This window comes from Hyla sarda, chromosome 7 (genome assembly GCF_029499605.1).
Source record: "Hyla sarda isolate aHylSar1 chromosome 7, aHylSar1.hap1, whole genome shotgun sequence".
Taxonomy (NCBI): domain Eukaryota; kingdom Metazoa; phylum Chordata; class Amphibia; order Anura; family Hylidae; genus Hyla; species Hyla sarda.
In genome coordinates, this window is record NC_079195.1 from 43,211,070 (window position 1) to 43,283,158 (window position 72,089).

The 72,089-nt window shown below is 48.9% G+C and overlaps 1 protein-coding gene across 1 annotated transcript; it reads right to left on the minus strand.

Annotated features, from left to right (window-relative positions):
• Positions 1-28,383: 28,383 nt before the first annotated feature.
• Positions 28,384-58,506, minus strand: LOC130283120 (proline-rich protein 36-like). The gene is made up of 4 exons (XM_056532307.1): positions 58,149-58,506; positions 32,266-32,376; positions 29,827-29,964; positions 28,384-28,979 (listed from the first exon to the last, which is right to left on the minus strand). Exons 1-4 carry the CDS (start codon positions 58,504-58,506, stop codon positions 28,384-28,386), a joined length of 1,203 nt encoding a protein of 400 aa, XP_056388282.1.
• Positions 58,507-72,089: the final 13,583 nt, after the last annotated feature.

Genomic DNA, 72,089 nt, shown 5'->3' on the forward strand with positions numbered 1-72,089 from the left:
GCTACAGTTGTGAAATTCAACAAAGTGTGAGGGGTTGGCAATCTCATGGACTGTCGTCATGGTGGAACTATTCTTGTGAATAGACGTGCAGTCAAAAGGGACTCACACCATTGCATTCTCTTTAGAGCGGGGAGATCGTGGAATTGTCACTGAGGAGGTTTGGCCTAACCAGCAGGCGCCAACTAAAGTGCCTCGGCCTACCCCTGCTGAGGAGGAGGTTTGGCCGGCCCAACAGGCACCAACGTCTGTTTCCCCAGTGGCGCAAGCCGCTTCCGTGCAAATGGAGGTTACTATCATCCCCACCATTAATGAGTCAACCCTGTCCCGGGTAGATTGGAACACCCGAGTGAGTCCATTGGAGGGGGCACAGTCCTGTGGACCCCGTTATATGTCCCAGCCTCGGAAGCAGTCCGACAGGCAAAGCTGGGATGGCAAATACCCCGGCTGAAGAGTCTATGTGTGATAACTTTACTAATACGTTGTGAGACTAACTTTGTTTTGTGAAGCATTATTGTTGTTTTCAGGTTCCTGTAACGTTCAAGAAAAGTGCCTGGTGGACTCACCAAGAACTCCTGTAACCATTTTTGTAAGTGTACGTGCGTGGCTTATAGCCGTGATCCTTTACTGAGAACTCTAAATGTACCAGAACTGTGGAGTAATATATACTGTTCATTTCTTTTTGCACAAGTAATGCAAATATTGTCAATGTTGTATTGTTTAAGCCATAGTGTAATAGAGTGTATATAATGTCTGGAATGTTTCATGTCTTTTTGCCCATGGCAATTTATATAGGAGGTATCCTGACTAAGTCACTACCTCACTACCATGACAGTTACCAGCCAGGTACAGAGAGTGATAGTACCTTTGTATAATAGTCAGTATAGCATAAATAATGCTAACGCCAGTTCACATATAGCTAAGTCAGTGATGTACATAGTGCTTTGTGTATATAAACTAGTCAAATGTCATGTCTAGTCAGGACTGTAGCTAACCAATGTATATTACCAATCCATAATAGTCAGTAATGTCTAAGTGTCTAACCATTTTCCTGTCCATTGTGTACAGGGTGCTCTACTGTAAAAACACATATAGTGACAGAACTACCACGTATGTAGGTAATATTGTTATAACCAAACACAATTACCTCCCCCCCCCCCCCCCCCCAGGGCTATCCGGGATTCAATAATATTATAAACACAATTACCCCAGAGCTCAATGCCTGGGATACAAATATCCCTATATATATGGAGATAAACCAAAAACGTAACTTTTATTTAATCATAAATAAAATTGAAAAAATAAAATGGCGCTCAAACGTGATTGTTAAAACTTCATGTCATACATGTCCTGAGTATTGTATCAATGAGTGGATAAACCACTTTCCATATATAGATTGGGTGGGAGATAATGCATGAATCCCACAATTGATAGGGCATATACTGACTGACATGAGCTAAAAACAGCAATACAGTGCCTCCTCTACATGTTTAGGTGAATCATCACCGTCCTTAAGCGGTATATGCCATATATACCGTCCTTAGGAGGTATATGCTATATGTACCGAAACATGTAGAGGTGGCACTGTAATGGTGTTTTTAGCTCATTGTTACGAGTAACATCGTTGGCCGTGGGCGCTTTCCCTGCCCGACTCCCGCACGGACTGTACTGTGCTCCGCATGATGCGATGCGCCGTCTTCCTGCTTCCTCCATTCTGCTAGCCGGCGTGCGCATACCCGCCTCCTAGGGCACGCGTACTGGTTCTCAGAGATTTAAAGGGCCAGTGCACCATTGATTGGTGCTTGTCAGGAACTGACCCTATTTAACCCAGCATTTTTTTCCTGTTCCCTGCCAGATATTTGTGCCCTGTTGCCTTAGAGAAAGAGTTCTCTGTTGTATCAGCTATTCTGTGTACCAGTTCTCGTGCTACGTTTCCTGACCATGTCTCATCCCACGTACATCTCATCATTCTGTGCCATGCATCACCTCGGCTACCTTTGTGGACGAGTCGCGCCGGGGGTAGCGACCTGGGAGCCGACTGCCACAGCAAGTCCATCCCGCTTTGCGGCGGGCTCTAGTGAAAACCAGCAGCTCCTTAGACTCCGCTTCCAGGTGTGGCTCACGCCATCATCCACTCAGGTACAGCGGATCATGTCAGTATATGCCCTATCAATTGTGGGATTCATGCATCTCCCACTCAATCTATACGTGGAAAGTGGTTTATCCGCTCATTGATACAATACTCAGGGCATATATGACATGGAATTTTAAAAATCACGTGTGAGCACCATTTCATTTTTTCAATTTTATTTATTTTTTAATAAAAGTACATTTTTAGGGCTATCTCCATATATATAGGTATATCTGTACCCCAGGCATTGAGCTCTGGGGTAATAGTGTTTATATTGTTATTGTTATATTGTCTAAAAGTGTGTATCTAAATGTATAATGTTCTTGGGAGAAGTAGCTAAAGCCGAAGGGCCCCAGCAGCTAAGGCATTTGCGTAGAAAGCCTCCGGCAGCCCAATCCAGTTCAAATATGTGTTCAAGTATGCGGTTGCAAGACTCAAAGATCCCACATGTTTAATTGTCCCAGTTATTCCTACCTGTGCTAAAATGGAGCATGCCAGGACATTCCCAACAATGCCAAATGGACTCTTCCCCAGTTATTTGTTTATTCACCAGCCCTGAGAAGGACATTCGTAAATTCCCCAGGAACTGCTTATGTTTTCTCCAGGCCCCAGTGGCCACCTTCTGTCATCTGCCCTCCAGGACTGGGTGCCGAGGATGGCTGTTGTTAAGAGGGGGAGTTTGTGGTGGCCCAGTACAGGAATTGCACCCCTGTACCCTAGCTGCCCTGTCCGGCAGACTCCATCCTGTGACCCCTGGGCCCCCCTTTACCTATGTCTTGTATATATCACTTCCAGTGCCTATATTATATAATGTATTGTACATATAATGTGTTATGCCTTTAAGTAATGTGTCATGTGATTGTAACCAGGGAAGGTACCAGTGACCATGTGACCGACAGGGTGACCTATGGGACCCCTCCTAGTCCCCCCCATATAAGCCCTAGGTGTGTGTCTGGAGTCCAGAGGAGGCCAAAGTCTATCACACAGCCACGGTTCAACATGTCCACTGACTCCCAGGTCGAAGTCAAAGCCTGGAAAGCTACAAACGTGGTATAGTCAGTCTCAGTCAAGTCAGTCCAAGTCAAGTCTATATCAAGTCAGCTTGGTCATACATCAAATTGTCAAAGTCCACTATAAGTCCCAGCAAGCCCTGTGGTCTCTGAAGTCATTGGTCACCTCCGTGGGCCTAGCCAAGTTGTACAGACCGTTACACCTGTCTGACTCAGTAAAGCTGCTGTTGTTCCATAACTTGGCGTCGGAGTCATTATTTGCCCCCGTTCCTAGCCCAGGATCTAGCGGTATTCCTTTGGGTGGTGTAGAGGATAGACCACGCCCTGGCATCACAAACACAAGGGGTTAATTCCATCTGCCTTGCATCATACCCTCACAACACCTGCACTAATGGAGTGTTAATTGGAGGGGACAGAGGCAGGTAGGGAGATTTAGACGCTGCAATCAGCTTTGATTGTGGCATCTAAAGGGTTAATGCTGGACATTACCCTGATCAGTGATGCTGGCATTAGCAATTGGTCCTGGCTATTAACCGGCTATGAAGCGTGCTCAGCTCCTGAGTGCTCTTCCTAGATCTGGAGCAGGCTCAGGGCCATACATTTACGCCCCACTTCCTTAAGGAGTTAATATATTTTTCTCTTCTAGCATTTTTGCCCCTAATTTTTCAATAGAAATCCTTGAGTCACATGACTCAAAACGCAGTGGAAAAAACACACATTTTTGGACAAAGTGCCATAATAACTGCATCTCTGAATCTTGGGAGCGGACAGTTTTTTGTGGCTTTTTTTTATTTTCAAAAAATAGCGTATATATTAGTATAAGTGTTTTTCTCTATGGCATTCTATCCCCTGCATTGTTTTTTTCATTACCAGTCATGTGTTTTCTTTTGAAGAGTTGGGGGGGGGGGGGGAGGGGGGGTGTAATCTAGAAAAAAAAGGCAACATCTGTACATGCTTGATCAAAATGGCACAGCTTCTTCATACATAGCTAAATAGCTTAGGTCTAAGTAAGTGTGGTGCAGGCTGGTGTGAGATTGCACAAACAAATTAGTGCCATTTTTAAACTGTTGCATTTAATAAATCAGCTACCACTGCAAAAGTTAAAGGGGATGTCCGGCCTAAATATTCATGGTATAATCTGGTCAGGGTGGGGGTAAATTATAAAAAAAAACACCTCTCTTGCCTTACACGCTCCCGTATAATGTAGAGAGATAGAAAAATGGCGAGGGAATCTGCAATTGAGAAAGGTTTATGATACTACCCGAAACGCGTCTTGCCATAGATGTTCATGTAACTAGTTTTTAATAAATCATCATCTGTCCATTAAGAAAGCATCCCACAATCTTCATTTCTACTGGACAGCGCCACTCTGGGGTTCGTTTTTTCTTTTATCTCACTGGTATAATAGAGCCCTACTCCTTGTTGTTCTGCACTTCCGCCCCCTCCCATAGACTTGCATTGAGGGGGAGGGGCATGATGTAATGAGCCATGACCTCACGATACTCCGTCCCCTGCACCGCACCAGAGTACGTTTTTAAAGGGGTATTCCAGGAATAAAAAAAACCTGGCCTTTTTTCTTTCAAAGACAGCGCCCCCCTTGTCTCCAGATTGGGTTGTGTCCTGTAGCTCAGCTCCATTGAAGTGAATGGAGTCAAGTTGTAATACCACACCCAACCTGGAGACAAGGAGGGCACTGTCTTTGAAAGAAAAAAGACCTGTTTTTTTTTTTTATTCATGGAATACCCCTTTAAGCACTGTACAAGTGAAAAAAGTTGCAACATTTCTGCACAAATGGCTGTTTGAGGAAAATTTGCAACAGATGTACACAAAAAAATGTAAATAGAATGATAAATTTCCTCACTGTGGAGGAATGAACACTCGGCACTCACCTAGCTGTTGAAACTTCCTGGTGATTTCATCACTAGATGGATACAAACATTGCAGTAATAGAGTCCAGCGTTATCCCCCAATGTGCAGAGTGCAGAGCAATATCAGCGGGGACGGAATGATACATTTCCTCCTGTGTGAGGGAGCCCTAAAGCATAATACAGTAACCCCCTGACCTGCGATGGCCCCGACATATGATGAAATCGACATATGATGGCCTCTCAGAGGCCATGTCGATGTCACCATCGACATACGATGCTTTTTTATGTCGGGGCCATCGCATTAAGTGCTATCCGGCAGGGCCAAAATGCTTAAGGTACTGCCGGATAGCAGCTTAATGTTCCCCGTGTGGTACGGTAAGTATTACTTACCCCTCCACGATGCTCCGGGGTGCCCTTCGGGTCCAGCACTGGTCTTCCGGTGTCTTCTCGGCCCTCTCCGATGACGTCAATACGCTGCTGCGCACGTCATCCAATAGGAATGGCGTACACAGCGGCGTAATGACGTCGCTACGCAGGCCCAGTAAGGCCTTGCGGAAGAAAGCAGAGGACTGGAGAAGACAGCAGAGGACCGGAGAAGACAGCAGAGGACCGGAGAAGACAGCAGAGGACCGGAGAAGACAGCAGAAAGCCCAGCGGAGGCCCGGGGACACCATCTCGAGCGGCGGGGACAGGTGAGTACAGCTTCCTATAATTTACATTGCACGAATCCCTCAACATACTATGGATTCGACAAATGATGGCTAGTTTGGAACGAATTACCATCGTATGTTGAGGGACCACTGTACTGCCACAGCTGATGCAGAACACCAAGGGGTTGCTTCTTGTTTATGGAAGAGCCAGTGAGTAAAAAGTGATTGCGCACCATTCTATAAATATACATGCTCATACGGTGTCCATTTTAGGTCATCATCAGTCGTCAGCCGTAACTCTGTCCAGCATCAGACGAAACACCGTCCCGCCTCCTCTCTCGGACCAATCTCAGTCAGTCATCAGCCACAACTCCCTCCTAAATCATCCGAAAATCCCTCATCCGAAACTCCGTCATCCCTTAAATGAAAAAAATTCCTGCCGTATAGCAGAGCCAAATCAGTGTAGGCTCTCTGTATACGGGTCTGCTGTACATGCTATTAAGTGTCAGCTCTCTGCTATACGGGTTCTGCTGTACATGCTATTCAGTGTAGGCTCTCTGTATACGGGTTCTGCTGTACATGCTATTCAGTGTAGGCTCTCTGTATACAGGTTCTGCTGTACATGCTATTCAGTGTAGGCTCTCTGTATACGGGTCTGCTGTACATGCTATTAAGTGTCAGCTCTCTGCTATACGGGTTCTGCTGTACATGCTATTCAGTGTAGGCTCTCTGTATACAGGTTCTGCTGTACATGCTATTCAGTGTAGGCTCTCTGTATACGGGTCTGCTGTACATGCTATTAAGTGTCAGCTCTCTGCTATACGGGTTCTGCTGTACATGCTATTCAGTGTAGGCTCTCTGTATACGGGTTCTGCTGTACATGCTATTCAGTGTAGGCTCTCTGTATACAGGTTCTGCTGTACATGCTATTCAGTGTAGGCTCTCTGTATACAGGTTCTGCTGTACATGCTATTCAGTGTAGGCTCTCTGTATACGGGTTCTGCTGTACATGCTATTCAGTGTAGGCTCTCTGTATACAGGTTCTGCTGTACATGCTATTCAGTGTAGGCTCTCTGTATACAGGTTCTGCTGTACATGCTATTCAGTGTAGGCTCTCTGTATACGGGTTCTGCTGTACATGCTATTCAGTGTAGGCTCTCTGTATACGGGTTCTGCTGTACATGCTATTCAGTGTAGGCTCTCTGTATACGGGTTCTGCTGTACATGCTATTCAGTGTAGGCTCTCTGTATACAGGTTCTGCTGTACATGCTATTCAGTGTAGGCTCTCTGTATACAGGTTCTGCTGTACATGCTATTCAGTGTAGGCTCTCTGTATACGGGTTCTGCTGTACATGCTATTAAGTGTCAGCTCTCTGCTATACGGGTTCTGCTGTACATGCTATTCAGTGTAGGCTCTCTGTATACGGGTTCTGCTGTACATGCTATTCAGTGTAGGCTCTCTGTATACAGGTTCTGCTGTACATGCTATTCAGTGTAGGCTCTCTGTATACAGGTTCTGCTGTACATGCTATTCAGTGTAGGCTCTCTGTATACGGGTCTGCTGTACATGCTATTAAGTGTCAGCTCTCTGCTATACGGGTTCTGCTGTACATGCTATTCAGTGTAGGCTCTCTGTATACGGGTTCTGCTGTACATGCTATTCAGTGTAGGCTCTCTGTATACAGGTTCTGCTGTACATGCTATTCAGTGTAGGCTCTCTGTATACGGGTCTGCTGTACATGCTATTAAGTGTCAGCTCTCTGCTATACGGGTTCTGCTGTACATGCTATTCAGTGTCGGCTCTGCTATACAGACTCTGTAGAACATGTAGTGTCTGTAGTACACGTACAAGTTTCACAGTTTCGACTCTGCTATACGTGCTGTGCAGCGTCGGCTCTGCTATGTGGCAGGAAGTTTCATCTGAGGGATGACGGAGTTTTGGACAAGAGAGTTTTGGATGAGGCAGGAGGGAGTTGTGGCTGATGGATGATGACGATTGGTGGGAGGGAGGAGGAAGGATGCTGTTTCGCCTGACGGGAGAAGGAGTTACAGCTGACGACTGATGATGTCCTAAAATGGATGCCATATGCTCGAAAAGATTGAGCATACATGTTTACCGCAGTGGCAGGGTATGGATATGACGCTGCAAGAAACCGTGGCAATGCCTGACTCCTGGGGTGATCATGTGACCTGATTCTTTTTTCTTTGGACATCTAGACTTCTCACATACACATTAAAGGGGTACTCCGGTGAAAATAAAATGCTTTAAATCAACTGTGTACCGTCTGGATCTGGCCAAACACAAAGAGTTAAAGGGGTACTCCACAGCCCCAGCGTTCGGAACATTTTGTTCTGAACGCTGGATGCAAGCTGCTCGGATCGTGACGTCACGTCATGCCCACTCAATGCAAGTCTAGGGGAGGGGGCGTATGCCCCCTCCCATAGACTTGCATTGAGGGGGCATGGTGTGACATCACCAGATGTCACGACCCCCGCAGCCTGTTCCCAGCATTCGAAACAAAAGTGGAGTACCCCTTTAAATGACTCTAGTTTAGCTGGAGCTTCTGGGATCTCACCTGTGTGATCTGGGTGTGGTTCTCAGCCCTGCTTCCTATCAGGAAGATGTATCCCTGATCACCTCACTATATAAGGCTGGGTCCACACTACGTTTTGTCCCATACGGGAGCGCATATGGCAGGAGGGAGCTTAAACATCGCGCTCCCGTATGTGACCGTATGCGCTCCCGTATGTCATTCACTTCAATGAGCCGACCGGAGTGAAACGTTCGGTCCGGTCGGCTCATTTTTGCGCAGTATGCGCTTTTACAACCGGACCTAAAACTGTGGTCAACCACGGTTTTAGGTCCGGTTGTAAAAGCGCATACGGCGCAAAAATGAGCCGACCGGACCGAACGTTTCACTCCGGTCGGCTCATTGAAGTGAATGGCATACGGGAGCGCATACGGTCACATACGGGAGCGCGAGGTTTTAGCTCCCTCCTGCCGTATGCGCTCCCGTATGGGACAAAACGTAGTGTGGACCCAGCCTAAGCTAGGATCAGTGATCAGTTCATTGTCTGTGTAAGGTTATACCTTAGCTGACACCTCCTGCTTACTGGATAGCTCTTGTTCTGCGTTCCTGTACTCCGCTATTTCCTGGTACCGACCTCAGCTAAACTGACATTGATTTGACTGTGTGTCTTAGGCCCCTTTCACACTACTGGTGAAATAAGGCCACCAAACTCCCCCTTTTTTTTTTGCAGTTTGACTGCCGTAATTTTGATGGGCCATAATGGGCAATAACAGATCCCGATGGACCCCATTATAGTCAATGGAGTCTGTTGGGCTGGGAGAGAAATGCCAGAGAAAAAGACGGTGCAAGCTCTATTTATTATTGAGATCATTGGTGTTACTATGCATACATTCCATCCCCTGACAGTGGAGATCTAGACCACCTATCACTCATCCCTTCCTTGTTCAAGGCAATGAGCTGCAATACTAGACACAGCCCATAAACCTAAGAGGTGCTGTTCTGGGAAAAAGTGGAACAATCCTTTTATGTAATCCCAGATATTCCAACAATTTAAAGGGGTAATCCAGTTGATTTTTTTTTTTTTTTTATCAACTCGTGCCAGAAAGTTAAACAGATTTGTAAATTACTTCTATTTAAAAATCTTAATACTTCCCGTACTTATCGGAGACAATCGGCAGTGTGAATGTAGCCTTAGTGTATCTCTGTTAGCTTGTGTGCCTCCAGCTGTTTCCTGACTCCTACTGTTTTTGTATTTTTTTATTCTGCCAATGCTGCCCCAGCATTAGCAGGGAGGGTTTGTCATTGTGGTTGTCAATCTGTCACTTTGAATTTCCTTTCTGTCTCACCACAGTGCTCTCTGTTGACACCTCTGGCCATGTGAGGAACTGTCCAGAGCTGGAGAGGTTTGCTATGTGGATTTGTTCCTGCTCTAGACAGTTCCTGACATGGATAGAGGTGTCAACAGAGAGCACTGTGGTCAGACATATAACAAATTAAAAAAGAAAATAATTTTCTCTGGAGCATACAGCAGCTGATAAGTACTGGAAGTATTAAGATTTTTAAATATAAGTAATTTACAAATCTGTTTAACTTTCTGGCACTTTCTCCACTGGAGTACCCCTTTAAATTGGTGGATTGTCTGGGATTAGATACTGTGTCTAGTATTGCAGCTCATTGCGTTGAACAAGGAAGGGATGAGTGATAGGTGGTCTAGATCTCCACTGTCAGGGGATGGAATGTATGCATAGTAACACCAATGATCTCACTAAATTTTGTTCAGCCAGATGGACACTATGGCCGAGTTGCTGATAATGCTGTAGGTGCTGTTACATGAAAAACAAGATATGGTAAATGAGAACTGAAAGACCCAGCCTACAAGCCCAGTGTGGTGTCCCGGAACAGGACTTGGCCCTGTTCCTCTGTCTAAAGTCCCCTCAGCCAGAGCCCCTCCATGACAATAGGGCTCTCCTTTAGGACCAACAACTAGTCACCTCATATAAATGGTATTTAATGTATCTATATATATATTTAATATGTTATATAGGAATACCTCTGTATAGGACCTTAGAGGTCACGTGCCTTAAATAAATTGTATTATGGTTTAAGGACCTTTGAGTCATGTGATACCCAGAGTTAACTGGGTCAGGACTGACAGGTTCTGCTGACCAATGAGCTTTGTCCCACCCCCTTAATATATAAGGGTCTGCTGCCACTAAATTCTTCTCTTATTTTCCTGGCTACAAAGCAAGCAAGTTCCGGATTATCAGAGAAGCACATCTCAGCACAAATCATCAATTCAAGCTAGGCCCAAAGCCTAAGAATCCGCAGCCACTATACGTGAGTTATTCAAAGCTCAAACTACTGAATTCTGTGTGACTACTAGAAACTCAAATCTCGTAAAAATAGCAGCACAGTGGCCAGCAAACAAAGCTCATTGACCCGGAGTCAGAGCAAACCTGTGAGGAACCTGTACTATGGTTCTCTCTCTCAAAAGACTTATGTTCCGTGCCGTTGCATAAAATATACAGTAAAGTTACTTCAAGTTTACTTCATAAAATCTGCTGTGGACATTCCGTCATTTCTCCCTGCCATTTGTGGGACGGTTGGCGGTAGGATTATTACATTGGGGAAACCTCACCCTGGAGTCACGACAATTAAGGGTTAACACCAATATACCCTACACTGTCACCAGCATCGCCCCGTCACCACAACTGCCTTTAGACCTCTGACTTGTGTACAGAGAGAACTTGTCCCACCCTAGAATTTGTAGCCAATGCTCCACAGCTTTGCTAATGGCGGTTCTAATTTTGCAACAGCTGGAGGGCCGCAGGTTAGATGCAGCTCTGTATGGTCACTAGCTGGTGGCAATGCTGGTCCGTATTCAGTAACAGCAGGGCAGAAATGATCAAAACGGCCTACACCATAAACCAGGTGCAATTTTCACAAAAACAAAAACTGGCTTACATGATTTGTACCATATTTTCAATTTGCTTTAGACATTTTTTTAGACACTTTTGCACCTTGATCATCAATGGGACGTGGCATATGGTGTAAAACTAAGTCAAATACAGTCCTCAGGTGTATCTAATAGACCTATAGCAAAATAGATGCTAAGAAAGTTATAAAAACTAAAATGTGACAAGAATAAAATGATTAAACATTTAATATCCAAAAATATACAAGTTATAAAAAAAAAACTTGGCAAAGGGCCCTTGTGGAAGTCCTAATAAACAGTATAAAGAAATGTTAAAGGTATTTATAACAAAAAAAAAAAAAATTGTAAAAACTTAAAGGAAAACTGTCACATATTTTCTCCCGCAGTATCCACAGGTATTGGTGGATAGTGCGGGAGACGCTGATTAAAACGAGCCCCACCTTGGTCTGATCCGCGCCGCCGTTCACCCGCAATTGTAGTTTTAATCTCCGTGTATATCCTGCTGTAATTGGCAAAGGCGGGGCTTCTGCGGGCTAACGGACACTGATGTCAGCGCCGCTCATGAATATTCATCCCTCCCTCTGGTTAGGAGCGGCGAAGAGAGGGAGAACAGGAGGGATGAATATTCATGAGCGGCGCTGACATCAGTGTCCGTTAGCCCGCAGAAGCCCCGCCTTTGCCAATTACAGCAGGATATACACGGAGATTAAAACTACAATTGCAGGCGAACGGCGGCGCGGTTCAGACCAAGGTAGGGCTCGTTTTAATCAGCGTCTCCCGCACTATCCACCAATACCTGTGGATAGTGCGGGAGAAAATATGTGACAGTTTTTCTTTAAATAACTGTATTCCACCCAAGCCTGTAAAAAGGCTCATATGTCATAAATAAAGTAATAACCAAGTTATTGGGGAGTTTTATCAAAATCTGTCCGGAGAAAAAGTTGCTGAGTTGCCCATAGCAACCAATCAGATCGCTTCTTTCATTTTTAACAAGGACTCTGCAAAACGAAAGAAGTGATCTGATTGGTTGCTATGGGCAACTCATCAACTTCTCCTCTTGACAGGTTTTGATAAATCTCCCCTATTGTCTTGTAGTTGGTGTTGGTTGCACGTTTTAGTGATTATTGCACTGTGTTCCCAAAATAAAATTATTCTCTGTGAAGGCCATGTTTACACCTTGAAATTAAGGTTCGGAATTCCAATGCGGAGATTCCGCAGCAGCAGAGTCCCGTTCAATGGGATTCTGCTGCGCTGTGCATGCGGTGGAATTTCCACACCAGATGTTTTGGCATGGAAATTCTGTTTTCCGTGTCCGGAGAAAGATTTAACCTGTTCATTCTTTCTGTGGACTCCGCACAGAATGCATAACCGTCTATAAGATGGTGCATTACCGTGTGGCCTTAGCGCTGGTTATGTTGTAGTTGCAGTTGTAGTTTTGCAACAGATGGCGGAAACCTGGATGGGAAACACTGCTGTGGGCAGACCGTGGAACACGTAACCTGCTCCTAGAAGGAAGTGTGGTGTCTCGGCACCGTATTTCATACTGTGCCTTAGTAATTAGTCCCCAAAGTTAGAGTCCCTAGGACTGTCGGGGTTCGCTTTCTTCATGTTACCCCTAGTCCCCCCTTAGTCAATTAATATTTGTAAATATTATCTATCTAAATAAATGTATATGGTCTTGCTCACTGTTTTAGCATCGCAGGACCTGCAGGTCATGTGACCGGGTTGCAGAACTCTATGGTTTTTGCTAAAGGACCTTTGGTGGTTTTGGGCATGTGAGCACCCACAATCCATTGTAACGGTGAGGGACAGTTGATGTTGACCAATTCAAAACGGCTCAGCCCCTGCCCATATAAGGGAGCTGCGCCATATTGTCGCTCTCTTGGGTTGCTGACTCTGAACGATGTAGGACCTCCGCAGCTATCAAGACAAATTACTAGGCCCAAAGCCTTGCGGCTTAGGCCTGCGCTATCTCCGCAAGATCTCTGGACCGAATCCAACCCCTAAATCCGGCGGATCTATGCAAGTACAATGCTCAAAATCTAAAGGGAACTTTCCGGTCCTAAGCATTTGTCAATCACTGCTGTGCTGTTTGTAAAGACTCTGTTATCTGGACTGTTACCGTTACTGCAATATACAGAAAATCTTCAGTAAAGATTCCTGCAAGTTTTAAGTTCAGCACTGCTGTGGACAATCCATTTATTTTACACTCATCTATCGCTCTTGGGAAGGATGGCGATAGGCCCAGCATCACTACAGAGTTTTAACCCTCACCCTGGCGTCACGAGTGACAAGGGTTAACAGCGGCCTTTATCATATAGTACCGCAACACCCCATAGACCCTACAACCCCAGGCTATCACAGAAGCCCTGGGAAACACTGATGATGTAACTGTCTATATGCAGCAGTGTTTCCCAACCAGGGTGCCTCCAGCTGTTGCAAAACTACAACTTCCAGCATGCCCGGACAGCCAAAGGCTGTCCGGGCATGCTGGGAGTTGTAGTTTTGCAACAGCTGGAGGCACCCTGGTTGAGAAGCACTGATATATAGAATGACATTTCCCCTTACTATCCTATGTGCCAATATTTTAGGACACATTTTGCAGCCTGCCCATGTATATTCCCAGCAATACATGATGAAATATTCCAGCAGCTTGATCTGCTTTTGTACTGTGATCCAGTGCAGGTTTTTCCCTCCGCTCTTACACAAAAGCCAAATGAATCTCATTCACCGGGACACAATAAAATTCCTCGTGTAAGTGTGTTTTTTCCTTTTGTTCGGTAAGAGAAAGCAAACGACGAGACCAAAGGAGAATCTTCCTGGAATCATCTGTGAGCGGCTGAGTAATCTCTGATATCACATCCAGTGTGGGTTTACCCCAAAAATGAATTTACATTTCTTTTATAACTTACTGAATAGGAAGTAAAGGGCAATAAAAGACTGAAATAGCTTGTGTAGCCAGGAGGGTTTTGGTGTATTTGTAATGAAGCCCTTGTTTATCTTTATTATTGTTTATTTGTAATCCTTACAGTGGAACTAGATAGACAAATTTGCGTTGATTTTGCTTGAAGCAAGGATTAATGAATTTTGGCCTATTGGTTTGAGGTGTGCCTATCTATATCTATACCTAATGCTCACTATTGTGGTCAGGGGCGGACTGACCGGCCAGTCCGAGGGTGCCGGCCGGGTAAAGGCGCACGCAGCTGCTACTGGGAATCCAGGACACTTATCCCAGATCCCCAGGCAGACATGTGCTGCTTTCAGCTCCACCTCCAGCTGAAAAGCCTCCATCTGCAGCCTACACTGAGAGGTCACTCATCACCTGTATTGTGGAGGATGAAAATCGCCTACCAAATGTGGGGGAAACTGCTGCCTACCTAACATGGGGGAACTGTTGCCTACCTAATGTGGGGGACTTCTGCTGCCTACCTAATATGGGGGAACTGCTGCCTACCTAATGTGGTGGAACTCCTGCCTATACCTAATGTGGGGGAACTAGTGCCTACCAAATGTGGGGGAACTGGTGCCTACCTAATGTGGGGGAATTGCTGCCTACCTAATGTGGGGGAACTGCTGCCTACTGTGGCCTACTGGGATAAGAACCTACTGGGGCCACTAACTACATGGGGCAATACCTACCTGGGGGACACTACCTACCGGGGGGCATTATCTACCTGTAGGTTTCATAAGCAACACCTTATTTTCTGTCCACCAACACAAAATACTCTGATAGTGCCCCTACCAAGACTAGACTCTGGATCTGCCACTGGGTGGAGGGAGGCACTGGCTACCTACTTGACTAACTACCTGACTACCTAACTTTTATACCTGGCTGCCTTACTACTTACCTAGCTATCTAACTACCTACATACTGGGCTACCTAACTAGTTACATACCTGGCCTACATACATGGCTGCCTAACCTGGCTATATAACTATCTGGCTACCTAAATACCTACCTAAATACCTGGCTACACAACTACCTACCTATATACCTGGGTACAGAACTACCTACCTACATACCTGGTTACCTAAACAGCTACCTACCCACCTAAACAGCTAGCTACCTACCTAACCACCTAGCCAGCTACCTACATAACTGGCTACCTAAACAGCTACCTACCTACATAACTGGCTACCTAGCTAGCTGCCTGGATACATACATACCTAGTTAGCTACCTACCTACATGTCTGGCTACCTACCTACCTAGCTAGTTACCTACCTACATATCTGGGTTCCTTATCTACCTATATAAATACCTTCCTACCTACTTTCCCTTTTACTGTGCAGGACACCAAGGAGGGCATTATTACAGTTTGTGGGCCTATAGATGGGAAGCTTGTATAGAGGAGGGGAGGGAACTGGAAAAATACGTAGTCTCATATTTTTTTCCTGCAGATGGGAAGTGTTCAACATGGCGGTTTGATCCGGACAGAGAAGAAAAGTAAAGAGTACACCGCAGATCAGAAAATACATAATTGTGAGTCCCTATATGTAACGGTAATCACTTATATGGTAAACAGATCCTGTGTACAGCTGGTATCTAGCTCTATATGGTCCTGTATATAATCACTTATATGGTATACAGATCCTGTGTACAGCTGATATCTACTGCCATATGGTCCTGTATATAATCACTTATATGGTATACAGGTTCTTTGTACAGCTGATATCTATCTCTATATGGGCACTGTATGTAATCACTTACTGCATATAGTATACAGACCCTGTGTACAGCAAGTATCTACCACAATATGGTTACTGTAAGGGGGAATACTGGTCTGCGTATAGTAATTTTATTCAGTACAGTATGGTGGCCTTATCCAGTTATTGTGTGGTTTTATATATTTCCTCCTTGTATACTGATATTATTGGTCATGGAAAATAATTTGCCTATGTTAAAGTGTTTCATATATATATATATATATATATATATATATATATATATATATATATATAATTTAGTTTATTTTGTGTGTAGGGGTGGTGCAAATGGATGGATTTGGGTGGAATAGAGGCGGGGCAGAGTTGTGACCAGCAGCAGAGCCTCACAGGGGGCCCATGCTTTTTTGGTCCGAGGGTCCTGAGTGTTGTCAGTCCGCCCCTGATTGCAGTCTTCCTGTGTGTGTGACAGCAGCTGCAGAGCAACATTTGCTCCTTTTAGTATGGTCAGGACTAGACTCAGACTGGCTATAAGAAACAAGTTCCCCTGCATTGCCGTGGAATGAGATTTGCCATAGAATGAGATGGTCCGCCTCCATCACATCCTATTGGCTCTCTCTTGTCACGTGACATATTTAAACGTCACGCATCGATGCGCACAGCAGTGTCAGTTTGGCTATCACAGGGAGAGGATCTCCTCACCCTGTGATAGCTGAAGCTGTACGGAGCTCTCATGGCCTCTGTGGCCCGACAGAAGTTCACACATGTACGCAGCTCATACGGCTGCCTCATATACATTTACTGTTGATCCACAGCGCTATCGGGATCCCGATGCCCGATGGCGCTGTCATCAGGATCCCCACGCCCGCAGCTCTACACCCCGTCCCCCGCAGCTGTACTCCCCGTCCCCCGCATCTCTACTCCCCGTCCCCCGCATCTCTACTCCCCGTCCCCCGCAGCTCTACTCCCCATCCCCCGCAGCTCTACTCCCCATCCCCCGCAGCTGTACTCCCCGTCCCCCGCATCTCTACTCCCCGTCCCCCGCATCTCTACTCCCCGTCCCCCGCAGCTCTACTCCCCGTCCCCCGCAGCTCTACTCCCCGCCCCCCGCAGCTCTACTTCCCGTCCCGTTAACGCTCAGGGAGCGGGGAACAGAAAGTAGAGCATCGGGCGCAGGTAAAGTAGTACTGCGCATGCGCAGCACTACGCGAATAACTTAACCTGCGCCCGATGCTCTACTTTCTGTCCCCCGCTCCCTGAGCGTTAACGGGACGGGGAGTAGAGCTGCGGAGGACGGGGAGTAGAGCTGCGGGCGTGGGGCGCTCGCGGGGACGCACACTGATGACAGCGCCATCGGGCATCGGGATCCCGATAGCGCTGTGGATCAACAGTAAATGTATATGAGGCAGCCGTATGAGCTGCGTACATGTGTGAACTTCTGTCGGGCCACAGAGGCCATGAGAGCTCCGTACAGCTTCAGCTATCACAGGGTGAGGAGATCCTCTCCCTGTGATAGCCAAATTGACACTGCTGTGCGCATCGATGCGTGACGTTTAAATATGTCACGTGACAAGAGAGAGCCAATAGGATGTGATGGAGGCGGACCATCTCATTCTATGGCAAATCTCATTCCACGGCAATGCACCACCTCTAATCCCGGGCCAGGGGGTGGAGTTGAGACAACGCCTGCATTTATTGGACAGGAGCTTGACATTGTACCAGATTCTTCTTTTTTACATTTTCTGCTAAGGCAATGCTAGAAAATCTTTGCAAAACTTTTTCCCTCTGTACGCTGTAAAAAACTCAATGTCTGCATGTTTTACCGGAGAAATACAAGCATGTGCAATGAAACAAACACAGTTATCAAGGCCTTCACCAGTTCAGACACACATTTTACGGTCCACAAAACCTTATGATACTACCACCACCCAACTTAGGTTTAGCATAGCCACTGGTACAGCTGTACTGGGCCACCACAAGTACACATAAGATGTGCCAAATTTATTAAGAGGAGCGCATGTGTGGTGTCCCAGCACCAGTAGCTGTCCCATGGCTTTGGACTGTCCTGTGCAGCTTGGCAGCACAAGGTGTTGGGCCCACTGGAGTTCTGCTGTTGGATTAATTAATAATGTTAGATAATATATTTTCTTAAATTAATTATATTATTATTATTATTACTATTATTATTATTAAATGTAGATATGTTTTATATGTTGCTGTGCCTTTAAGGGTGCTACCCATGAGACCATGCAGTGAACCCAATGTGACCCTGCCTGCCAATGAGAACCCCAAAAGTCTCCCCTACATAGTGAGGAGCAGGGGAGGAGTTAGTCAGTCCACTATTAGTTCACCTCAGTGTGGCTCCTTAGCTCAGGTGTGTTGTGTGTCGTGTGAGGAGGGGCCTAGCTCAAATCTAATCTCTCAACTGGTCATCCTGCAAGGACTACTCGCAAGGAGGAAATTCATGCCTCAGCGGAACAGTCTTCGGTACCATGACAGGACCCTAGCTACAAGGATTCAATCTTCAGTGTTAAGTCAGTAAAACTCTGTCCGGTGCAAGCACCACAAGTCTCAGCAAGGCAACAGGGCTCCCAAGTGGTTACTCTGCACGCTCACATCAAAAGCCAGCTGTTTGTGTATTACCATCTGCACCCAGCTCAGTAAAGGCAGTTACCAGTAACCTGACATCGGTGTGTTCATTTACTCCCTGTGTCTGGCCCAGGAGACGCTGAAACATGGTCTCCAATCTAGGATAACGGTGCCCTGGCATCACAAAGTGATCAGATATTTCCACCAACACCACCCCCTGTCACAACACATGGGTCCATGTACCATAGTTTAGAAGTGAGTGGATTTCTACAAATCAGTTTACTTTGCTGCTACTTTAATGTCCTGCAGATTTTCAACACAAGAATCCTCTGTAAAAAAAAAAATCCTCCCCAGGTGAAGATACCCAGACATCCGCAGAACCTAACCTACATAGATCTCTAGACAAAAGCAGTTTTGGTTGTAATATAGACCCAATGTTCGGCAATATGAATAAAGGTTGCCATTTGCAGAGGGCCCATTCCAGTAGGTGGGGCCTGAATCAATCGGCATCAGGACCATTTGGGCATGCGCCTTTCCCATTGATGGCAATGCCTTTACAAGAGGATACCACAAAAAAATGAATCAGAAGCTGGAATTTGGAGCAAAAATTGGAGCTGCTGCATTAGAATTTCTGAGGTGTGAATGGGAATTGAGATCCAAAGGCCTCAATGCGAAATCCAGTACTTGAAGAACCTTGTACAAAAGAACAATGATTATTGAATATCAGGGTATTAGGGGCATGGGACCCCGGTTTTATGTAGTGATGGCGATCCCAGGAGATCCCCTTCTCTGTGATCAGAACATTATGTTACATACTGTAATATGGGAGTGTATCCCCAAGAGAACCATAACAAGAAACATTTTCAGCTGCAGGACTGCTCACAGTGTATTCTTGGAGAAATAGTTTTCATATTTTTTGGTATCGGTTTTACCTGATTTACAGGAATTTAGATATCTACATTCCAAGCGCTCATACATTCCTCGTGCGGACCAGTCTCCAGATAATGTACATTCCTTGCCCCACCAACATGGAGGAGAATATTCCAACTCCTGGCCGTTCTTTTAGTAAAGTTTCAGAGTTCCTCTTTCTTGGCTTGGATCCGTATTACTGCTGTGCTGTCTTGTCCCAGGAGAGGGGCCTGTTTCCAGTCTGTAACCCTTTCCTCCCCAATTGTCCTCCTTCTGCGCACCCTCCCACATGTGCAGTGCACTTTATAGGCCATGAACGAGTTAACCCTTTTGGCAAACTTATCCTGCAGAGAAATCTGTTTTTAATTTATATGCACACACAGGTTTTCCAGATAGCGGATATATTGTTTTCGGATCAGTTTTCTGAGTCCCATTGTAGCAAGAAGAAAAGTCATGGCTGGGGAAGGTGGAAATCTTTGTGCGACAAATCAGGTATTTTAGTGGGCACTGTGTCGAACAGGGGCAGCCGCCCACCAGAGGGAATCTAACTCATCTGATGGTGGGGGTGTAATGGTTAATAGTTTTATTACACAAAAGTAAGTCAACGGCTTGAGGTTAAAAAGTACCTGTCACCAAATAAACTAAACTAGCTCAGGCTATGTTCCCTAACTACTTCTAACACCCCTCCAGCCCTTAAATAAAAAATCAGAGCTTTAAAAGCTCTGTATCTTACCTTTCTTCTTGCTCACATAGTGCAATCTCCCATCTGGAGGAAGTGGGTGATTCCCAGCAGGCATGACATCACTGAAGCCTGCTGGGGGACCACTTCTGCCCTCACTTGGTTGCCACGCTGTGATGAATAGAAGTCTGTGCATGTTTCAGTCTGTGTTGCTATCAGTGAGGCTCTCCTGCAGCTTTTTAGTCTGTGCAGCTTTCTGTTAGAATCGGTGGAGCTTTCACTTTCTGTGCAGCTGTCAATCAAGCTCAGTGCAGAGAAGCACTTCCTGAGTTTGGTCTCCTGCCAGGCTGGGAGGAGACCAAACTCACTGTATTAATTGTGGCATGGAAAAGAACAGAGCCACCTAGTGGTCATTTTTTTTCTATTACATTTTAAACATATTTATGTTGATATAATGAGTTTTATTTAGTGACATGTACTCTTTAAGGTTTCTGCCCACATGAAAGAGTATGTGAGAGGGAAGATGGGATGCTGCAAAGCAAAGAATACCATTACATTCTATGAAAGCTTTTCTCAGTTCCAGCATGGTGCAAGTGGACATATGTGAGGATTCAGGTGAGGGATAGGTGGTTGACTTCACACCCTATTATTCTCAAGAGGTGTCAGCATGGCACTACAGTAGAAAAAGTTGCTTTGGGAAAGGCACAGGTCCATGGCATGTGGAATAAAATGTCATATGTCATTTAGCAAATGGTCAGGAGCTTAAGCAATGGCTTTTTCCAATCTGAATACATTATAGCTGAGCAGGCTCTGCAGCCCTATTCCTTGTCCTTTCCGACTTCTTCTCTAGTGTTCTCCCAATCTGTATGAACAAAAAGATACCAAACTATAGACACAATAATGTGTTTTTTTTTATAGCCTTGGATGAGCCTGCCGATTGTTTATATATGGATTTATAGAGGAACAACTAGGAGCGAAGTAGGAGCATGTGTTGCTGCAGGAGGTGAGAGTGGGAACATGTTCTTCTGCAGGATATGGGAGTAGGAACATATGCCACTGCAGGACGTGAGAGTGGGAACATGTGCTTTTGCAGGACATGTGAGTAGGAGCTTGTGTTGCTGCAGGAGATTGGAGCATAATAATGTGTTGCTGCAGGAGATTGGAGCATAAGCATGCGTTGCTGCAGGAGACTGGAGTATAAGCATGCATTGCTGTATGAGATTGGAGTATAAGCATGTGTTGCTGCAGGAGATTGTAGTAGGAGCATGCATTGCTGCAGGAGATGGGGGGGGATAAACATGCATTGTTGCAGGAGATTGGGAGTAGGAGCATGCATTGCTACAGGGGATTTGGGGTTGTAAGCATGCATTGTTGCAGGAGATTGGAGTAGGAGCATGCATTGCTACAGGAGAGGTGTGTATGAGCATGCATTGTCGAAGGAGAAGGTAGTATGAGCATGCATTGCTGCAGGGGATTTGCGGGGGTGTACGCATGCATTGTTGCAGGAGAGGTGAGTATGAGCATGCATTGTTGAAGGAGAAGAGAGTATGAGCATGCATTTGCGGTGGCCGAGTACTGGATGGTGTTGCCCCATACCTTTCCTGCCATGTCAGGCTGTGTCCCTCAGTGTACCCAGGGCCCCCTGTAGTTGTTTCCCCATTTGTAGATATGTTGGATATTAAAAGATGTGTTATACCTTTAATAAAATGTACCATGTGATTGTTACCCAGGAGGTACCAGTGACCAGCTGACCCCCAGAGTGACCTATGGGCTCCCTGCTAGTGTCACGATTCGGCTAGCTGGATGTGGATCCTCTGTGTGAGCGAGGGATTGGCGTGGACCGTGTCGGTGGACCGGTTCTAAGATGCTACTGGTATTCACCAGAGCCCGCCGCAAAGCGGGATGGTCTTGCTGCGGCGGTAGCAACCAGGTCCACCGGCAACGGCTCAACCTCGCTGACTGCTGAGAAGGCGTGGGACAGAAGGACTAGGCAGAGGCAAGGTCAGACGTAGCAGAAGGTCGGGGCAGGCGGCAAGGTTCGTAGTCAATGTGGATAGCAGAAGATCTGGAAACACAAGCTTTGGACAACACTAAACGCTTTCACTGGCACAAGGCAACAAGATCCGGCAAGGGAGTGCAGGGGTAGTGAGGTATTATAGCCAGGGAGCAGGTGGAAGCTAATTAGGCTGATTGGGCCAGGCACCAATCATTGGTGCACTGGCCCTTTAAATCTTAGAGAGCTGGCGCGCGAGCGCCCTAGAGAGCGGAGCCGCGTGCGCCAGCACATGACAGCCGGGGACCGGGACGGGTAAGTGACTTGGGATGCGATTCGCGAGCGGGCGCATCCCGCTATGCGAATCGCATCCCCGCCGGCAATGTCAGTGCAGCGCTCCCGGTCAGCGGGTCTGACCGGGGCGCTGCAGAGAGAGAGTACCCCCCCCTTAGGTCTCCCCCTCTTTTTGTCTCCTTGTCCCTTCAAAAGAGACGACAACATAGGGGACGCCTCTTGAGTCTCCTTCTGAAAAAAGAAATTCTGGGTAGCTATACCAGGGGCAGGTAGTTCAGAAGAAGTGGGAATGGGGAGGGGGGGCAGAGGGTGAAGCTTGTCACGGGGCAGAGTGTCACCAGGACGGGGGCTATGAGGAGGCACGGCACAGTCCAGATAGGCCTTGGGGAGTCTAGGCACAGGAGGAGACACTGAGGCCCGACAGACGGGACTGGGAGCCAATGTTAGGCATCTCTTACGGCAAGCAGGGCCCCAATTCTTGATCTCCCCGGTGGTCCAGTCAAGGGTGGGAGAATGATGCTGGAGCCATGGAAGACCGAGGAGGACTTCAGAGGTGCAATTGGGAAGGACGAACAATTCAATCTTTTCGTGATGGGGTCCAATGCACATTAAGAGGGGTTCTGTGCAGTAACGCACGGTGCAGTCCAATTTAACTCCGTTGACCGAGGAAATGTAGAGCGGCTTGACGAGACGGGTCACAGGGATGCAGAACTTATTCACCAAAGAGTCCAGAATAAAATTTCCAGAGGCACCAGAGACCAAGCAGGCCACAGCTGAGAGGGAGGAGTTGGCAGAAGGAGAAATCCGCACGGGCACCGTGAGACGTGGAGAAGCAGATTTCGTACCAAGAGACGCCACACCCACGTGAGCTGGGTGCGTGCGTTTCCCAGACGTGGAGGGCGAATAGGGCAATCCACCAAGAAGTGTTCGGTACTGGCGCAGTACAGACATAAATTGTTATCCCTACGGCGAGTCCTCTCTTCGTGGGTCAGGCGAGACCGATCCACTTGCATAGTCTCCTCGGCGGGAGGCCCAGGGGTAGATTGCAGAGGATACTGTGAGAGAGGTGCCCAGAGATCAAGGTCTTTTTCCTGGCGGAGCTCCTGGTGTCTCTCAGAAAAACGCATGTCAATGCGGGTGGCCAAATGAATAAGTTCTTGCAGTTTGGCAGGAATCTCTCGTGCGGCCAGCACATCCTTGATGTTACTTGATAGGCCTTTTTTAAAGGTCGCACAGAGAGCCTCGTTATTCCAAGATAATTCGAAAGCGAGAGTACGAAATCGGATGGCGAACTCGCCTACTGAAGAATTACCCTGGACCAGGTTCAGCAGGGCAGTCTCGGCAGTCTCGGGCTGGTTCCTGGAAGACACTACGGACTTCAGCGAAGAAGGACTGGACTGTGGCTGTGGCAGGATCATTGCGGTCCCAGAGCGATGTGGCCCAAGACAAGGCCTTTCCTGAAAGAAGGCTCACTACGAACGCCACCTTAGACCATTCTATAGGAAATTGGTCCGACAACATCTCCATATGTAGGGAACATTGAGATAAGAATCCACGGCAGAGTCTAGAGTCCCCATCAAATTTGTCCGGCAGGGACAAGCGGAGGCTAGGAGCGGCCACTCGCTGCGGAGGAGGTGCAGGAGCTGGCGGAGGAGATGGTTGCTGCTGTAGCAGTGGCAGAAGTTGCTGTAACGTGGCGGTCAACTGCGACAGCTGCTGTCCTTGTTGGGCGATTTGCTGCGATTGCTGAGCGACCACCGTGGATAGGTCAGCGAGACTTGGCAACGGCACCTCAGCGGGATCCATGGCCGGATCTACTGTCACGATTCGGCTAGCTGGATGTGGATCCTCTGTGTCAGCGAGGGATTGGCGTGGACCGTGTCGGTGGACCGGTTCTAAGATGCTACTGGTATTCACCAGAGCCCGCCGCAAAGCGGGATGGTCTTGCTGCGGCGGTAGCAACCAGGTCGTATCCACCGGCAACGGCTCAACCTCGCTGACTGCTGAGAAGGCGTGGGACAGAAGGACTAGGCAGAGGCAAGGTCAGACGTAGCAGAAGGTCAGGGCAGGCGGCAAGGTTCGTAGTCAATGTGGATAGCAGAAGATCTGGAAACACAAGCTTTGGACAACGCTAAACGCTTTCACTGGCACAAGGCAACAAGATCCGGCAAGGGAGTGCAGGGGAAGTGAGGTTAAATAGACAGGGAGCAGGTGGAAGCTAATTAGGCTGATTGGGCCAGGCAATAATCATTGGTGCACTGGCCCTTTAAATCTTAGAGAGCTGGCGCGCGCGCGCCCTAGAGAGCGGAGCCGCGCGCGCCAGCACATGACAGCTGGGACCGGGACGGGTAAGTGACTTGGGATGCGATTCGCGAGCGGGCGCGTCCCGCTATGCGAATCGCATCCCCGCCCGCAATGTCAGTGCAGCGCTCCCGGTCAGCGGGTCTGACCGGGGCGCTGCAGAGAGAGAGACGCCGTGAGCGCTCCGAGGAGGAGCAGGGACCCGGAGCGCTCGGCGTAACAGCTAGTCTCCCCTAAATAAGCCCTGGGTGGAGCTAGCTTCTCGCTCTTAGAGCTCAGCTCTTGCTTCCTACTGAGGTCCAGAGCAATCGTGCCTAGAGTGTGGGTCCGGAGTAGTGGAGGCCTCACGTCAAGTCCTGCAGCCACAAGTCAAGTGCTAGTAAGATAAAGTCACCGTTCTGTCAGTCACAAGTCAGTCAAGTCAAGTCATCTGTCTACCCAGCGTGGCCTGCACTAAATTCTCCTGTCCAACTACAAGTCCCAGCAAACCTGCAAGGTCTCTGCATCACCGCCTTGGGCCCTAGCTGTACTGCATAGACTGTAACAACTGTCTACCCTCAGTAAAGCTACTGTTGTCCATAACTTGGTGTCGGTGTCTTCATTGCCTCCATGCCTAGCCCAGGATCCAGTGGTCTACCTTCGGGTGGTTAAGGATAAACCACGCCCTGGCGTCATTAACACAAGGGGTTAAAGGGGTATTCCAGGCCAAAAATTTTTTTTTATATATCAACTGGCTCCGGAAAGTTAAACAGATTTGTAAATTACTTCTATTAAAAAATCTTAATCCTTCCAATAGTTATTAGCTTCTGAAGTTGAGTGGTTGTTTTCTGTCTAACTGCTCTCTGATGACTCCAGGAGCTGTGCAGTTCCTATGGGCATATTCTCCCATCATGCACAGCTCCCGGGACATGACATCATCATTGAGCAGTTAGACAGAAAACTTCAGAAGCTAATAACGAGCTTGAAAAAGACCAGGGAGCTGGTTGAAACGTTGTTCTGGACACCCCCACTGTGATGGAATAAAACTTGTTTGAATTTTACTACTTAGTGTGCTGCGGATATTTCCAATTTCAACCTACATAGCTAGCTACCTGGCCACCTACCTACATATCTAGCTATGTGGTAAGCCACCTACCTACATAGCCAGCTATCTGACCATCTACCTAAATAACTAGCTATCTGACCACCTACCTCTATAGCTAGCTATCTGACCACCTACCTACATAGCTAGCTACCTGACTACCTAACTACAAAGCTATCTACCTGGCAACCAACCTTCATAGCTAGCTTCCTGGCCACCAACTTACATAGCTAACTAACTGACCACCAACCTACATAGCTAGCTACCTGGCCACCTACCTACATAGCTTGCTACCTGGCCACCTACCTAGATAGCTAGCTGACTGTCCAACTACCTACATAGCTAGCTAACTGGCCACCTACCTACATAGCCAGCTACCTGGCAGCCAACCTACATAGCTAGCTATCTGATCACCTACCTACATAGCTTGCTACCTGGATACCAACCTACATAGCTAGCTACCTGGCCACCAACATACAAAGCTAGCTACCTGGCCACCAAGCTACATAGCTATATAACTGTCCACATACCTACATAGCTATCTACCTACCTACAAAGCAAACTACCTGGCCCCCTACCTACAGAGCTAGCTACATGGCCACCAGCCTACATAGTTAGCTACCTGGCCACCAACATATAAAGCTAGCTACCTGGATAATAACCTACACAGCTACCTACCTGGCTACCAACCTACATAGTTATCTACCTGGCCCCTACCTACATAGCTACCTACCTGGCTGCCAACCTACATCACTAGCTACCTGGCTACCTACCTACATAGCTACCTTCCTGACTACCAACCTACATAGCTAGCTACCTGGCTATCTACCTACATAGCTCGCTACCTGGCCACCTACCTACATAGTTACCTGCCTTCATAGTTACCTAGTTACTTATTTACCTACCTTCTGACATACTTGGCTACTTACCTAGATAGTTGATCTTGGTAAGTAAAGGTCCTGTATTGGGGATCACTGTGGACAGACATCAGAACAGTAAGTCATGTCTTGCATATGTGCAGCACCACCTGTTATTTGCTTGTGGATTTCTAAAAGGAGGGTTAATGTTTGCATTCTTTATATGCAAAAAAATATATAAAAAATCTCAATAAACAGATTTAAAACAAAAATTTCCTATTACGGAGCCATATTTAATTTGCATAAGGAAACCGAAGCACAGACAGTGATATAAATAGGAAACATTAACATTTATTGTGCCCTTAAATGGTCATTGCTTTTTCTACAAATTCAGCAAAAATTAATAGCAAAAGTGAATGTAAGAAATTGGGCTTTACTATGACTTTTTGTATTATTAGTATATGGTGTTAACTATCGAGCTACAGCTGCGGGCAGAGCAATACATTGAGGTGAAATATCATCTTGTGGGCTACAGTGGTCACTCAATAGTTAAAAAACACCATAGCCCTGGCCTTAAGGTTTTTCAACCTTCATAGTCCTATACCAGAAAAATCTCTTCTATCATCTCTAAGGAGGAGCATCAACCGATTCCTTACTCTAAGAAAAGCCTTCTTGTCATGAAGCAGAAACCTTTGTTTTGTACTGCCACCTGGTGGTGTAGAAGGGCAATGTACGAAATGTTTTTTTCGAAGGTTCTTTCTTAAAGGGGTATTTAAAAAAGAATAGATAAGATCCACAGGGGATTGCTCGGACACCCGCTATCTCCAGAATGTGGCCCTGGCTCTCTCATCTGCATGGAGCAGCAGATGGCATATACTCCAAGTACTGACTGTACGGACAAACCTTTTAACAGATCTTAAATCTAAATTCTCCCACTCTGAAATAAAACACTGACACTCATGAACCTTTTAAGTGGGCTGGGTGGTGGTCACAGCTCGTTTATTTAAATATATGTAACTCTGTTAAATAAATATAACACTGCATAGCAGTAACCATGAAAAACCAACTTCTTATTGCCGAAGTACTGCTTCAGCCGAAGCAGTATGCCCCACTGTCTCCACAGCGTGCATGTGCTGCCTTCGGCACCTCAAAACTCCCCAAAATAAACCTCCTTTACGCCAGCTGTGACTTACAAAATCACACAAAGTATATTGAAATTGATCATCAAAAAGGAAAATATATATATATATTTTTTTTTTTTTAATTTTTTTTTTTTTTTTTTTTTTTTTTTTTATATAAAAGGGGTAACAAAAAACCGAACGTCCCACAACAGGACGCCCGGTTGAACAAACAAAACAAACAGGAAAGCAAAAACCAGGGAGGGAGGGCGGGACCTTGGATGCTGGAACACAAGAGGGAGAGCTGCTTGCAGGACACCCAGTAAATACCCCTGGGCGTACCCCCTTTGGAAAACCCCTCCCCAAGGTACTGGAGTGGGAGGGTTGCTATTTCTTCCTGCTTCTTAACCCTTTCGTCCCCACAGTCAGGGCTACCTATGCCTATTCGGCCAGGTAACCTACAGACTGTACGGACAAACCTTTTAACAGATCTTAAATCTAAATTCTCCCACTCTGAAATAAAACACTGACACTCATGAACCTTTTAAGTGGGCTGGGTGGTGGTCACAGCTCGTTTATTTAAATATATGTAACTCTGTTAAATAAATATAACACTGCATAGCAGTAACCATGAAAAACCAACTTCTTATTGCCGAAGTACTGCTTCAGCCGAAGCAGTATGCCCCACTGTCTCCACAGCGTGCATGTGCTGCCTTCGGCACCTCAAAACTCCCCAAAATAAACCTCCTTTACGCCACTGAAGGAGCCCGTGTACTCCTACACGGAGCTCCGACCCCCACTCAATACAAAAAGGGGCTGTTCAACGCCATCTTGAAGACCAGAAAGGAAGATGTCCAGCCCAATATCGTTGAGGTGGACACCATCGCTTATCATAAACCTCCTATTATCCCCTTCCAGCTCCCTGTGCCTGACCACCACACCGCCCTTGGACCGAACAAACCTCGCCATCCTGGAATTAACTAAACGGCGAGACCGCTCAATGGCCTCTGCATCCCTGGCACCCTGCCATTTTACCCGTGGAACAATCTCCGACCACACCAGAACCATCTCGGAGAAAAATCCACCGAGCCGTTCCACATCCGCTTTCATAATGGTTATCAACTCGGGGACCCTGGTGAAACATAGGTCGTTGCCACCCGCGTGGACAACCAAAACAACTCCCGATCTCAGCCTACCGGACAGGTCCACCGTCTCCGAGAGCACTTGAGGCCATCTCATACCCGGAATCCCCCTCCATTGGGCATCGACTTGATGGAAACCCAACGATCTCCCTCCAGGCCGGCAGGCCGCTCGCTGTGCCGCCCGATGAACATAGGAGTGGCCCAAGAACACCACCGTAGCAACCGGAGGATCTAAAAAGAAAAACAGGTTAAAGCAACAATTCAGGGCGCACGTAACCAGCATAGCAATCCGAGCGCCAACGCCCAATACGCTGAATATCAGACACGGACAATCCTGCCCTGGACGCCTCCGTAGCCGCCCCAATCCGAAAGGAATGCGTTCCGAATTCGGAAGGGGGGGCCCCCACGTATTGCAGACACCGCTTGAACAGCGACTGAAATTGAAAACGGGACAAAGCCGAACCATCAGCATGAGAGAAAAATTGTCTGCCAGAAACACGAATCAACAAATAAGCGGAAACCGCCCGCACCGGGCAGGCCGGGCCATCAACCGACTGAAGGCGAACCCAAGCTCCCGTTCCCGTCTGATCGGTTTTCGACCGCCGGATACGCAGCTGCAAAACACCGTTGGAGCAAACCACATCCTCAAAAAGCAAACCACCAGAACCCTGCTTAGAGGAAGGAACCAACTCCCCCACCCGCAGAGCACCAAAAAACGCAACACAAAAAGCAGCGGAGTATAAGGCAGATTCAAAAGGGGAACAACAGCAACTGACCGAGGCCTGTACTAGCGAGACAAGCAAAGTATAGGAAACAGGGCGCCGCTGTTCCCTGCGGACATGAGTACGCTGCCATCCCTTCAGCGATTGCTGAATCAAAAAACGTTTTGTAACATCTTCCCACCCCAGTAAGCGAAAATAAAAACTAACCCCCGCCAGCCTGCGCCGCGCCACTAAAGCAGAAAAATGTGAAGCGCGCAATGACAATAAGTAGTCCACAGTTACCTCCAATCTCGAATCAGAACACCCAGACACATTTCGCCCATACACCAAAAGACACCACTCCTTCCACGCCTTACCATGTCCCGACCACGTAGAGGCCGCCATCGATGATTCCAGTAGTGGCATCAATCTCCTGTCACTAGGCCCCAGACCAAAGGCGGGCACGCTCGACCCTCCAGCTCTGCCGTCGGGCACAACCTCCTGAAGTCCTGGAACTGAAATCGAGACAAAGAATCAGCAATAACATTATCAACACCCGGGACATGCCGAGCCCGGAACCAAATATTGCATTCCAAACAACGGAGAACCAAGTGACGTAAAAGCGACAAGACAGGAAGCGAAGAGGAAGACAAGCCATTAATACAATGCACCACACTTGCGTTGTCCGTCCAAAAGCAAACCCTTTGATTACTGAAACGACCACTCCACAGCTCAACAGCCACAACGATAGGAAAAAGTTCCAATAACGCCAAGTTCCGGCACCAACCCCTCTCTTCCCAATCCGGCGGCCACGCTTCCGCGCACCACTCACCAGCAAAAAAGGCACCAAAACCAACCGATCCTGCAGCATCCGTGAAAAGCTGCAGTTCACCGCTGCAGACCTCCTCCGCCTGCCAACAGGTATGGCCATTATAACACCGCAGAAACTCCCGCCACACCAACAAATCAGATCTCAGACACCGAGAGATGCGGATCCGGTGACCAGGTAGGGCAACTCCCCTGGTCGCTAAAGATAAACGCCTGGAAAAAACCCTACCCATCGGCATTACCCGACAGGCAAAAACCAAATGCCCCAAGAGCACCTGCATCTGCCGAAGAGTGACTTTCTTCGCCTCACAAAAACACTCAACCCATTGTAACATAATCTCCAACTTAGTAGAAGGCAAACGAAAAACCATAGCCACCGAATCAATCTCAATACCCAAAAAAGACATTACTGTGGACGGACCTTCCGTCTTGTCTGCAGACAGCGGAACACCAAAACGCTGCATCAAAAAACGAAAAGTACTTAACAGGAAACCACATCTGGGGGAACCCGCAGGGGCAACAAACAAAAAGTCGTCCAGATAGTGAATCACCGATGAACAGCCCGTCTCAAAACGTACTACCCACTCCAAAAACGTACTAAACATTTCGAAGTAGTGACATGAGATAGAACAACCCATGGGCAAACAGACATCATAATAGAAATCACCATCCATACGACAACCCAACAAATGAAAACACTCCGGATGTACCGGGAGCAGGCGAAAAGCCGATTCAATATCGGACTTCGCCATTAAGGCTGCAGGCCCCGCTCCTCGCACTAGTGCCACTGCCCTGTCAAAAGACACGTAGGAAACCGAGGAATCCTCCTTCGGAATCCCATCATTGACAGATGTACCCTTCGGGTAGGACAAATGATGGATAAGTCGGAATTTTCCAGCCTCCTTCTTAGGCACCACACCCAACGGGGAAACTCTAAACATAGGCAGCGGAGGGTGGCGGTACGGGCCCATAAAGCGCCCTAGGGCCACCTCCTTTCCAATTTTTTCACTCAACACATCCGGGCGTTCCCTGGCAGATTTCAAATTGTCGGGGTACTCCCCAGCATCAGAACCCAAAACAAAGGGGATAAAAAACCCCTGGGAAAAACCATCCCTCAAAACTCGGGCGCACTCCTTATTGGGGTACCGCTCTAACCACGGGGACATCGCGGACACGTTCACCGGCGTCCTTCCCCTCACTGGCAGCTGCGGGACGCCCCGGGAGCTTCGGGGCCCGTGGACAACGCGTTGCAGCGTGGCCACCTCTGCAAGCGGAGCATTCGTGCTTGTATTTGCACAGGTTAAGGAACTTACAGTGTCCTTCGTTAAATAGCCAGCATGCGCCGGGACGCCGCACGGCCACTGACCCTGGTGTCCCCGCTGGGCCAGCGGCCCCAGACTGAAAGGGGGTTCCCTTCTGGGCCATCATCAAGCGCAACCAAACATCAGTTGCCTTAACTCCCCAACCAACCTCGGGCGTCAAGGCCAGGCGACGACGAAATTCTTCGTCATAACGCCACCAGGCCGATCCCCCATGAGACTTGTAGGCATTATACACCGAGTCCATATATATAAAAAGCTCCGAATAACGTTCAGGATGCTTTTCACCCATTATACAACCCAAAACAGCAAAAGCCTGAACCCAATTTCCCATAGTCTTAGCTACTTTTGGCCTAGCCGGAAAAGACTTTTCAGGCTGAGGCCTACGCTCCTTATCAATGGTGTGCTGGTCCACCGACACCAACGACCAGACATCAACATACTGGTTCCCCCAAATCTTTTCTTTCACAGCCAACTCAACATGCGATCCAAGGGGACTGACACCACAAAAGAATGACTCCTTGTGTACCCCCGCCCGTACCGGGGAAACCTTCCTAACCACGGGAGCAGGACTAGCCTGTGAACCCTCCAACCTAGCCAAAACCGCTTTAAGAGTAGGCAAAAGATCAGAACCCGCATCACCCCAAACCCCAGCAAAGTTGAACTCACCCGTCTGCGCAGGAACAACAGTCGGAGAAGATGAAGGTCCACACTGAGGAACCGGAGCAGGGTCCACACGCTCCGCGGGTGCAGGTGTATCTACAGCCCCCTGTCGGTCAGCTCCATTTGAAGACCTCCGAGCAGGCTTGGACCTGTGTCGCCTGCCCGAACGCCTACGAGACCTCCTGTCCGGGCTAACGGAACTCCAGGAACTCTCCCCCGAGGAGGAGGGCGAACGCCAGCGGGATGAACGGGACCTGCGGGACCTGTCCCTGTTCCTGGACTCCCGGCGACAACGTCTCCTACACCCATGATGCGACACAGCAGTTCTGCTTCTGCGCGATCGGCCAGAACCCCGGGAGGACGATCGGGACCGACGCCCACGGGACCGACTCACAGACCCATAACCATCACGGTCACGCGGTGGCTGGCTGACTATAGGCGCCGGCAACTGTGCAGCAGCAACCACTGGGGGAGGGGGGGGGGGGGAGGGAGGGGGTTATGCAAGAGGCCGGGGGCACTATGTGGCTGTGGAGCAGGGGTTAAAATTGTAGCCTGAGAGATAGGAGGCAGCAAACCCTGGCCCACTCCCGCAACCTCTACAGCATCTTCAAATAAAGGCTCACTACCCACATCCATAGAATCTACTACAGCAGGCAGCAAAGGGGCATTTTCAGGGAGACTAGTATAGCTGCTGCCTGCAATTGGAACCACACTGGGACCCTGGAAAACAGGAGGGGTACCAGGCACCTCATCAGCTGATGAGGATGCCTGCGAATTATGAGAGGCCTGTGCGCCCATTATCTGACCTGCCACTAAGGATCCGCGCTCAGCCTTAGCTGCAGCCGAGACAGCGCGCCGGGAAGTGCGGGGAGCCGAAACCGGAAGGGGCGGAGCTACCGCCCGACACTTCGCTGGGCCAATGCTGGCCGCGAAGGCCCGGGATCCCGGCGCCGTGCGCGCGGCCTCCCCAGCACGCCGGGCGCCGCTGGGAAGGTGAGGGGGACTGGGGCTAAGCCTGGAAGGGGGGCGCCTCTGTCTAGAAGTACGTCGGCCCCGCGGGGCCGCCGCCGGAGCCGACAGTAAATCAACAGGGGCTGCAACAGGAACAGGGGAGCTAACAGGAGCCGGGGCACGCATCGCAGCAGCGTCCCCGAGCTCCGCTAAAATGCGGGGGATAAGTGAAGCATCAGCCAGCACCCGCTCCCGGAAACCACACCAAAACTGTTCGTCAGCCATCACAGGGGATGCTCTCACCTTGGATGCTGGAACACAAGAGGGAGAGCTGCTTGCAGGACACCCAGTAAATACCCCTGGGCGTACCCCCTTTGGAAAACCCCTCCCCAAGGTACTGGAGTGGGAGGGTTGCTATTTCTTCCTGCTTCTTAACCCTTTCGTCCCCACAGTCAGGGCTACCTATGCCTATTCGGCCAGGTAACCTACAGACTACAGAAGTGCCAGAGATACCCAAGTTCTGTACTCTGTTATCTGTGGCGCCCACTTAGACATAAAATGAAGCGGCAGATGACATGTGCCATTTACCGCTCCACACAGCTGGGAGAGCCAAGGCCACATTCTGGAGATAGCGGGGGTCCCAGCGCAGGGGCGGACACAGACAGCAGAGGGCCCCTGTGCAAAGAATGTGCCTGGGCCCCCCCCCCAGCACTGTGCCCCCTCATGTACCTAGACCCCACCGGAGGGCCTCCACTTACCCTGCGCGTGTGGTGTCGCCACTTGCCTTGTCCACCACAGGTGGATGGAACGGCTCCTGAGGTGGGCTCCGGGTGGCCCCTGTCCCTCTCAGTGTGCGGCCCAGTGAGTACTCCCCCAGGTCAGCCTGACCCGTATCTAGCTGGGAGGCAGAGGGCAGTGCTCCCCTTTACATTCGCACCCCTGGACTTAGCACGACACCCCTTGGCACCCCCTGGTTCCTTGGCTTCTTATCCTTAATGATAGAAGTGACTTACAGGCAGGGCCAGACTGGGACCAAAAATAGGCCCAGGCATTTTAAAATAAACAGCCCATTTTTATGGTGGGGGTCTGACTCATGGGACCCCCACCAATCACCTTGGTTCAAGTGGCTCCCGAGATGTTGGAAAGCTGCAACTCCCATCATGTCTGAAGTGACTACAGCTGATGGGACAGTCAGGAGACTACACAATGATATCAGTGACTAAAGCTCTGATGGGACAGTTAGGAAAATACACAATGATATCACCGACCTGAGTGACGTCTTCTCTGTTGTCTTTACTTTTCTTCTTCCTCTGGTCCAGACACCAGGATTTCTTCCATCTTCTCTGCAGAGTCTGACACCTGGACATCATTGGTTCCTTAATTTGTCAGTAGAGCCTCATCCTCTGTATGATGACAATAATCATTATAACCTTGCCAAATACTGTACCCCTGAATATAATATTGCCAACCACTGTACACCCTGAATACTGCCAACCACTGTACCCCTGAATATAATACTGCCAACCACTGTACCCCCTGAATACTGCCAACCACTGTACCCCTGAATATAATACTGCCAACCACTGTACCCCTGAATATAATACTGCCAACCACTGTACCCCTGAATATAATACTGCCAACCACTGTACCCCTGAATATAATACTGCCAACCACTGTACCCCCTGAATACTGCCAACCACTATACCCCTGAATATAATACTGCCAACCACTGTACCCCCTGAATATAATACTGCCAACCACTGTACTCCCTAAATACTGCCAACCACTGTACCCCTGAATATAATACTGCCAAATACTGTACCCCTGAATATAATACTGCCAACCACTGTACCCCTGAATATAATACTGCCAACCACTGTACTCTATCAATATAATACTGCCAACCACGATACACCACTGAATCACCCCATACACTCCATCCTCAGTCTCCTCATCACCCCATACACCCCACGCACCCCATCCTCAGTCTCATCCCCCCATACACCCCACACAACCCATTCTCAGTCTAATCATCACCCCACGCACCCCATCCTCAGTCTCATCACCCCATACACCCCATCCTCAGTCTCATCACCCCATACACCCCATCCTCAGTCTCCTCATCACCCCATACACCCCATCCTCAGTCTCCTCATCACCCCACACACCCCATCCTCAGTCTCCTCATCACCCCATACACCCCATCCTCAGTCTCCTCATCACCCCATGCACTCCATCCTCAGTCTCCTCATCACCCCATGCACTCCATCCTCAGTCTCCTCATCACCCCATCCTCAGTCTCCTCATCACCCCATACACCCCATCCTCAGTCTCCTCATCACCCCATGCACTCCATCCTCAGTCTCCTCATCACCCCATGCACTCCATCCTCAGTCTCCTCATCACCCCATCCTCAGTCTCCTCATCACCCCATACACCCCATCCTCAGTCTCCTCATCACCCCATGCACTCCATCCTCAGTCTCCTCATCACCCCATCCTCAGTCTCCTCATCACCCCATCCTCAGTCTCCTCATCACCCCATATACCTTAAGCACCTCATCAGTATTACACAGCTGACACCCCCCCCCCGATCCTTCTCATCAACATTAAACCCCCTAATCATTACCCCCCTGACCCCCCCTCTGGTCCTCCTTATCAACACTACACTCTCCCAGACCCCCAATCCTCCTTATCATTACACCACCAGCCTCTTCAACACCCCTCCTGTCCTCTTCTTCATCATTTCAATCCCCTCCCCCCACCGCCCTGCACCCGACCGTCGCTCTCCTCACCTTATCTGCTCAGCGATGCGGCCGTGTGAGGCGGGAGGGTTTGCTGCTCCTGTCGCTTCTGCCGGGGTCAGAGGCCATGACACGTGACGTCAGGGGCTTGGAACAGACGTGCGTGCCTGCGCGGGGCACGTCTGTTCCCATCAGCCCCTGGCCTGTCTGTCTCGCCCGGCCGAGGTAAATTACTGCTGTCAGCGGCAGGTCCGGGACCTGTTGCTGCAGCATTTAGTATGAAGTACTGGAAGGGGGCCATGCAGGGGCCCAGACTGTGAGGCCCAGGCTGTGACCTGGGCTACTAGGTGGGCCCCCTAACACGCTGGGCCCCTGTTCAGCCGAACCGGCTGAACAAGTGATATGTCCGCCCCTGTCCCAGCGGTCGGATCCCCCCAGGGACATACCCTGGTCTTCATAAGAACATCAGGATTTCATCTAGTTTTTTTATTTTATTAAAGGGGTTATCCAGGAATAGAAAAACACAGATAATATTTTCAAAAGACAACGCCACACCTGTCCTAAGGTTGTGCGTGTGGTATTTCAGCTCAGTTCCATTGAAGTGAATGGGGCCAAGTTGTAATACCACACACAACCTGAGGACAGGTGTGGTGCTGTTTTTTGAAGGAATCCCCTTTTACATGGGCGTTTGTTTGCTGTGTTTACATGGTGCAGTTTTTTCCCATGTTTTTGTTGTGATTTTGGTGGAATTGCAGCAAAAAACTGTGCTATTTTACTGTCATATGCACATCAGGTGGCCCTTAAAGGCGAACTCCACTGCTCCAGCGTTCGGAACGTTTTGTGGTGTCTGGGGTGTTGCAATGATATTACAGGATCTGGTGGAATTAACCCTTACTTGTCGTGACGCCAGGGTGTGCTTTGCTTAGTATTAGAGGTCCTGACGCCAACCGGCCCACAAACGACAGGGATAATAAACGGAATGTCCACAGCAGAATTTATGAGATAACTGGAAACTTTTACTTGAACTTTCATGCAACAGTCTTTACAATGGAACAGTTTCTCCTGATGTAACCGGGATGCAGGTTCCTCACAGGCTTTGCTGGGACTGATAGTGATGAGCTTTATGCAGGCCACTGTGCTACTAATTATAAGATTTGAGTAGAATAGTAGTCACACAAGATTTGTAGGATTGAGCTTTATAACTGATGGTTTTAGTGGCTGCTGGGTCTTTAGGCTTTGGCCTAGATGAATTGAGATTGAAGATGTGCTGATTGTGCTTGCTTGATAGTTCGGAACTAAGAGAATGCAGGAACAAGAGAGAGAATTTAAAGACTACAGCCCTTTATATAATAGGGGGCTGGACTAATCTCAGTGGCCAGCAAACCTGTAAGTCCTGAACCCAGTGAACTCTGGGTACATCACATGACTCAGGGATGTCCTTAATCGTATATACATTCACAATTGTGCATCACATGACCTGGGAAGGTCCTATACATTTATTATACCTAGACATTAAATAATATATATGTAAATACAATTATATGAGGTGACCTAGGGGCAAGCCATGCAGAAGAGCCCTGTGGAAATGGAGGAGCTCTAGCTGAGGGATTCCAGACAGGGACAGGACAAGGTCCTGTACCGGGACACCACAATTTTGTTTCAAACTCTAAGTGCAGGCAGCGCAGGTCATGATGTCACAGCCACACCCCTTGTGACATCACACCACGCCCCCTCAATGGAAGTCCATGGGAGGGGGCGTGACAGCCTCCACGCCCCTCCCATAGACTTGCATTGAAGGGGCGCGGTGTGACATCAGGAGGGGTGTGCCCATTACGTCACGACCCCAGCACCTGGGGCAGTAGCGTACCCCTTTAAATTCATCATCACAAGGGTTAATGGTGGCGCAAAAGATTCGATCAGCCAGTGAATGATTGTGTGCCTGATCGTCATCTGACCGCTCGCCCTTTGATGCGGCCGATTATTGGGAACAGGGGTCCCTAGGAATGCTCATTTGCCTGATAATTGGCCTGTGTATTAGGTCCCTTACAGGGTGGCCATAAAAACTGTACGTCATCTGTCCATTTCCTATGTGTAACTAAATAAAAAACCTGTTTGATCTGAATTCTCTCCTAAAGAACACAAATAAATAATAAATAAAACTGTAGTGTGAAGAGTGGTAGGACTGCAGAATACTAAGGTAAACATCACAGTCCTGACATACCGCTCTAATCCACAACAGACACCGACTAGAAGAAAAGTATGGTGCACATTAGAAACAAGAGAGCACTGGGGAGATAGAATCATATGAATTTTCCAGGCCCAAAGCCTCATACCTGTGTACAAGTTTTGCAACTACAGTGGGGATCAAAAGTTTGTGCACCCCAGGTAAAAATATGTATTAATGTGCATAAAGAAGCCAAGGAAAGATGGAAAAATCTCCAAAAGGCATCAAATTACAGATTAGACATTCTTATAATATGTCAACAAAAGTTTGATTTTATTTCCATCATTTACACTTTCAAAATATCAGAAAACAAAAAAATGGCATCTGCAAAAGTTTGGGCACCCTGCAGAGTTAATATCTTGTACTGCCCCCTTTGGCAAGTATCACAGCTTGAAAATGCTTTTTGTAGCCAGCCAAGAGTCTTCAATTCTTGTTTGAGGTATCTTTGCCCATTCTTCCTTACAAAAGTCTTCCAGTTCTTTGAGATTTCTGGGCTGTCTGTCACGCACTGCTCTTTTATGGTCTATCCATAGATTTTCAATTATGTTGAGGTCAGGAGATTGTGAAGGCCATGGCAAAACCTTCAGTTTACGCCTCTTGATGTAATCCCCTGTGGATTTCGAGGTGTGTTTAGGATCATTATCCATTTGTAGAAACCATCCTCTCTTTAACTTCAGCTTTTTCACAGATGGCATCAAGTTAGCATCCAAAATTTGCTGACATTTTATTGAATCCATTTTTCCTTCTTCTCGTGAGATGTTCCCTGCCACTGGCTGCAATACAAACCCAAAGCATGATTGATCAGTTGGACAGTTGGACAGAGGTTCTATTCATTAAATTCTGTTCCCCTTCTTCTCCAAATGTACCTTTGCTCATTACGGCCAAAAAGTTCAATTTTAACCTCATCGGTCCACAGAACTTGTTTCCAAAATGCATCAAGCTTAGGCTGGGTCCACACTACGTTTTGTCCCATACGGGAGCGCATACGGCAGGAGGGAGCTAAAACCTCGCGCTCCCGTATGTGACCGTATGCGCTCCCGTATTTCATTCATTTCAATGAGCCGGCCGGAGTGAAACGTTCGGTCCGGTCGGCTCATTTTTGCGCCGTATGCGCTTTTACAACCGGACCTAAAACCGTGGTCAACCACGGTTTTAGGTCCGGTTGTAAAAGCGCATACGGCGCAAAAATGAGCCGACCGGACCGAACGTTTCACTCCGGTCGGCTCATTGAAGTGAATGGCATACGGGACCGCATACGGTAACATACGGGAGCGCGAGGTTTTAGCTCCCTCCTGCCGTATGCGCTCCCGTATGGGACAAAACGTAGTGTGGACCCAGCCTTATCTATATGTTCATTTGCAAAGTTCAAACGCTTATTTTTGTGGTGAGGACGTAGAAGAGGTTTTCTTCTGATGACTCTTCCATGAAGACCATATTTGTACAAGTATCTATTTATAGTGGAATAGTGTACCAAAACTCCAGTGTCTGCCAGATCTTTCTGGAGGGATTGTGCAGTCAAACGTGGGTTTTGAATTGTTTTTCTCACAATCCTGCGAGCTGTTCTGTCTGATGTTTTTCTTGGTCTTCCAGATCTTGCTTTAACTTCCACTGTTCCTGATGGCTGCCATTTCTTAATTACTTTCTGAACAGAGGATATTGACATCTGAAAAGGTTTTGCTATCTTCGTATAGCCTTCTCCAGCTTAGTGAGTGTCAACTATTTTCAGTTTCAGATTTCTAGACAACTGCTTAGAAGAACCCATGATGCTGATTGTCGGGGCAAGGTCAGATGAGTCTGGGCAATTAAAACCTTGAGACTGACATGACCGGGTCTTCCCAGATGACGATTGAGAACAATCCATGACACTGGCAGGTCTCAGCATTGTAAAGGGGGCAGTGCATGCTATAAATTCTGCAGGGTGCCCAAACTTTTGCAGACGCCATTTTTTTGTTTTCTGTTATTTTGAAAGTGTAAATGATGGAAATAAATTGTAACTTTTGTTGACATATTATAAAAATGTCTAATCAGTAATTTGATGCCTTTTGGAGATTTTTCCATCTTTGGCTTCTTTATGCACTTTAATAGTGTTGCTCGCGAATATTCGCAATTCGAATATTATTCGCGAATATCGCATATTCGCGAATTCGCGAATTTCGCGAATATAGCGCTATATATTCGTAATTACGAATATTTTTTATTTTTTTTTTTTTTTTTTTTTTTCTTCACAGTACACATCACAGTGATCATTCCTCTCTGCTTCCAGCTTATGTGGTGTAAAGAAGGTTGTAATACTACTGTGTAAGACTGACGTGCAGTAATTCGCATATGCGAAAATTAGCACATGCTAATTTTCGCATATGCTAATTTTCGTATATGCGAATTTTCACATATGTTAATTTTCGCATACGCGAATATTCGCATATGCGAAAATAAAATGAGGGTATAACGAATATGCGAATATTCGCGAATATATGACGAATATTCGTCCATATATTCGCGAATATTCGCGAATTCGAATATGGCCTATGCCGCTCAACACTACACTTTAACACAAATTTTTACCTGGGGTGCCCAAACTTTTAATCCCCACTGTATCTTGTCTTTCTTTCTCTAAGGGGTTAGTGTGTCTCTTTCTCTCTCTCTTGCAGTCAAGGCAATGCCCCCTGGAAAATAAGTATGCAAAGCAGCTCTCCTGCAGAAGGAAGTAGCATCCCTGTAAGTCAATGATTGATCTCTAAAAGAGCCTTAGAACATGACCAGGGATTATCAGCCAAACTAGAATCCTAAAGGACCAAGAGGATCCATCTATAGACATGAGAGTCAGGGTTCTTGCCCCCTCTGAACTCTGCATACTTTTTCCCCAGGAAGCTTATAAAATTCTATGCCAGTGGTCTCCAAACTGTGGCCCTCCAGATGTTGAAAAACTACGACTCCCAGCCAATGGCTGTTCGGGCATGCTGGGAGTTGTAGTTTTGTATTATCTAGAGGTCCACAGTTTGGAGACCACTGTACTTTTGCATCTTGGCAGTCTCCACAAGGAGATACACACCAAACCCAACCAGCTCCCTGGCCTGAAATAGCCTTCTATGGCTGGAAACAGTTGCATTTAAATCTTTTTGTATAATGTAGATTATACCATTGTATGTATATTTGTAATATACATTAATTTAAAAAATGTGTATATTTGTAGGTGAAAAAAAAATGCTGTCCCTGCAGCTATTGCCTGTGTGTCTATGAGGACAGGACAAGCAGGGCTCTGTGCACGCTCCTGGCTTGTCATTCATCCTGCTGTGTGAGTCAGGAGTGTGTCATACAGTTACTGTGTACACAGCCCTGCTTGTCCTCAGTGTACAGAGCCCTGCTTGTCCTCAGTGTAGAGAGCCCTGCTTGTCCTCAGTGTAAAAAGCCCTGCTTGTCCTCAGTGTACAAAGCCCTGCTTGTCCTCAGTGTACAAAGCCCTGCTTGTCCTCAGTGTACAGAGCCCTGCTTGTCCTCAGTGTACAGAGCCCTGCTTGTCCTCAGTGTACAGAGCCCTGCTTGACCTCAGTGTACAGAACCCTGCTTGTCCTCACTGCACAGAGCCCTGCTTGTCCTCAGTGTACAGAGCCCTGCTTGTCCTCAGTGTACAAAGCCCTGTTTGTCCTCAGTGTACATCGCCCTGCTTGTCCTCAGTGTACTGAGCCCTGCTTGTCCTCAGCGTTCAGAGCCCTGCTTGTCCTCAGTGTACAGAGCCCTGCTTGTCCTCAGTGTACAGAGCCCTGCTTGTCCTCAGATTACAAAGCCCTGCTTGTCCTCAGTGTACAAAGCCCTGCTTGTCCTCAGTGTACAAAGCCCTGCTTGTCCTTAGTGTACAGAGCCCTGCTTGACCTCAGTGTACAGAGCCCTGCCTGACCTCAGTGTACAGAGCCCTGCTTGTCCTCAGTGTACAGAGCCCTGCATGTCCTCAGTGAAAAAAGCCCTGCTTGTCCTCAGTGTACAAAGCCCTGCTTGTCCTCAGTGTACAAAGCCCTGCTTGTCCTCAGTGTACAGAGCCCTGCTTGTCCTCAGTGTACAGAGCCCTGCTTGTCCTCAGTGTACAGAGCCCTGCTTGTCCTCAGTGTACAGAGTCCTGCCTGACCTCAGTGTACAGAGCCCTGCTTGTCCTCAGTGTACAGAGCCCTGCTTGTCCTCAGTGTACAGAGCCCTGCTTGTCCTCAGTGTACAGAGCCCTGCTTGTCCTCAGTGTACAGAGCCCTGCTTGTCCTCAGTGTACAGAGCCCTGCTTGTCCTCAGTGCACAGAGCCCTGCTTGACCTCAGTGTACAGAGCCCTGCTTGTCCTCAGTGTACAGATTCCTGCTTGACCTCAGTGTACAGATTCCTGCTTGACCTCAGTGTACAGAGCCCTGCTTGTCCTCAGTGTACAGAGCCCTGCTTGTCCTCAGAGTACAAAGCCCTGCTTGTCCTCAGTGTACAAAGCCCTGCTTGTCCTCAGTGTACAAAGCCCTGCTTGTCCTTAGTGTACAGAGCCCTGCTTGACCTCAGTGTACAGAGCCCTGCCTGACCTCAGTGTACAGAGCCCTGCTTGTCCTCAATGTACAGAGCCCTGCATGTCCTCAGTGTAAAAAGCCCTGCTTGTCCTCAGTGTACAAAGCCCTGCTTGTCCTCAGTGTACAAAGCCCTGCTTGTCCTCAGTGTACAGAGCCCTGCTTGTCCTCAGTGTACAGAGCCCTGCATGTCCTCAGTGAAAAAAGCCCTGCTTGTCCTCAGTGTACAAAGCCCTGCTTGTCCTCAGTGTACAAAGCCCTGCTTGTCCTCAGTGTACAGAGCCCTGCTTGTCCTCAGTGTACAGAGCCCTGCTTGTCCTCAGTGTACAGAGCCCTGCTTGTCCTCAGTGTACAGAGCCCTGCCTGACCTCAGTGTACAGAGCCCTGCTTGTCCTCAGTGTACAGAGCCCTGCTTGTCCTCAGTGTACAGAGCCCTGCTTGTCCTCAGTGTACAGAGCCCTGCTTGTCCTCAGTGTACAGAGCCCTGCTTGTCCTCAGTGTACAGAGCCCTGCTTGTCCTCACTGCACAGAGCCCTGATTGACCTCAGTGTACAGAGCCCTGCTTGTCCTCAGTGTACAGATTCCTGCATGACCTCACTGTACAGAGCCCTGCTTGACCTCAGTGTACAGAGCCCTGCTTGTCCTCAGTGTACAGAGCCCTGCTTGTCCTCAGAGTACAAAGCCCTGCTTGTCCTCAGTGTACAAAGCCCTGCTTGTCCTCAGTGTACAAAGCCCTGCTTGTCCTTAGTGTACAGAGCCCTGCTTGACCTCAGTGTACAGAGCCCTGCCTGACCTCAGTGTACAGAGCCCTGCTTGTCCTCAATGTACAGAGCCCTGCATGTCCTCAGTGTAAAAAGCCCTGCTTGTCCTCAGTGTACAAAGCCCTGCTTGTCCTCAGTGTACAAAGCCCTGCTTGTCCTCAGTGTACAGAGCCCTGCTTGTCCTCAGTGTACAGAGCCCTGCTTGTCCTCAGTGTACAGAGCCCTGCTTGTCCTCAGTGTACAGAGCCCTGCCTGACCTCAGTGTACAGAGCCCTGCTTGTCCTCAGTGTACAGAGCCCTGCTTGTCCTCAGTGTACAGAGCCCTGCTTGTCCTCAGTGTACAGAGCCCTGCTTGTCCTCAGTGTACAGAGCCCTGCTTGTCCTCAGTGTACAGAGCCCTGCTTGTCCTCAGTGTACAGAGCCCTGCCTGACCTCAGTGTACAGAGCCCTGCTTGTCCTCACTGCACAGAGCCCTGCTTGTCCTCAGTGTACAGAGCCCTGCTTGTCCTCAGTGTACAGAGCCCTGTTTGTCCTCAGTGTACAGCGCCCTGCTTGTCCTCAGTGTACAGAGCCCTGCTTGTCCTCAGTGTACAGAGCCCTGCTTGTCCTCAGAGTACAAAGCCCTGCTTGTCCTCAGTGTACAAAGCCCTGCTTGTCCTCAGTGTACAAAGCCCTGCTTGTCCTCAGTGTACAGAGCCCTGCTTGACCTCAGTGTACAGAGCCCTGCTTGTCCTCAGTGTACAGAGCCCTGCCTGACCTCAGTGTACAGAGCCCTGCTTGTCCTCACTGCACAGAGCCCTGCTTGTCCTCAGTGTACAGAGCCCTGCTTGTCCTCACTGCACAGAGCCCTGCTTGTCCTCAGTGTAAAGAGCCCTGCTTGTCCTCATTGCACAGAGCCCTGCTTGTCCTCAGTGTACAGATCCCTGCTTGTTCTCAGTGTACAGAGCCCTGTTTGTCCTCAGTGTACAGCGCCCTGCTTGTCCTCAGTGTACAGAGCCCTGCTTGTCCTCAGTGTACCGAGCCCTGCTTGTACTCAGTGTACAGAACCCTGCTTGTCCTCAGTGTACAGAGCCCTGCTTGACCTCAGTGTACAGAGCCCTGCTTGTCCTCAGTGTACAGAGCCCTGCCTGACCTCAGTGTACAGAGCCCTGCTTGTCCTCACTGCACAGAGCCCTGCTTGTCCTCAGTGTACAGAGCCCTGCTTGTCCTCACTGCACAGAGCCCTGCTTGTCCTCAGTGTAAAGAGCCCTGCTTGTCCTCATTGCACAGAGCCCTGCTTGTCCTCAGTGTACAGATCCCTGCTTGTTCTCAGTGTACAGAGCCCTGTTTGTCCTCAGTGTACAGCGCCCTGCTTGTCCTCAGTGTACAGAGCCCTGCTTGTCCTCAGTGTACCGAGCCCTGCTTGTACTCAGTGTACAGAACCCTGCTTGTCCTCAGTGTACAGAGCCCTGCTTGTCCTCAGTGTACAGAGCCCTGCTTGTCCTCAGTGTACAGAGCCCTGCTTGTCCTCAGTGTACAGAGCCCTGCTTGTCCTCACTGCACAGAGCCCTGCTTGACCTCAGTGTACAGAGCCCTGCTTGTCCTCAGTGTACAGATTCCTGCTTGACCTCACTGAACAGAGCCCTGCTTGACCTCAGTGTACAGAGCCCTGCTTGTCCTCAGTGTACAGAGCCCTGCTTATCTTCAGTGTAAAAAGCCCTGCTTGTCCTCAGTGTACAAAGCCCTGCTTGTCCTTAGTGTACAGAGCCCTGCTTGACCTCAGTGTACAGAGCCCTGCCTGACCTCAGTATACAGAGCCCTGCTTGTCCTCAGTGTACAGAGCCCTGCATGTCCTCAGTGTAAAAAGCCCTGCTTGTCCTCAGTGTACAAAGCCCTGCTTGTCCTCAGTGTACAAAGCCCTGCTTGTCCTCAGTGTACAGAGCCCTGCTTGTCCTCAGTGTACAGAGCCCTGCTTGTCCTCAGTGTACAGAGCCCTGCTTGACCTCAGTGTACAGAGCCCTGCTTGTCCTCAGTGTACAGAGCCCTGCCTGACCTCAGTGTACAGAGCCCTGCTTGTCCTCACTGCACAGAGCCCTGCTTGTCCTCAGTGTATAGAGCCCTGCTTGTCCTCAGTGTACAGAGCCCTGTTTGTCCTCAGTGTACAGCGCCCTGCTTGTCCTCAGTATACTGAGCCCTGCTTGTCCTCAGTGTTCAGAGCCCTGCTTGTCCTCAGTGTACAGAGCCGTGCTTGTCCCCAGTGTACAGAGCCCTGCTTGTCCTCAGAGTACAAAGCCCTGCTTGTCCTCAGTGTACAAAGCCCTGCTTGTCCTCAGTGTACAAAGCCCTGCTTGTCCTCAGTGTACAGAGCCCTTCTTGACCTCAGTGTACAGAGCCCTGCTTGTCCTCAGTGTACAGAGCCCTGCCTGACCTCAGTGTACAGAGCCCTGCTTGTCCTCACTGCACAGAGCCCTGCTTGTCCTCAGTGTACAGAGCCATGCTTGTCCTCACTGCACAGAGCCCTGCTTGTCCTCAGTGTACAAAGCCCTGCTTGTCCTCAGTGTACAGAGTCCTGCCTGACCTCAGTGTACAGAGCCCTGCTTGTCCTCACTGCACAGAGCCCTGCTTGACCTCAGTGTACAGAGCCCTGCTTGTCCTCACTGCACAGAGCCCTGCTTGTCCTCAGTTTACAGAGCCCTGCTTGTCCTCACTGCACAGAGCCCTGCTTGTCCTCAGTGTAAAGAGCCCTGCTTGTCCTCACTGCACAGAGCCCTACTTGTCCTCAGTGTACAGATCCCTGCTTGTTCTCAGTGTAAAAAGCCCTGCTTGTCCTCAGTGTAAAAAGCCCTGCTTGCCCTCAGTGTACAAAGCCCTGCTTGTCCTCAGTGTACAGAGCCCTGCCTGACCTCAGTGTACAGAGCCCTGCTTGTCCTCACTGCACAGAGCCCTGCTTGTCCTCAGTTTACAGAGCCCTGCTTGTCCTCACTGCACAGAGCCCTGCTTGTCCTCAGTGTAAAGAGCCCTGCTTGTCCTCACTGCACAGAGCCCTACTTGTCCTCAGTGTACAGATCCCTGCTTGTTCTCAGTGTACAGAGCCCTGTTTGTCCTCAGTGTACAGCGCCCTGCTTGTCCTCAGTGTACAGAGCCCTGCTTGTCCTCAGTGTACCGAGCCCTGCTTGTACTCAGTGTACAGAACCCTGCTTGTCCTCAGTGTACAGAGCCCTGCTTGTCCTCAGTGTACAGAGCCCTGCTTGTCCTCAGTGTACAGAACACTGCTTGTCCTCACTGCACAGAGCCCTGCTTGTCCTCAGTGTACAGAGCCCTGCTTGTCCTCAGTGTACAAAGCCCTGTTTGTCCTCAGTGTACATCGCCCTGCTTGTCCTCAGTGTACTGAGCCCTGCTTGTCCTCAGCGTTCAGAGCCCTGCTTGTCCTCAGTGTACAGAGCCCTGCTTGTCCTCAGTGTACAGAGCCCTGCTTGTCCTCAGATTACAAAGCCCTGCTTGTCCTCAGTGTACAAAGCCCTGCTTGTCCTCAGTGTACAAAGCCCTGCTTGTCCTTAGTGTACAGAGCCCTGCTTGACCTCAGTGTACAGAGCCCTGCCTGACCTCAGTGTACAGAGCCCTGCTTGTCCTCAGTGTACAGAGCCCTGCATGTCCTCAGTGAAAAAAGCCCTGCTTGTCCTCAGTGTACAAAGCCCTGCTTGTCCTCAGTGTACAAAGCCCTGCTTGTCCTCAGTGTACAGAGCCCTGCTTGTCCTCAGTGTACAGAGCCCTGCTTGTCCTCAGTGTACAGAGCCCTGCTTGTCCTCAGTGTACAGAGCCCTGCCTGACCTCAGTGTACAGAGCCCTGCTTGTCCTCAGTGTACAGAGCCCTGCTTGTCCTCAGTGTACAGAGCCCTGCTTGTCCTCAGTGTACAGAGCCCTGCTTGTCCTCAGTGTATAGAGCCCTGCTTGTCCTCAGTGTACAGAGCCCTGCTTGTCCTCAGTGCACAGAGCCTTGCTTGACCTCAGTGTACAGAGCCCTGCTTGTCCTCAGTGTACAGATTCCTGCTTGACCTCAGTGTACAGATTCCTGCTTGACCTCAGTGTACAGAGCCCTGCTTGTCCTCAGTGTACAGAGCCCTGCTTGTCCTCAGAGTACAAAGCCCTGCTTGTCCTCAGTGTACAAAGCCCTGCTTGTCCTCAGTGTACAAAGCCCTGCTTGTCCTCAGTGTACAGAGCCCTGCTTGTCCTCAGTGTACAGAGCCCTGCTTGTCCTCAGTGTACAGAGCCCTGCTTGTCCTCAGTGTACAGAGCCCTGCTTGTCCTCAGTGTACAGAGCCCTGCTTGTCCTCAGTGTACAGAGCCCTGCCTGACCTCAGTGTACAGAGCCCTGCTTGTCCTCACTGCACAGAGCCCTGCTTGTCCTCAGTGTACAGAGCCCTGCTTGTCCTCAGTGTACAGAGCCCTGTTTGTCCTCAGTGTACAGCGCCCTGCTTGTCCTCAGTGTACAGAGCCCTGCTTGTCCTCAGTGTACAGAGCCCTGCTTGTCCTCAGAGTACAAAGCCCTGCTTGTCCTCAGTGTACAAAGCCCTGCTTGTCCTCAGTGTACAAAGCCCTGCTTGTCCTCAGTGTACAGAGCCCTGCTTGACCTCAGTGTACAGAGCCCTGCTTGTCCTCAGTGTACAGAGCCCTGCCTGACCTCAGTGTACAGAGCCCTGCTTGTCCTCACTGCACAGAGCCCTGCTTGTCCTCAGTGTACAGAGCCCTGCTTGTCCTCACTGCACAGAGCCCTGCTTGTCCTCAGTGTAAAGAGCCCTGCTTGTCCTCATTGCACAGAGCCCTGCTTGTCCTCAGTGTACAGATCCCTGCTTGTTCTCAGTGTACAGAGCCCTGTTTGTCCTCAGTGTACAGCGCCCTGCTTGTCCTCAGTGTACAGAGCCCTGCTTGTCCTCAGTGTACCGAGCCCTGCTTGTACTCAGTGTACAGAACCCTGCTTGTCCTCAGTGTACAGAGCCCTGCTTGTCCTCAGTGTACAGAGCCCTGCTTGTCCTCAGTGTACAGAGCCCTGCTTGTCCTCAGTGTACAGAGCCCTGCTTGTCCTCAGTGTACAGAGCCCTGCTTGTCCTCACTGCACAGAGCCCTGCTTGACCTCAGTGTACAGAGCCCTGCTTGTCCTCAGTGTACAGATTCCTGCTTGACCTCACTGAACAGAGCCCTGCTTGACCTCAGTGTACAGAGCCCTGCTTGTCCTCAGTGTACAGAGCCCTGCTTATCTTCAGTGTAAAAAGCCCTGCTTGTCCTCAGTGTACAAAGCCCTGCTTGTCCTTAGTGTACAGAGCCCTGCTTGACCTCAGTGTACAGAGCCCTGCCTGACCTCAGTGTACAGAGCCCTGCTTGTCCTCAGTGTACAGAGCCCTGCATGTCCTCAGTGTAAAAAGCCCTGCTTGTCCTCAGTGTACAAAGCCCTGCTTGTCCTCAGTGTACAAAGCCCTGCTTGTCCTCAGTGTACAGAGCCCTGCTTGTCCTCAGTGTACAGAGCCCTGCTTGTCCTCAGTGTACAGAGCCCTGCTTGACCTCAGTGTACAGAGCCCTGCTTGTCCTCAGTGTACAGAGCCCTGCCTGACCTCAGTGTACAGAGCCCTGCTTGTCCTCACTGCACAGAGCCCTGCTTGTCCTCAGTGTATAGAGCCCTGCTTGTCCTCAGTGTACAGAGCCCTGTTTGTCCTCAGTGTACAGCGCCCTGCTTGTCCTCAGTATACTGAGCCCTGCTTGTCCTCAGTGTTCAGAGCCCTGCTTGTCCTCAGTGTACAGAGCCGTGCTTGTCCCCAGTGTACAGAGCCCTGCTTGTCCTCAGAGTACAAAGCCCTGCTTGTCCTCAGTGTACAAAGCCCTGCTTGTCCTCAGTGTACAAAGCCCTGCTTGTCCTCAGTGTACAGAGCCCTTCTTGACCTCAGTGTACAGAGCCCTGCTTGTCCTCAGTGTACAGAGCCCTGCCTGACCTCAGTGTACAGAGCCCTGCTTGTCCTCACTGCACAGAGCCCTGCTTGTCCTCAGTGTACAGAGCCATGCTTGTCCTCACTGCACAGAGCCCTGCTTGTCCTCAGTGTACAAAGCCCTGCTTGTCCTCAGTGTACAGAGTCCTGCCTGACCTCAGTGTACAGAGCCCTGCTTGTCCTCACTGCACAGAGCCCTGCTTGTCCTCAGTTTACAGAGCCCTGCTTGTCCTCACTGCACAGAGCCCTGCTTGTCCTCAGTGTAAAGAGCCCTGCTTGTCCTCACTGCACAGAGCCCTACTTGTCCTCAGTGTACAGATCCCTGCTTGTTCTCAGTGTAAAAAGCCCTGCTTGTCCTCAGTGTAAAAAGCCCTGCTTGCCCTCAGTGTACAAAGCCCTGCTTGTCCTCAGTGTACAGAGCCCTGCCTGACCTCAGTGTACAGAGCCCTGCTTGTCCTCACTGCACAGAGCCCTGCTTGTCCTCAGTTTACAGAACCCTGCTTGTCCTCACTGCACAGAGCCCTGCTTGTCCTCAGTGTAAAGAGCCCTGCTTGTCCTCACTGCACAGAGCCCTACTTGTCCTCAGTGTACAGATCCCTGCTTGTTCTCAGTGTACAGAGCCCTGTTTGTCCTCAGTGTACAGCGCCCTGCTTGTCCTCAGTGTACAGAGCCCTGCTTGTCCTCAGTGTACCGAGCCCTGCTTGTACTCAGTGTACAGAACCCTGCTTGTCCTCAGTGTACAGAGCCCTGCTTGTCCTCAGTGTACAGAGCCCTGCTTGTCCTCAGTGTACAGAACACTGCTTGTCCTCACTGCACAGAGCCCTGCTTGTCCTCAGTGTACAGAGCCCTGCTTGTCCTCAGTGTACAAAGCCCTGTTTGTCCTCAGTGTACATCGCCCTGCTTGTCCTCAGTGTACTGAGCCCTGCTTGTCCTCAGCGTTCAGAGCCCTGCTTGTCCTCAGTGTACAGAGCCCTGCTCGTCCTCAGTGTACAGAGCCCTGCTTGTCCTCAGATTACAAAGCCCTGCTTGTCCTCAGTGTACAAAGCCCTGCTTGTCCTCAGTGTACAAAGCCCTGCTTGTCCTTAGTGTACAGAGCCCTGCTTGACCTCAGTGTACAGAGCCCTGCCTGACCTCAGTGTACAGAGCCCTGCTTGTCCTCAGTGTACAGAGCCCTGCATGTCCTCAGTGAAAAAAGCCCTGCTTGTCCTCAGTGTACAAAGCCCTGCTTGTCCTCAGTGTACAAAGCCCTGCTTGTCCTCAGTGTACAGAGCCCTGCTTGTCCTCAGTGTACAGAGCCCTGCTTGTCCTCAGTGTACAGAGCCCTGCTTGTCCTCAGTGTACAGAGCCCTGCCTGACCTCAGTGTACAGAGCCCTGCTTGTCCTCAGTGTACAGAGCCCTGCTTGTCCTCAGTGTACAGAGCCCTGCTTGTCCTCAGTGTACAGAGCCCTGCTTGTCCTCAGTGTACAGAGCCCTGCTTGTCCTCAGTGTACAGAGCCCTGCTTGTCCTCAGTGCACAGAGCCTTGCTTGACCTCAGTGTACAGAGCCCTGCTTGTCCTCAGTGTACAGATTCCTGCTTGACCTCAGTGTACAGATTCCTGCTTGACCTCAGTGTACAGAGCCCTGCTTGTCCTCAGTGTACAGAGCCCTGCTTTTCCTCAGAGTACAAAGCCCTGCTTGTCCTCAGTGTACAAAGCCCTGCTTGTCCTCAGTGTACAAAGCCCTGCTTGTCCTTAGTGTACAGAGCCCTGCTTGACCTCAGTGTACAGAGCCCTGCATGTCCTCAGTGAAAAAAGCCCTGCTTGTCCTCAGTGTACAAAGCCCTGCTTGTCCTCAGTGTACAAAGCCCTGCTTGTCCTCAGTGTACAGAGCCCTGCTTGTCCTCAGTGTACAGAGCCCTGCTTGTCCTCAGTGTACAGAGCCCTGCTTGTCCTCAGTGTACAGAGCCCTGCCTGACCTCAGTGTACAGAGCCCTGCTTGTCCTCAGTGTACAGAGCCCTGCTTGTCCTCAGTGTACAGAGCCCTGCTTGTCCTCAGTGTACAGAGCCCTGCTTGTCCTCAGTGTACAGAGCCCTGCTTGTCCTCAGTGTACAGAGCCCTGCTTGTCCTCACTGCACAGAGCCCTGATTGACCTCAGTGTACAGAGCCCTGCTTGTCCTCAGTGTACAGATTCCTGCTTGACCTCACTGTACAGAGCCCTGCTTGACCTCAGTGTACAGAGCCCTGCTTGTCCTCAGTGTACAGAGCCCTGCTTGTCCTCAGAGTACAAAGCCCTGCTTGTCCTCAGTGTACAAAGCCCTGCTTGTCCTCAGTGTACAAAGCCCTGCTTGTCCTTAGTGTACAGAGCCCTGCTTGACCTCAGTGTACAGAGCCCTGCCTGACCTCAGTGTACAGAGCCCTGCTTGTCCTCAATGTACAGAGCCCTGCATGTCCTCAGTGTAAAAAGCCCTGCTTGTCCTCAGTGTACAAAGCCCTGCTTGTCCTCAGTGTACAGAGCCCTGCTTGTCCTCAGTGTACAGAGCCCTGCTTGTCCTCAGTGTACAGAGCCCTGCTTGTCCTCAGTGTACAGAGCCCTGCCTGACCTCAGTGTACAGAGCCCTGCTTGTCCTCAGTGTACAGAGCCCTGCTTGTCCTCAGTGTACAGAGCCCTGCTTGTCCTCAGTGTACAGAGCCCTGCTTGTCCTCAGTGTACAGAGCCCTGCTTGTCCTCAGTGTACAGAGCCCTGCTTGTCCTCAGTGTACAGAGCCCTGCCTGACCTCAGTGTACAGAGCCCTGCTTGTCCTCACTGCACAGAGCCCTGCTTGTCCTCAGTGTACAGAGCCCTGCTTGTCCTCAGTGTACAGAGCCCTGTTTGTCCTCAGTGTACAGCGCCCTGCTTGTCCTCAGTGTACAGAGCCCTGCTTGTCCTCAGTGTACAGAGCCCTGCTTGTCCTCAGAGTACAAAGCCCTGCTTGTCCTCAGTGTACAAAGCCCTGCTTGTCCTCAGTGTACAAAGCCCTGCTTGTCCTCAGTGTACACAGCCCTGCTTGACCTCAGTGTACAGAGCCCTGCTTGTCCTCAGTGTACAGAGCCCTGCCTGACCTCAGTGTACAGAGCCCTGCTTGTCCTCACTGCACAGAGCCCTGCTTGTCCTCAGTGTACAGAGCCCTGCTTGTCCTCACTGCACAGAGCCCTGCTTGTCCTCAGTGTAAAGAGCCCTGCTTGTCCTCATTGCACAGAGCCCTGCTTGTCCTCAGTGTACAGATCCCTGCTTGTTCTCAGTGTACAGAGCCCTGTTTGTCCTCAGTGTACAGCGCCCTGCTTGTCCTCAGTGTACAGAGCCCTGCTTGTCCTCAGTGTACCGAGCCCTGCTTGTACTCAGTGTACAGAACCCTGCTTGTCCTCAGTGTACAGAGCCCTGCTTGTCCTCAGTGTACAGAGCCCTGCTTGTCCTCAGTGTACAGAGCCCTGCTTGTCCTCAGTGTACAGAGCCCTGCTTGTCCTCAGTGTACAGAGCCCTGCTTGTCCTCACTGCACAGAGCCCTGCTTGACCTCAGTGTACAGAGCCCTGCTTGTCCTCAGTGTACAGATTCCTGCTTGACCTCACTGTACAGAGCCCTGCTTGACCTCAGTGTACAGAGCCCTGCTTGTCCTCAGTGTACAGAGCCCTGCTTATCTTCAGTGTAAAAAGCCCTGCTTGTCCTCAGTGTACAAAGCCCTGCTTGTCCTTAGTGTACAGAGCCCTGCTTGACCTCAGTGTACAGAGCCCTGCCTGACCTCAGTGTACAGAGCCCTGCTTGTCCTCAGTGTACAGAGCCCTGCATGTCCTCAGTGTAAAAAGCCCTGCTTGTCCTCAGTGTACAAAGCCCTGCTTGTCCTCAGTGTACAAAGCCCTGCTTGTCCTCAGTGTACAGAGCCCTGCTTGTCCTCAGTGTACAGAGCCCTGCTTGTCCTCCGTGTACAGAGCCCTGCTTGACCTCAGTGTACAGAGCCCTGCTTGTCCTCAGTGTACAGAGCCCTGCCTGACCTCAGTGTACAGAGCCCTGCTTGCCCTCACTGCACAGAGCCCTGCTTGTCCTCAGTGTATAGAGCCCTGCTTGTCCTCAGTGTACAGAGCCCTGTTTGTCCTCAGTGTACAGCGCCCTGCTTGTCCTCAGTATACTGAGCCCTGCTTGTCCTCAGCGTTCAGAGCCCTGCTTGTCCTCAGTGTACAGAGCCCTGCTTGTCCCCAGTGTACAGAGCCCTGCTTGTCCTCAGAGTACAAAGCCCTGCTTGTCCTCAGTGTACAAAGCCCTGCTTGACCTCAGTGTACAAAGCCCTGCTTGTCCTCAGTGTACAGAGCCCTTCTTGACCTCAGTGTACAGAGCCCTGCTTGTCCTCAGTGTACAGAGCCCTGCCTGACCTCAGTGTACAAAGCCCTGCTTGTCCTCACTGCACAGAGCCCTGCTTGTCCTCAGTGTACAGAGCCATGCTTGTCCTCACTGCACAGAGCCCTGCTTGTCCTCAGTGTACAAAGCCCTGCTTGTCCTCAGTGTACAGAGTCCTGCCTGACCTCAGTGTACAGAGCCCTGCTTGTCCTCACTGCACAGAGCCCTGCTTGTCCTCAGTTTACAGAGCCCTGCTTGTCCTCACTGCACAGAGCCCTGCTTGTCCTCAGTGTAAAGAGCCCTGCTTGTCCTCACTGCACAGAGCCCTACTTGTCCTCAGTGTACAGATCCCTGCTTGTTCTCAGTGTAAAAAGCCCTGCTTGTCCTCAGTGTAAAAAGCCCTGCTTGCCCTCAGTGTACAAAGCCCTGCTTGTCCTCAGTGTACAGAGCCCTGCCTGACCTCAGTGTACAGAGCCCTGCTTGTCCTCACTGCACAGAGCCCTGCTTGTCCTCAGTTTACAGAGCCCTGCTTGTCCTCACTGCACAGAGCCCTGCTTGTCCTCAGTGTAAAGAGCCCTGCTTGTCCTCACTGCACAGAGCCCTACTTGTCCTCAGTGTACAGATCCCTGCTTGTTCTCAGTGTACAGAGCCCTGTTTGTCCTCAGTGTACAGCGCCCTGCTTGTCCTCAGTGTACAGAGCCCTGCTTGTCCTCAGTGTACCGAGCCCTGCTTGTACTCAGTGTACAGAGCCCTGCTTGTCCTCAGTGTACCGAGCCCTGCTTGTCCTCAGTGTACAGAGCCCTTCTTGACCTCAGTGTACAGAGCCCTGCTTGTCCTCAGTGTACAGAGCCCTGCCTGACCTCAGTGTACAGAGCCCTGCTTGTCCTCACTGCACAGAGCCCTGCTTGTCCTCAGTGTACAGAGCCATGCTTGTCCTCACTGCACAGAGCCCTGCTTGTCCTCAGTGTACAAAGCCCTGCTTGTCCTCAGTGTACAGAGTCCTGCCTGACCTCAGTGTACAGAGCCCTGCTTGTCCTCACTGCACAGAGCCCTGCTTGTCCTCAGTTTACAGAGCCCTGCTTGTCCTCACTGCACAGAGCCCTGCTTGTCCTCAGTGTAAAGAGCCCTGCTTGTCCTCACTGCACAGAGCCCTACTTGTCCTCAGTGTACAGATCCCTGCTTGTTCTCAGTGTAAAAAGCCCTGCTTGTCCTCAGTGTAAAAAGCCCTGCTTGCCCTCAGTGTACAAAGCCCTGCTTGTCCTCAGTGTACAGAGCCCTGCCTGACCTCAGTGTACAGAGCCCTGCTTGTCCTCACTGCACAGAGCCCTGCTTGTCCTCAGTTTACAGAGCCCTGCTTGTCCTCACTGCACAGAGCCCTGCTTGTCCTCAGTGTAAAGAGCCCTGCTTGTCCTCACTGCACAGAGCCCTACTTGTCCTCAGTGTACAGATCCCTGCTTGTTCTCAGTGTACAGAGCCCTGTTTGTCCTCAGTGTACAGCGCCCTGCTTGTCCTCAGTGTACAGAGCCCTGCTTGTCCTCAGTGTACCGAGCCCTGCTTGTACTCAGTGTACAGAACCCTGCTTGTCCTCAGTGTACAGAGCCCTGCTTGTCCTCAGTGTACAGAGCCCTGCTTGTCCTCAGTGTACAGAGCGCTGCTTGTCCTCACTTCACAGAGCCCTGCTTGACCTCAGTGTACAGAGCCCTGCGTGTCCTCAGTGTACAGATTCCTGCTTGACCTCAGTGTACAGAGCCATGCTTGACCTCAGTGTACAGAGCCCTGCATGTCCTCAGTGTACAGAGCCCTACTTGTCCTCAGTGTACAGAGCCCTGCTTGTCCTCAGTGTACAGAGCCCTGCTTGTCTTCAGTGTAAAAAGACCTGCTTGTCCTCAGTGTACAAAGCCCTGCTTGGCCTCAGTGTACAGAGCCCTGCTTGACCTCAGTGTACAGAGCCCTGCTTGTCCTCAGTGTACAGAGCCCTGCTTGTCCTCACTGCACAGAACCCTGCTTGTCATCAGTGTACAGAGCCCTGCTTGTCCTCACTGTACAGAGTCCTGCTTGTCCTCAGTGTACAGCACCCTGCTTGTCCTCAGTGTACAGATCCCTGCTTGTCCTCAGTATACAGAGCCCTGCTTGTCCTCAGTGTACAGAGCCCTGCTTGTCCTTAGTGTACAGAGCCCTGCTTGTCCTCACTGCACAGAGCCCTGCTTGTCCTCAGTGTACAGAGCCCTGCTTGTCCTCAGTGCACAGAGCCCTGCTTGTCCTCAGTGTACAGCGCCCTGCTTGTCCTCACTGCACAGAGTCCTGCTTGTCCTCAGTGTACAAAGCCCTGCTTGTCCTCAGTGTACAAAGCCCTGCTTGTCCTCAGTGTACAGAGCCCTGCTTGTCCTCAGTGTACAAAGCCCTGCTTGTCCTCAGTGTACAGAGCCCTGCTTGACCTCAGTGTACAGAGCCCTGCTTGTCCTCAGTGTACAGAGCCCTGCTTGTCCTCAGTGTACAGAGCCCTGCTTGTCTTCAGTGTACAGAACCCTGCTTATCCTCATTGTACAGAGCCCTGCTTGTTCTCACTGCACAGAGCCCTTCTTGACCTCAGTGTACAGAGCCCTTCTTGACCTCAGTGTACAGATCCCTGCTTGTCCTCATTGTACATAGCCCTGCTTGTCCTCAGTGTACAGAGCCCTGTTTGTCCTCAGTGTACAGCACCCTGCTTGTCCTCAGTGTACAGAATCCTGCTTGTCCTCAGTGTATAGATTCCTGCTTGTCCTCAGTGTACAGAGCCCTGCTTGTCCTCAGTGTACAGAGCCCTGCTTGTCCTCACTGCACAGAGCCCTGCTTGACCTCAGTGTACAGAGCCCTGCTTGTCCTCAGTGTACCGAGCCCTGCTTGTACTCAGTGTACAGAGCCCTGCTTGTCCTCAGTGTACAGAGCCCTGCTTGTCCTCACTGCACAGAGCCCTGCTTGACCTCACTGCACAGAGCCCTGCTTGTCCTTAGTGTACAGCGTCCTTCTTGTCCTCAGTGTACAGAGCCCTGCTTGTCCTCAGTGTGGTGGTCGCCTTGTGAATGTGGTGGTCAGGATGTTGCTGTGCAGGTTATAAAGGGTGCTATTAACCCTTGTCAGTCGTGATGCCAGGGTGAGGGTTAAATACTGAGTGTATTGGCCTATCGCCACTCTTCCCAAGGACGATAGGTGTTTGCAGAATAAAGTATTGTCCACAAACAGAGCTTTGCTGAAAACTCGCATCAACTTTTACAGAAGATTTTCTGTAACATGCGAACATACAAACAGTCTTTGAGTCTATGAATAGCTTGGCTGAGATTTACCATTGGTTGGGACTTTGAGTAAGTTCTTTAGCTTGCAGGAATTTAGTATGCGCAGATCAACTGGATATGGGGTTAAGTTTAGGTCCAGGGCCCTTGCCAGTAATTACGGAGAATTTATAAGAACTCACTGTGTAATTCAGCCGAGGCCGCAAGGCTTTGGCCTAGTAATTGTCGTTGTAAGTTGCGGAGGTCCTACCTCATTCAGTGACAGCAACCCAAGAGAGAGAATAATGGCCGCAGCTCCCATATTTGGGCAGGGGCTGGCCATTTTAGGATTGGTCCACACCATCTGTCAATCAGCCTCACAAAGTATTGTGAGTATCACATGGCCTATGAACCTCCAAAGGTCCTTTGCATTAACCATAGAGACTAAACCTCGTCACGTGACCCGCAGGTCCTGTGACGCTAGCGCAAGGTAAGTATACTTTTATTTACATTTAATTGTGCAATATATTAGTTATCTAAGGGGTGACTAGGGGAAGACTAAACCTGAGGACCCCACGGTTCCTAGGAACTCTGACTTTGGGGACCCATACCAAGGTACTGTATGCAATACAGTACCGGGACACCACAAACCTCCTTACTTAAAACAAGTCGACCCCAACACCTGTCCCCTAAGGCAGAGGAACTAGGACGAAGGCTAAGGATGAAATTATTATACCAATTTACCTGTTTGTACACAGAAGGGTATATTGGCTTGCCTGAGGCTATCAACCAATAAGTTAGCTACTAGGGTCTATTGGCTACACGCTTCTTACCCCTAGAACACAACAGTATATCCTTACCTAGGTTACCTTTAATAAATACGTGCATCAATTTTTAGCTCGCAAGAACACCTACTGGCTTACGTAGAAAGAAAATAAATTAGTGTACCTAACAGTCGCAGGAATTGGAATGACTTAGGCTACAATTCCCATAGTGTTTTTTTTTATATTAATGTGAGACATATTTTTTTATTTTGGTGTAATAAGTTAGAATAATATAAGTACTCTTTAAGTGATTTGTTTGATGTACTTTGTGTACAGATACTATTTGGAAGATCAGTCTTGATATCTTAAAGGTAGTTTACCTTGTGTAGTCCTTTGAGACTGTCGCAACATCACCTCCGGGCTGGCAGGAGTCTCTTCAAATAATAGCTCTGTGGAAACTTCAGTCCCCGAGGGACCAGCTTGAGGGCTGAAAACGGAAGCAACATCTTCGGGTGGACTGGGAGACTTCCTGAAGTCAGGTGGAGAAGGTCTTGCTGGACTTGAAGCAGCAACGGGAGAGATACTGGTGCTAGCTGGAACTACTGGTTGCGGTTGACTAGGTGGGGCAACCAGTGGCGGCTGGCTAGGTGGAGCAACAAGGGGCGGCTGGCTTGCAGCTGAACATGGCATACCCCAATAGATGACAGGTTGGTGAGAGGAGAATAAAGGAATGTCCATACTGGGATGAATTCCTTCTCCTGGTATATATTCCCTGGCTGGCTTGGCTGGAGGAGGAGTAGGGAGAGGTGCAGGTTTAGGTGGTCCCAGCAAGTCTTCCTTCAAGCACACCTTTATTCGGTTTCGGTGGACCACCTGTGGCTCAAACCCTTCTTTCTGTATCTCATACACATCCGTATCGGGATAGGGAATTGCAGTAATAGTATAGGGTTCTGTTTCCTATAGAGAATCCAGCTTATGAGTTCTTGGGAATTTCCTGAGCCAAACTTTGTCTCCCAGCTGCAGGGGTTGAGCCGAGGCATGCCGATTATACTCTTTTTGCTGTTGGCCCTGGGCTCCGCCCATTTTCTTCTTCATAATGTCTCGGGCTTCTTCAATTCTCCTGCGATGTTCAGAGCCCCAGTCCTGCGAGACTTGAGGGGAGTTATTGAAAGGGGCCTGTAGCCCAAAAGTTCTGTCCTTCGGCAATTAACCATGTCGGCCCATCATGAGAAAGAAGGGGGTATACCCTGTAGAACAATGAGTAGTGTTGTTGTAGATCTCCAATAACTCAGGCAGTAGTCGGGGCCACTCTTCATGTTTCGAGACAGTAGCTGCTCGGAGCATATGGATAAACACCTGGTTGATCCTTTCGCAGAGCCCATTTCCTTGAGGATGGTGAGCTGTCATTCGGAGCTTCTTACAATCATGCAGCTGGCAGAGTTCCTGGAACAACTGAGCTTCGAAGGCCATCCCTCGGTCAGTGAGGACTGCTTCGGGACACCCCAAGGGCTGGATCCAGTGGCTGTAGAAGAGTTGTGCTGCCGTCTTGGCGGTCAGATCCTTGATGGGAACAACAACCACCCACTTAGAGTAATGGTCCACCATGGTCAAGGCATAGCAATAGCCAGATCGAGTGGGGGTCAGCTTCACATGGTCCAGGGCAACCATTTGATTAGGCCTCTCAGTATGGATGGGGTGCAAGGGTGCTCTCTCATCTTTTCGGGGGTTCCTGATGACATTGCACGCGGTGCACACCATTTTTCGATGTCTCCTCACATTCCTAAAATCTTCGGCGAATAGTGGCCTCTGCCTTATGGATTCCGAAATGCCCCGACTGGTCGTGATATGCATTCAGGACCATAGCTGCATCTCTTCTGGGGATTACAATTTGTTGAACCCGTTCTCCAGACACCGGGTCCAGTGAGTTTCTGTATAGCAGCCCCTTATGGAGGAATAGGCGATTTCGCTGTCACCACAACCGTTTCAGTTCAAAGTCCCCTTGCTGCTTATGGAGTCGAATGGGCACCTTCTTGTGGGGGCAGTAATCCAAGAGGTCCGATATGACCCGGCTTTCATCCTGCAGAGTCTTCCATGTGTATTGGTCTTCAGGGAATTTCAGAGGTCCGGGTTCGTCACCCTCTTGGGCCGTTAGAGCATTCTGGCTCATGAACCGTTGGTAGAAGGGTGGCATCTCCACATCTTCCCATTCATCCCTGCAGGGTGTTCTCCACCTGGGGCCATCTGGGAGAGAGCATCCGCATTGACATTGGATTTTCCACTGCGGTACTTAATACTGAAGTTATAATTGGTCAACCGGGTGGCCCAGCGTTGTTCAATAGCCCCCAACTTAGCAGTGTTCAAGTGGGCCAAGTGATTGTTGTCCATATAGACCGTGAAGGGGGTGGCCGCCAGATAATCCTTGAATTTTTCAGTGATGGCCCAGACCAGGGCCAAGAGCTCCAACTTGAAAGAGCTGTAGTTGGCATCGTTCCTTTCCGCGCCTCGAAGATGACGGCTGGGGTAGGCTATTACCCTCTCTTTACCATCTTGTAGCTGAGATAAGACGGATCCCAGTCCTTCGGAACTGGCGTCGGCATATAAGCGGAAAGGCTGACCGTAGTCAGGATAGGCCAAGATAGAAGGTTCTGTAAGAAGGTACTTTAAAGCTCGGAAGGCAGTTTCTTGGTCTTCAGCCCACTGTATCGTGAGCCTCCCATTTTCCTTGACAGTACCCCTCAGTAAGGCAGTCAAGGGGCCAGCAATTTGTGCAAAGTGAGGGATGAAACGTCGTTAGTAACCGGCAAATCCCAGGAAACTTCGGACGTCTCACACTGTCTTGGGTGTAGGCCAGTCCCTCACAGCACTTATTTTCTCGGGATCAGGTTGGACACCTTAGGCACTTACGACATGTCCTAGATAATGCACTTGTGGCTTTAACAGGTGACACTTGGAAGGCTTGACTTTCAGTCCATGCCGTATAAGGACCTGGAAAACTTCTTTCAAGTGGTCCAGATGTTCCTGATACGTCCGAGAATAAACAATCACGTCATCCAAGTATAGGAGGACACTCTGGAAGTTGAGATGTCACAAACATCGTTCCATCATGCTTTGAAAGGTGGCCGGTGCATTACAAAGCCCAAAGGGTGTGCTTTTGAACTCGAACAGTCCCATGGGGGTCACAAACATTGTCTTTTCCTTGTCCTCCTCAGCCATTGGTACTTGCCAGTACCCACTGGTCAGATCTAGCGTAGAGAAGTAAGCTGCAGACCCCAACGCAGTCAGAGATTCTTTGATTCTGGGAAGAGGATAGGCATTCTTGTGGGTCACACTGTTCAACTTCTGGTAAACTACACAAAAACGGATAGTGACATCCTTCTTTTTTTACAAGAAACAGGGGAGCCGCCCAAGGACTTTGGCTTTCTTGAATTACATCAGGCTAACTGTTCAATGTCCTGTTTTAAATCCTGCAGATCAGCAGTCCATGGACTGGGGGAAGGAGTAGCAGGGACTGGCGGTGAAGGGACCAAAGATTGGGGAGAGGCCACCTGGGGTTCTGCAGGAGGGACACTAGCTTCTTCTACTGGGGACCCAGACTCGATCACCTTGATGGCTAGTCTTTTAAAAGCTGGGAAGTCCATGTCAGGATTTTGCACCGCTAGCATCCTAAGCTGGGCCTTGTCCCACTTATTCTGTGCCCCCTCTATAAAGCGGTCCATCAGAACTCTATTGCCCTGATCAGGCGTGATGCCATCCAATTTCTGCACTGCCTCCAGCGCATTCTGCAAGGCTACCGCATATGCCCGGAGAGTCTCACCTGGTATCTGACGTCGCTCATATAGTCTGAGGCGTACCTCAGAGGGGGGATGGGATTCAAAGATCTGTCTCACTGTTGCTTTATCAGTCGCTGGCCAGGTGCTGAGCTCCTCCAAGGCAGGCCCCTGGAGCTGCCCTTGAAGCAACTGTACCTGTTGGTGAGGAGGGAGTGCATAAAACCCGAAGAGGCTGTAAATCTTCTCTCTAAAATCTCTTAACGTGAAAGGGTCTCCACTGTACGTAGGGAGCAGGGGGTTTCCCAAAAAGACAGGTGCAGCAGCAGGGGCCCCCAGCACGTAGGGAACAGCTGGGGATGAAGGTGGATCCGGACTTGCTTGGGGTGAAGGTCTTGCCGTTGGTGTTGCAGGAAGACTACGTCGTTGTTGATCAGGCATCGTCGGTGATGGTGGCAGCATCCTTCTGACTTGCGGTGGGGACCTCATTGGCGAGGTCCCAGGAGCACCACCGTCTTGCTGCTCAGGTGGCAGTGGTGGTGTTACAGGTTCTGACATCCTTTCTTTGAGTGCGCTGGCCCTTTAAATGGAGCTTGGGTCTGTATGTCTCCGACTTTGGGCTCCGACAAGATGGCCACCGCCACACCGCAGGCTTCGGTGGGCGGAGCTTTTGGGTCCCGCGCTCGGGAAGGCCCTGCGCCGGTTTTGACTCTTTCCGATGCGGGCTGCAGCTCCGCTATACTATTCGCCTCCCCCCTTACTTTTCGCGTGGCCCCCTTATAACGTTCGCCACACGCACCACTCTTGTACATCAAACACACAGTCTCTTATATAGGGGGGAGTACACTTTCACTGGTGGCAACAGCAGTGATACACCCGTATCCTGTTCGTGAGATGACAAAAAAGGCTTTGTGGTGGTCGCCTTGTGGATGTGGTGGTCAGGATGTTGCTGTGCAGGTTATAAAGGGTGCTATTAACCCTTGTCAGTCGTGACGCTTAAATGCTGAGTGTATTGGCCTATCGCCACCCTACCCAAGGACGATAGGTGTTTGCAGAATAAAGTATTCGCTGAAAACTCGCATCAACTTTTACAGAAGATTTTCTGTAACATGCGAACATACAAACAGTCTTTGTAACAGAGTCTATGAATAGCTTGGCTGAGATTGACCATTGGTTGGGACTTTGAGTATGTTCTTTAGCTTGCAGGAATTTAGTATGCGCAGATTCGCTGGATATGGGGTTAAGTTTAGGTCCAGGGTCCTTGCCAGTAATTACGGAGAATTTATAAGAATTCACTGTGTAATTCAGCCGAGGCCGCAGGCTTTGTCCTAGTAATTGTCGTTGTAAGTTGCGGAGGTCCTACCTCATTCAGTGACAGCAACCCAAGAGAGAGAATAATGGCCGCAGCTCCCTTATTTGGGCAGGGGCTGGCCATTTTAGGATTGGACCACGCCATCTGTCAATCAGCCTCACAAAGTATTGTGGGCAGCTCATGGCCTATGAACCTCCAAAGGTCCTTTGCATTAACCATAGAGACTAAACCTCGTCACGTGACCCGCAGGTCCTGCGACGCTAGCGCAAGGTAAGTACACTTTTATTTACATTTAATTGTGCAATTTATTAGTTATCTAAGGGGTGACTAGGGGAAGACTAAACCTGAGGACCCCACGGTTCCTAGGAACTCTGACTTTGGGGACCCATACCAAGGCACTGTATGTAATACGGTACCGGGACACCACAAATGTATGACTGTAAAGTTAATATAGTACAATGCGGTAAAGTTAGTGATGTTCTCTTGTACTGTCTATCCTGGTGGCTTTAAGTCTCTTACAGCCATTGGGGAAAGGTTTACTCCTGTGAGATAACAAATAATTTTAGTCTGTGAATTGATGTTAGAAATATTTTGCCTTCTAAATGCAAACATGGCGGAACTATTCTGATATTAGAGGAATAATAGTTATAGTCACACATACGATTACAAAAAGCTTCCTACAATGTTCAATGACCAAACTGTGGTCCAGGATACCTGATAATCTAGCAAAAAACATAAAAACTCATATATATACATACATAAATATATGAATGAATATACACTTAATAATTTCATATATTGCGGCTCTTTTGCAGATATTCCAGTTCTCTCAGTGGTTTGTCTGTCGCATTATGTGACAAGCTTCTTATGGAGGTACAACAGCTTCTACCATTATAAAGAGACCGCACCTTACTATCAGATCAAGGTGAAAAGGCAAACCATACACAGGAGGGAGAAGCAGTGTGGACAGCTAGCTGAAGTGGATAATGACATTCTTTTAGGTGACAATTCACACCCAGATGAATCCAGGCAGAGCGAGCATGTCCTCATCAACATCCCAGATAATCAGACGGATATAACATCAACCTCTGAAGATTCCTTGGAGCCTGAAGTGTCTTGGCTGCAGCAGACATGGCGGTATGCTAAAAGCAAACTGTGGTGGCCCAATTCTGGATCAGATATGGGGTTAGGAACATGGGCCACGGCCAACCAATCAGCGTGCAGCATCATGGACACTTTCAAGATGCCATTTTACTTTCTATATAGTCAACTAAGAAGTCTAACAGCAGAAGCCGGTACACATCAATGTAAAGGGCCCAGGAGGGTAACGTAGGGGCCACATTGGATGGGCTCCTCTCCCCTGCCCCCCCCCCTTTTTTTCCCCAGTAGTGTCTATCTATGTTTCATATGGGTATGCAGGCTAATCTGTTAGTATAGTAAGGGTTGATGTCTGTCTTGGGGGGGGGGGGGGGGCGGTGTGAGGGGTCCCTATCCCATGCCCATCAGGCAGTGACATCTGGAGGGCCACAGTTTGGGGACCACTGATGTAGATGATGCTCTGGAAGAGAGACCTCTAGAAGAAGTGATGTAAATCTGCAGCCAAATCTACATCTGTCCTGACCTGTGTTAGGCTGGGTTCACACTGCGGTTTGCAATTACGGTTCCCGTATACGGCTGGGAGGAGGGGTGAGCGGGGCTTAATCGCGGTGCCCGCACTCAGCCGTATAGGGAACCGTAGTTAATGTATGTCTATGAGCCGACCGGAGTGAACCACAGCCTCCGGTCGGCTGCTTTTTCGACCGTACGCGGTTTCCCGACCGCAGGCAAAAACGTGGTTGACCACGTTTTTGCCTACGGTCGGGAAACCGCATACGGCACCGTACAAACCGTAGTGTGAACCCAGCCTTAGCTTCTTCTACAAAGTACCATGACATCAGGAGGGGGAGACTTGGGGAGGGGGTGGGGAGGAGCCCGAAATGCAGCCACCTCCACGTGGTGGGCTCTGGGTCACTTGGTACACTACATTATCCAGTGGGCGAGGGGCTGCATAAGAACCATTCTCTGCACAATTCAAGGCACATTTCCCATGTGAAACATGAAGCTCGTACTGGAAACAGAGGATATTGTCCATGTGAAACCAAATATTTCATCTGAATTGCTCTTTGAAGTGGGCGACTTTTACCAGGTTTTAGAATTCGATCAGAGAAAAAAGCAAAAAAACAAACCACCCTATTGGATGAATAAGGAACCAGAGATCTGATGGGGGTAGAGGTGGATTCCCAGGAATATAGGGGGAGATTAATCAAAACCTGTGTAGAGGGAGAGTGGTGCAGTTGCCCATAGCAACCAATCAGCTCGCTTCTTTCATTTTTCACAGGCCTCTTTGAAAATGAAAGAAGCGATCTGATTGGTTGCTATGGGTAACTCAGCAACGTTTCCTCTGGACAGGTTTTGATAAATCTCCCCCTATATCTGTGGAGTAATGGGGGAATTTATCAAGAGATTTACACTGGATTTTTGGTGTATATTTGTTGCAAAAAAGTTCCACGTGCGACTTTTAGTGGTACGCCGGGCTGCATGATTTCTCACAATCCCGCAGTTCTATGCAAGATCTGTTTTTTACTTAGGTGTAGGCTGGGATTTACTAACTGGGACTTCTGTTAAAAAGCCGCACAAAAAGTCGCAAACGGCCTAAAAAGTCGCAAATCTACACCAAAAAAAGTTTAAAAGTCCCGTAAAGTCCCGCCCCACATCTAACACCCCCCACCCTCATCTATCACTCACCACCCACATATACCACCCGCTGTTGTAAAACTACAACTCCCAGCATGCCCTTACCTTACAGTGAGCACATGCTGGGAGTTGTAGTCTTGCAGTAGCTAGCTGGCGGGTGTTAAATGCGGCTGGGCAGAAGGTGGTATATGCGGGCGGCAGGTGGTTAATTGGGGGGGGGCGGACGTGGGGGCATACTGCGGGCGGAGGATGTATGCGGGGGGCAGTGGGTGATAGAGGCGGGTGGTGGGGAGCGGAGCTGGCCGAGAATCTTGAATATAATTCTACTACTATAATATAATTTTATATTCCCTGCCTGGAGCTGTGATTGTCCGAGGGGTCTCGGCCAATCACAGCTTCAGAAGGGAAAGATCAAACTACAGTGCCGTAGTTTCTTACCTATGCATGGTAGCCGGCCGGGGAGTGGAGCATTTGTCACCTGTCACCTGTCACCCCCCCAATATCTCTGGATCAAAAGTGGCTATGGTAAAAACAGTATTAATAAAAATAACAATAATAATAATGTTTATTTACAATTTACAACATGTGCAACAGCACTTTACAATTTTGGGGGTAGAAATAAAGACAAGTATTAAACATTACAATACAGAGTAGAAGGAACAGCAGGATACATCCAGCAACCACTACACCATGGTCAAAGAGCTATGGGGGCTCAAAGTTCTCATCTGGGGCTCAAATCCCAGGAGCAAAAGTCATATAAACATAATCCAGGTATGTAGAAGAGCAGTAGGCTCTCACTAAGGGATATGTGGTAGCCTGGGGTTGTAGGGTATATGGGGTGTAGCTGTGTGGTAAATAAAGGGTGTCTGGTTAACCCTTTATATTCGTGACGCCAGGGTGGGGGCTCCTCTGTAATGCTTGTCCTACCACCACCCGTCCCAAGAGCAATAGGGAGGTACTAAATAAGTGAATGTCCACAACCGGAGAGTTTGCTGAAAACTGTCGGAACTTTTACTGAAGATTTTATGCAGGCTTTATAACAGGAACAGTCTCTTAACAAGCAAAGTCTCTTATATTGACAGTGGTTGGTACCTTGAGCGTTTTAGAGTCCGGAGACTGATATGCGCTGTTCCACTGGATTTAGGGGGATTTAATTTCGGTCCAGTAGTCACCCAACTTTAGCGGGGATTTAGTTTAGGACTCACGGTTTGATTCAGGCTGAGACAGGCAGGCTTCAGGCCTAGGGTTGTTTTTGCAAGTTACGCAGATCTCGCCTCTCAGATGATCCAGAACACCAGAGATCGATCATTGGCTGCAGCTCCCTTATATGGGCAGGGGCTGGCCTTAAGCTGATTGGTCCAATACTTCTGTCAATTGTCTGTACAAAGGATCATGGTCTGACATGTGACCACACCATGTGACCTCTGAAAGGTCCTAAAGCATAACCCAAAGGAATTAACATAGTCACATGACCAAAGGTCCTGCGACGCTACAAAGGTAATTATATTAATATACATTATTAAATATATACCGTACAGATAATCACTATAAAATTAGAGAAGGAGGAGGCGACTAGGGGCTGTCCCACCTGAGGGACCCTACCTGAACGTAGTAACTCTGACATTGGGGACCACCATACAAGGTACGGTATGCAATACGGTATCGGGACACCACAGATATGTAGCAAAATCTTGTCTTTATTTCAGGAGCAAAAACAGAAAAGTGTCATGAGTTGTGCGGTGGGGGTGGGTGACAATAAATGTACAATTTTTGTAAGGTTTTTTCTTCTCATTTCAGATCCTTATATCCTGTGGATTACTTCAGATTCGGTGGAACAGTGTTTTTTTTTTTTTTTTTTTTATGGTAATAAAATGGTTAACAAGGGCTTGTGGGGGAGTGGGTTTTGGAATAAAAGTTTTTTAAATGTGTTGCATTTTTTTTTTAATTTACAGGCTTAGTAGTGGAAGCCATCTTATTGATGGAATCCATTGCTAAGCCAGGGCTTAGTGTTAGCCCCAAAAACAGGTAACTCTAACTCCTGATTATTACCCCGGTACCCACCCCCACAGGGGTGTTGAGAAGAGCCGTTACCAACAGGCCTGGAGCATCAAAAATGGTGATCCTGGGCCTAGGCATTAACAGGCTGGCATTATTTAGGCTGGGGAGGGCCAGTAACATTGGTCCTCACCCACCCTGGTAACATCAGGCTGTTGCAGCTTGGTTGGTATCTGGCTGAGAATGAAAATACAGGGAACCCTATGCATTGTTTTTTTTTTTTTATATTTAATTATTTATGCAAAAAATGTGTGAGGTTCACTATATCTTCCTTCTCAGCCAGATACCAACCAAGCAGCAACAGCCTGACGTTATTAGGGTGGATGAGGACCATTGTTACTGGCCCTCCCCATCCTAAATAACGCCAGCCTGTTGCCACCTAGGCCCAGGAGCACCATTTTTGATGCTCCTGCCCTTTTGGTACCGGCTCTTCCCAGTACCCCATGGCGGTGGGTACCAGGGTAATATTTGGGGATTAGTGGTAGCTGTTTTTGGTGCTAACGATAAGCCCCGACTTAGTAATAGACTCTGTCTATTAGACAACTTCCACTACTAAGCCTGTGAAGTTAATAAAAAATAAAAAAAACACATTTAAAAAACTTTTATTCCAAAAAATTAAATTTTATTAATTTTAAACCCAAAATAATCGTAGTCATCGTAGTCCACCAAATCCAAAGTAGTCCTCTGCATACACAGATCTGAAATGAGAAATGAGGTCATCATGTCTATATAGAGGAACTGTGTGATGTCATCATGTCTAAATGGAGGAACTGTGTGATGTCATCATGTCTGAATGGAGGAACTGTGTGATGTCATCATGTCCATATGGAGGAACTGTGTGATGTCATCATGTCTGAATGGAGGAACTGTGTGATGTCATCATGTCTATATGGAGGAACTGTGTGATGTCGTCATGTCCATATGGAGGAACTGTGTGATGTCATCATGTCCATATGGAGGAACTGTGTGATGTCATCATGTCCATATGGAGGAACTGTGTGATGTCGTCATGTCTATATGGAGGAACTGTGTGATGTCATCATGTCCATATAGAGGAACTGTGTGATGTCATCATGTCTATATGGAGGAACTGTGTGATGTCATCATGTCTATATGGAGGAACTGTGTGATGTCGTCATGTCTATATGGAGGAACTGTGTGATGTCATCATGTCCATATGGAGGAACTGTGTGATGTCATCATGTCCATATGGAGGAACTGTGTGATATCATCATGTCCATATGGAGGAATGTGTGATGTCATCATGTCCATATGGAGGAACTGTGTGATGTCATCATGTCTATATGGAGGAACAGTGTGATGTCATCATGTCCATATAGAGGAACTGTGTGATGTCATCATGTCCATATGGAGGAACTGTGTGATGTCGTCATGTCTATATGGAGGAACTATGTGATGTTGTCATATCCATATGGAGGAACTGTGTGATGTCATCATGTTCATATGGAGGAACTGTGTGATGTCATCATGTCCTTATGGAGGAACTGTGTGATGTCATCATGTCTATATGGAGGAACTATGTGATGTTGTCATATCCATATGGAGGAACTGTGTGATGTCATCATGTCCATATGGAGGAACTGTGTGATGTCGTCATGTCCATATGGAGGAACTATGTGATGTTGTCATATCCATATGGAGGAACTGTGTGATGTCATCATGTCCATATGGAGGAACTGTGTGATGTCATCATTAGTGTTGAGCGGCATAGGCCATATTTGAATTCGCGAATATTCGCGAATATATGGACGAATATTCGTCATATTCGCGAATATTCGCATATTCGTAATGTTCTCGTTTTATTTTCGCATATGCGAATATTCGCGTGTGCGAAAATGAACATATACGAAAATTTGCATATACAAAAATTAACATAAGCTAAAATTATCATATGCAAATTTTCGCATATGCGAAAATTTGCACACCAGTCTCACACAGTAGTATTAGAGCCTTCTTACACCACATAAGCTGGAAGCAGAGAGGGATGATCACTGTGATGTGTACTGTGAAAAAAAAACAAAAAACAATATTCGTAATTACGAATATATAGCGCTATATTCGCGAATATTCGCGAATATGCGATATTCGTGAATAAAATTCGAATTGCGAATATTCGCGAGCAACACTAGTCATCATGTCCATATGGAGGAACTGTGTGATGTCATCATGTCCATATGGAGGAACTGTGTGATGTCATCATGTCCATATGGAGGAACTGTGTGATGTCATCATGTCCATATGGAGGAACTGTGTGATGTCATCATGTCCATATGGAGGAACTGTGTGATGTCATCATGTCCATATGGAGGAACTGTGTGATGTCATCATGTCCATATGGAGGAACTGTGTGATGTCATCATGTCCATATGGAGGAACTGTGTGATGTCGTCATGTCTATATGGAGGAACTGTGTGATGTCATCATGTCCATATAGAGGAACTGTGTGATGTCATCATGTCTATATGGAGGAACTGTGTGATGTCATCATGTCTATATGGAGGAACTGTGTGATGTCGTCATGTCTATATGGAGCTAAATATTTGAGGAACATTTTTAGCACCTTATAGAAAGTATGCCATAAAAAATGAAGGCAAGAGGTGGTCCCTAATAAAGTAAGTTTATATTTTGGGGTGATATACCTACAATGTGTAGTTTATACTCTAAAACACAATATTATGAGCATCTTATTGTATTGTAAATTGACCGTCAATCTAGGCAAGGAAATGTTAGCACTGCTATATATGCAATGGCCACTAGAGGCCACTATGTGAACAGTTGTCTGACTTCGTGCACGTCTATGAAGTGACTCACAGGCGGTACATTGGGTGATCACAGCTATTTATAACAGAGTAATTAAGTAACATCTCCATTTTCCAGCTTCATTTCCATGTAATTACAGACAATGTAGATCACTGTAACAGTGCAGAAAAGGAGGATTTACTACACACTGTAATTCCAATGGGCACCTGGCATGGAGTGCACAGACAGCATCACATGGCCGCACTGAGCCCAGTTATGAGGTTATAACTGGGATGGGAACACTGGTGTATATGACTGGAAATGTGGGAATCAGCACAACATTGTACAGACCGGCATCTATGGTCACATTCTATATGTTTTTAGGTAAAAAGGAGCCAAGGAAACCTCACTCATCCCCAGCAGAATAAGGAGCATAGGACTGAAATCTTGCGCAGTAGAAAATGTACTTGGCAATCCTAAGCAATGCTACAAGGTAATTTCACAATCCAGAACCATTCGGCAGTCAGGATACAATCTTAAAAGAGTACCTGTCACCAAACTGAACTTTTCCTCCTTTCGGCCTTGATGGCGTAAAACTGTTTACAGTAACTCGTAATGAAAACTGGTCATTTGGACTTGAGGATGAAGACTTGCGGTTGCTATTAGTAATGAGTAAATCTCGTTTGAGTTTTTTTGCTCTATTATAAGCGGTCTTCAAAATCTGTTCACTGTAGCCCCTAGCACTCAGCCTGTCATGGAGTACCCTATATTCTCTCTCTAAAATAATATCACTAGAACAATTTCTCCTTAGACGAACCCACTCCCCATAAGGGATGTTACTAACTACCGTATTTTATGCCGTACAAGACGCACTTTTTCTTCCCCAAAACTGGGGGGGAAAAGTTGGTGCATCTTATAGGGCAAATACACATTAAAATTCTGTCATATCGCGGCGGTCCCTGCGGCCATCAACGGCCGGGGCCCCCCGGCTAATACAGGACATCACTGATCGGGGTGATGACCTGTATTAACCCTTCAGACGCGGCGATCAAAGCTGACCGCCGCGTCTGAAGCAAAAGTGAAACTAACCCGGATGCTCAGTCGGGCTGTTTGGGACCGCCACGGTGAAATCGCGGCATCCCGAACAGCTTACAGGACACCGGGAGGGACCTTACCTGCCTCCTCGGTGTCCGATCGGCGATTGACTGCTCCGTGCCGGGATCCCCTGCATGGCTGGCGCACTCCTTCGTCGTCATCACGTCGATCCGCACACCGTCCCGTCATTCAATAGGAGTGGCGTGCGTAGCGACGTCATGGCAGCGATGTAGAATGAGGATACCGGGCAGCAGAGACGTTCCGGAGTGGTGGGGAAACCCCGGGGACGCGGTGACAGTGATGGAGGGCGACATCCAGAGCAGTGACGAGTGGTGACGGGTCCGGAGCGGCGGGGACACCCCGGGGATGCAGTGACAGTGATGGAGACAGCGAATATTTAGCCCCCATAGAAGCTCCCCTGATCTGAAGGAAAAAACTTTTTTTGTTATATATATATATATATATATATATATATATATATATATATATATATATATATATATATATATATATATATACCGTATATACTCGAGTATAAGCCGAGTTTTTCAGCACGATTTTTCGTGCTGAAAACACCCCCCTCGGCTTATACTCGAGTG

Excerpts from the sequence above, each read along its gene's own strand:
- LOC130283120 (XM_056532307.1), bottom strand. The coding sequence starts at position 58,506 with ATGGACATTCCTTTATTCTCCTCTCACCAACCTGTCATCTATTGGGGT. Across the intron at positions 32,377-58,148 it reads GTCTCAAAGGACTACACAAG|CTGACCGACAGGGGGCTGTA; the intron begins GTAAACTACCTT and ends CTTCAAATGGAG. Across the intron at positions 28,980-29,826 it reads CTCTACGTGGTCGGGACATG|ATCCTCCGGTTGCTACGGTG; the intron begins GTAAGGCGTGGA and ends TTTTCTTTTTAG.